Genomic DNA, 60,948 nt, shown 5'->3' on the forward strand with positions numbered 1-60,948 from the left:
AAACATCTTTTTTTACCCGACATATTTATAATTTAGATTTGTCTGTTTTTATCGCACATGTTGTTCAATAATCAGATAGCAGAATGCGTTATATATAGAGATATGGTCTACTATAGAAGCCATTATATTCTATTGAAATCTAGAAAGGACAAATGAATAGCTCCGTGTTACCGCATTGCGAAAAAAATAAGCCTCGATATAAACACTATACCTCGATGCCCTTATTGTTTAGCCTTATTGTTGTTATAGAGTTTATAAAATTAACTCAATTTTTTCATTATTCATTTTTGTTCTAAAGATTTGCATAACGGATACAGCGACTTTATATTGTGAGATCATGAATCAGGGAAACCTTCAGAGCAGTCTATGTTATATGTACGTTGGTCCCAAAATGGTAATCGTACCAAATATTAGCGCATGACTGAATCAAGCAGAATAGTAATATATGGTGAGAATTACAAATAATAACAAATTTTACGATATCTCAAAAAAAAAGTTAGAACACAGTCTAAACAGTTTTTAACTTCATTGCCTTTTACTTATTTTTTTGTTAAAGTTATCATCCCACAAGGTGTGTAGTATGCATCAACAGTGGCTGGTCTATACATTGATAGAATGGTACCAAAGCCAACGGTAATTACGTACGAATTTAAGTTTTGGTTAGTCGCGCAATCAGGTTGAGCTTGAAGCTGGTATTGAACAACTAAACGCGTCTGAGCCTTTCCCATATAGTTGTTGCCAATCAGAAAGTTCCCTGTACTTCTTGCTCGTTCACTCATCCTATCCGTCTCTCATTAGGACTGATCAGATTCGTCGGAAGTTTTCATCTTGATATGACGGCTATCATAACTCAGCTACTGCGTGTATACATGACCATGGAGTGAAACATAGAAGCGCTGGGGGCAATCCAGTCAGATAACCTCTGGCGCGCCCTTACAGGCACCTCGTGGGTAGGAGAATGTGTCAGGGTGAGGCTCGGTTCAAGAGTGGGTTTTCATGACTCGCTTGTATAGAGAAGCACTAGAATAGCTAACTTGGACGGTACATGCTTATATAATTCATCCATGCAAAAATATAGGCTGAAATTATAGTAGGACATGATAAGCACGAATAAACAGCAGTGGGACTACAATTGGCATCGACGGCGGTCGCATTGGGAGATAAACTCCACCGCTTGACCGACTCCTCTCGCTCCATGATCGTCGGCCTCATCGTAAGCTACTTTCAAAACGAAATCAGTAGGTTGACGTGGTGTCCCTAATCACTGACAGATCCAATAACCATGTCTGATCTCTATAGTATCTGTAGCTATGCGTTATGCATCACGTGATCGTTGGGTAGAGCCACTTGACATCATACAAAGCGTTGGATGGGCCCGATGCTTTTGCTTAAATTGAACTGACGTATAGTTTTTTGTTAACATCAGTTGGTTAGCAAGTCAATTCACGTCTGCAAGCGATAGTCCTCCCCTTGGTTCCAACGCTCAAAACCCAGTCCAAGAAATCATGAAACAAATCGTGTGTACTATGCTTATACTTATATAGTTCATCCATGGCAAAAGGGAAAAATCTATCGAAGTGCTGCAAGTACGTATATTTAGTGCAGAATTTAAGGTGTGGCACTTTTAGACAGTATATAATGGTCGTGCTTATTAACAGACACATAACAACATAGAAAATCTTCCAATGAACATTGTGACCAACGCTACGATTGTCAGCGTGCTATTCACAGTTATTTTATTTACAATACTTTAAATCCTTTTTCTAAATCAGTCCTTGTAGCAACTATTTAAAAAATAGTTGCTACAAGGACTCTCTCTGAACTACAATTAATCCTTCACATCTTAGTATACAAAATCTTCACCCTTTATTTTCCAACCTCTTTTTACTATAGTTTATACAACTATAAACTTCCGTACGTTGGGGTGGCTCTGAGTCCCAAATAGTCACGCAGTTAGTCTCCAAAATGGTTTTTTGCTCTCCCAGACAGGAATAGCTTCATGGTTATTGACCAATTAAAAATCGTAATAAGGACTTCATTCACTCTGTGTAGACAACCATCGTCATTATTATCATCTTGTTGTAACTCTTCTTCTGCGTGCTGACAGTTATCTTTTCTGATCCGTACCTCGATTTGCCTTATCGTAGCTGGTGTAAACCGGGCATTTGATACGTTTTCTCAGCTCGCTCATCTCGGCGAGGTGAGATAGTTAAAACGGCACGGGGCCGCCATCCGCAGTGTTCCCCCTTCCTGTTTTCCCCCACCCCTCAACTCTCCTCGCTACTCTTGAATTCCTCTCTCTATTCTCCAGACTACTTGTACCCCCCAATCCAATGATGAGAGCTAGCGTACTGCCATCACCGCCAGTGTTACTAGATGACGTTTCGGTGCTGCCTCGTTGGCAATTCTTTAGATAGCTCTGCTTGACGCTTGGCCAGATGCCAACACGCTCTGGCTGATCTACTGAAGCTCACTGGCCTGCTTTCTGGTTCCCGGCTCCAAACACACATGAGCGACATAGCATGCATTCTACAGAACCAGGCTGCCACCTCACGAGTCAGTGTACGCGTCAACATCATCTATTAATTTGGATCGTCGGCCCACAACTACGTTTTCAGCTGCATGCGCAAAATGAAGAGTTGTAGCGCAAACACTGCCCATTGCACATTTGCCTTCATTCCTGAATAGTCTTGCGGGTATTACAGCGATCTAGCATTAAAATCAGTGATTGCTTTATAAAGGTTCTTTCTCGTTTGACTCAAAGACAAACAGCCTCGCATTGATTGAATTGAAAGTAAACACGCTGGGCGTCTATGTGTTAGATACAACGAACGGGTGTTAAATCGACCCAGCTGAAAGAAGTTAATAACCCACCTGCAAAATTTAATTATAAGCACAAGAAGAATGATGATATCAGTTTAAGACCTCGTTAATAATAGTCTGGTTGCATAAGCAGCGTTGTAAACAGTAGAATATGAGCTATCTTCTGGAGCTTGATGTTGCTGTGCGGAAGCAGACATAATGGCCACGTCAGCAAATTAATCACCAATGTAATTTTAACTAAATGTCAAGGACATAAGTTGGCAAATAAACTGAGACGTACATAAGTTGTCGATATAACAATTATTGAGAAAGAAAAACGAGTTGGTAGAAGCTGGATTGCGGGTTTCTGTATAGGATTCGCGCCAAATATACCGCTTGGACCAAGAGGTCCTAACTCTGCTTTATTTTGGGGGTACTTCATATGTCCTTCTGAAGTACTTCATTGGGTTGCTTAAGGCTCGTACGGCCATCTTTAATATTTCAACAATGCATTAAACGTAGCTTTGATAATTGGCAGCTAGATTTGTTGAAGATCTTCCATTGAAGAACCGTTTCGAGCGTAGGTAAAAAGCTAAGGGGCTAAATAAGTGCTTCGTCAGAAAATAGGCCGTCTGTCCATTTGAGGGTATGATTTTCTATTGAAAAAACTAAATGACCCTGTTAAACAGGTTAATAATAATTGAGAATCAGAAAACAAATTTGTTTAAATCACCTACCGCGCCCGTCATACCATCAATGATCATGGCTACAATGTGGATCATATAAAAATGTCTATAAGTAAAATTATTCGCAGCAGCGCAAAACGCGTGTGCACAAAATAGTTATCTTTTTTGCATTAAAAGATTTCCATTGAACATTTAAAAGGACTATCTCATCTTCTAGTTATGTGATAATTTCGTTGATATCTGAGTTTCACCCTCTTATTACCGATGAGCAAAGTTCTTTAAGAATACCCTTTCAAGTAGATGCGTAAATCAATATAGTCATTTTTTATATATGGGCTGGAATTGTATCTATGTAGCTAGCTGATTTGGGGGAGGTGCTATCTAGCAGCACCTTGGACCTTTTCGCATTGCGGGAATAATAGTAGTACTTATACTATTCGTGATTTAAGTTTAGCCTTCAAATTGAAGGTCCCCGGCGTCTACAACGACTCACACAACAACAATCACACTTAATATGGGGCTAGATCCTCCATAACCGTACACTATTCGGGTAAAACATCGATTTTTTGCCCTATCCTATATACGATAAGCGCAATTACGGTTGCCCATGCCAAGGCATCTAGATTTGTATTAACGGATAACAACGTTTCATATATTTGAGAAAAAGGGGCTGTAACCAATAAGTTCTTATTTTTACGAAGTACGAGGTATTCTAAAATACATTTAAACCTTTTTTCCGTTTCTTCAACGTATAATGACCTTTTCGTCGCGGAGCAGTTGCTTTGGGGCGACTGCGCTTTAATAGGATCTACGAGTGATCTAGTCAAAGGAAAAAACAACGTGTGCCTCAGACGCAGTTTGGGCTATTTCTTTATAGCGTGTCTCGGGTAACAAAAAGGAGTTCCTACACCGAAAAGTGACAAGGTGGCTGGCGGGGAAAACCTAAATTGCAACCCCAACTGCATCGCGTCTGCCGCCGTGGGTGCACAATGGTCTTTGTCGTGCAAAATTGCTGCAGTGTGGCGATAGACTTGAAACTTATGTAGAACTTCGCTGGTGAAATGCAACAGCAACGAGATCCCTAAAACGAATCGTTTTTTTATTTTTATATTCGAATTTCCGCCCCCTGAGCAGCGACGACAGTATTGTCTTCGTGGGACACCCTCTAAATTGGGAAAGCTTTTTGAGGAAAAAGAGAACAGGCAGTTTCGGTGTTCAGAGAATAGAGTCCGTTCGAAGTAGAATCATGAGCTGAACAAAATGCGGCGAAAACGGCTGTCAGCCGTAGAATGCACCGATGAAGAGCATAAATTTGCCTCAATACCCTTGTAATGATTCTGATGATATCGTATGGTTGGATCTGCTTAACTCATAGAAAAGAGGTTCGCTTTCAACATCGCCCTGTTTGACATCACCAGCACGTGTGGGAAGTGGTTTCTTTAGCAAAGAGCTTAATAGGCTTTGTGTAGTATCATCGGGAGCATAAATTCAAATGGTTCTAAATCTACGAACAACTGTGAATCAACTATCTAGTTCATGGGAAATCTGCAGTAGCAGTTTAGGTGCGTGCGTTCGACACAATGTTAATTTCTAGGCCAGCACTTTGGCCCTCGAAATTTACCTATCGACGTGACTGCGTGAGGCAAGTGGGTAAATGTTGGTGTTAGACTGCCTTTGATATCCGCTATAAGAACGCAGTTTTTTTATTTATGAGCTGAAATTTTCGTCCCGCTTTGAAGAACGTTAATAAGAAGCATTCATATTTACAAGATTACGATAGATTAGGGCTTCTAGATGTAGAAATAGAAGGCAAAGGCCTAAGCCAGGACAACACGATGTGATAACCTCAATTCTTGTAGCTTGCCAGCGAAATAAGTGTTAAATGGAAAAGCCGGTCCTATGATAAAGGCTGTCTGTTGATCTGTTTGCCAATCTGTTGATGCAATACCGGCTCCCCTTTTGTTCGGCACATTGAGCGGACTGTCGGCAAAAGGCAAGATGTTCCCAATACAGTGATAATTCTTTAGAGACGGTAATGATAGCAATAGTAATTTGTATTGAAGCTCCATATTCCTAGGATCTGTCTAATTTTCTTACACAGAGATATCTACAATCACAAACAAGGTAGTTCACTTAATGTCGGGTGAAAATTTGCAATCCGCAACAATGCTACTAACTCAAATATCTTAAAGACAAGGTCTCATCATTTTTTTTTACATTTGAACCAGCCATTTAGATCCAATTCCAGTAAACTTCGCTAACCTTAACCAACTATGTGCTAAAAAAAAAGCATCTGGTGACCTAGGGCCATTAAACAAGGTAGGATGTTTGTCGTTTAATAAACGTTTTAATAGTCATAGCCTTAGCGACGTCCTTCATTCAAGGCTGTAGTTGACATGTATGCATAGTTGCAATGAGAACTATGAGACACATCAGTTCGATCTCGACGATAGTTATCACTCACACCTTTTAGTTTAACGAAAATTATTACAGGTGTGCGTAAAATAATAAAAAAGGACGGTTACAAGCAAAAGCTCTTAGATTTTCAACGGTCTCCAGCGATAGCAAGAGGAAATTCAATCGACTCCTATAGTTGAAAAGGAACACGAAGGAATCCTTATGCCGATGATTTTGTAGCGAACTGTAAAGGTGCCTTTCATTCAGCTGGTTTAGTAAATAGGTCCGCTCATTTCTATCCAGCCGAATAGCTCACGGCGATCTATTGTTGCAGTTATATCTATTTTGAAGCTTTGATCGTGCATTGTTTCATAAATCATGGAAACCTCACACCGACGACTTCAAGAAAAAAAATCATTCGCGCAGTCAGGTCTTGGGAAATAATTGCCAAAAAAGAACAAATCCACAGCTTGTTAGGGTGAACAATCCATTGCTATGACGAGTATTCGACTACTACCTCGACCTTTATCGGTGTCGACTAAGGCTATTATGCGCACAGGCGGAAGGAGACACCAAACGCTTTGGTGAGACCCCGTCGGATCCCTTAGAGGGAGTCGTCCGACTTATCTAATAATGCCCGTTCCTTTCACTCCTCTTGACGAAGCCGTCTCACTCAGAAGCCAGACCTCCAAGGCGCCGCAACTCCTATCCAAATTTGCCACCACCAGCCGAACGTACCGCTGGATCTCAGAACTAGCCTGCCTATATACTAACCAGCAGCAAGCAGCTCCACGTTTACGTCTACCCATTGCAATTAAGGCCAAGCATGAAAGGCAACCAGACACGGAAGGACTGAGGTGCTAATTTGGTATGGCTAAACATCGACAAACTGAACAACAGAACAGTATATCGGCTCGCTTTCTCCTTTTTGAAGAGCCGACGATTATCCGAGCAGATAGGTCAAAGGACGACTAATGGAGAGGTTATCCATAGGGTAAATTGCTAAAATGGAACAATGGGATGAAGGAATAGTGCACACAATAGCGTGATTTTTTTTTAAGGGATTTGTACAGACAGAATATAGGATGCTTGCAGCCCATAGAATCGATGGGGGCGACGCCACGGAGAATGTTGCCACCCTTTTGTCAATGACTCCGTGAGTGTACATCATTGTAGCGGTAAATCCATGTGGCCTGTTTTTGTACAATTATCAACACAAGTCAACACACTATTAGGTCAAGTGTACACCACACAAACTATCGCGCACTTCTCGAAGGATGACCATTGAACACAGCATTGAAGGCACGCGCGTGAGGGACCACTTATAAAAGGAGAGAAAATATATTTAAATAGTCGACGAGATAGCGCACACGTGAGGTGTACAAGCGGAACTGCTTGCAGCATATTAGACACATCCTAAGCCCAACAAGGATTGCACGCAGCCAGCATATATCCATCCACCACCATCATCGTTGAGTCAGCTATTGCATTGACTAGTAGATTAGCTGGCCAGCTATATCGCGCACCGTTCCCTCTGCGGCTGTATAGAATCTCCTTAGCTAATGCGCTGCATGTACGTGTTGGTTATCCTCATCCATAGGTGCTGGTGGTAACGAATTGAACGACCGCAGCGCTGACTGCGGCGTTGGCTGCGGTGTAATGCTGTGAAGGCGACGAACGCAACCGTAGTGGCGATGGCAATGGGGGTGATGAATCCGAGGACGGTGGCCTTAGTGGTAGCCGTAGAGATGGCGCGGAATCCTGACGGGTGTAGATATGGCCTCGTATTAAACCACGGGGCAGTGGCTTCCCATAACTGCCCTCTGTGGAGGCAACGGACGGAAGAGGTGGAGGGGTTATTCGGGGCGGATGCAAGTCGTGAGAATTTCATTTCTCTGTTTGCTATTGACGGTGTTCGTTCGGAGCAGACATCGATCACCGCCGCCATCGCGTTCACTGCTTACAACGGAAATGGGCTGACTGAGGATCGTAGATTGGAAGGCGAGCTTGGATAACTTACCTGATGTTTATTCCGCGGACGAGGTGGCCACGGAACGAAGGGTACCATGAGTCTCCGATGGGGGTTGTCGACTCACGGCTCACTCTGAGAGGCGCGGGCCCGCGCGCCCGGTCGACACGCGGCTCGCTCGGAGCCGTCCCGTTTTCCGCAAGTTGCTCAAACGGAGTTAGTTAGTAGGCAGCGCTAGGCGGCGGGGAGGCCGCGCGCGCCCTGCGGGGCACAGGCTCAGTGCAGCAGCGGCAGTAATTGTAGTATTGGTAGTAATAGTCACAGACGGACGAGGTTGTGACGGGCACGACGACGGGGCCTGCCCCATCGCGAGAGGCCGCCCTGCGGCGCAGTCCATTGCACTACACGCCACTCTGGTTTGCAGTCGTGTGTTAGTTCCTCGCGTGAAAAACAACCAATAGGTCCACAGCATCCACGGGCTCCACTCGCGAGGAGCGTCGGGCAAGCACTCGGCTAGCTCACATTAGCCATCGCAGTCGTTTGGACTGTTCTGTTCACAGATCACTCACTCACTGTGCACTGGTCCAGGCCTTGTCAGGCTCGCGTTGGGGCCCCATCGTCGGGCTGCTCCCGTTCGAACGCCACTGCTCCTCTGCGCCTCTGCCTCTGCTCCTGCTGCTGCAACACAGCAAACGAACGAACGAACGAACGGAGGACGGAACGGACGCGGCGGAGCCATGACCAGCAGCGGCAGCAGCACCAGAGCGAGGAGCGGGTCTCTCCAGGCGGCCGCCGCGCTCTCTCCTTTCCTTCTACTCACTACCACCACCGCCTACTACTGCTGCTGTCTGCTCTCCTACAGCCTGTGCTGTGTGACTGTCTAGAAACATGTGTGTGTGTGTGTGTCTGTGTGCAAGTGCGTATGTGCTGGCGTCAGTGGCGTGTATACTGTTAACCAGGAAACACCGAGCAGCACTTCCAGCAGGGCCCTCCTTGGCGCCTGCGACTGCACACCGCTGTTCTCATGAAGCTGTCATGGCCTGCTGTTACCTGCACACAAGGGTCTGTATACACCGAGCTGTGTGCTATGCTATGCTACGCTACGATGTACATGCGTACGTTCATGCGGGTCTGTATGCATGTGTGTATGTGTGTGTTCGTATGTGTGTGTGTGTGTGTGTGTGTGTATATCTATGTGTGTACGTGGGCATGTGTGTGTATCTTCATCACTCCCTGTCGTGAGTGAGTACCATCATTGAATGCTTGGCTCCCGAAATGTGCGTTCCCGCGTCTTCCTGTCCGTGTATCATATGTGTGTCTGCATGGTTGTAAGTGCGTGTGCGTTCAGAGTGTATATATGCGTCTACTGCCTCGGCAGCTAGGGTCCCTATGGACCCTGCCCTTCGACGCTCTGAAGGCACCGGAGCCGCGCTCTGTTTTCGTATGCTCTCTTCTTGCCCCTGATCTCTCCGCTGTACCCTCCCGCTCATCCGAATAACAAGGCTAGCTACTACAGACCTCCACCAGCTGGAGCATCCACCGCGGAGCCACTTCCGCATCCTGTCTCTTCCAATATGGCGGCTGGCCATCTGAAGGGTTCAGTGCGCCCCAAGAGTGCGAGGAGCCTCACCTCGTGTCGCCCTCAGCCTCCTCTCAATCCGCTACACCGCGATCAATCCTCTTCGGTAGTAGATTCTGCCCTCTCCTTTTGTCCAGGAACTGAACTCTGTTAACGTTTGCTGTCTAGCACATCTTGCCCTCAGCATGGCCCTCAGATGACCTCGCGGCGCGCATGCTCCTTAAATTCTTAGCGGCTTACTGCTTAGCCCCTATTACCCTCACCCATGTGTCCCTCTCCAATTTTAAGGCTGGGAGTTCCCAGCCGTGCTCCGTCTTTAAGAGTGGCTGGTGGGTTGCTCCCTCTTCGAATCCGGAGGCCTTCATTTACCGTTTTCATCTGCCGTGTCATCTCAACATCTCGTTCAACAACGCCGCCTGCCGCCTCTCTTACAAACGAATGTTCTTGGTTAGCGTCCTTAGCTTGCGTTGGACCGCCGAACGAAATATAGTCTGGGGGCATACTCAAGCTGACTAAGAGAAACAGAAGCATATCCTACGCATGCTTTCCGCACGCCTTCGATGCTCGTAGTCGAAGTCGCCTCTTGCGCCTTCACCCCTCAAGATGTCAAGACTCGATGATGGATCTGATTTCCGGCGCGCGCAATTTGAACGTAGAAACAATTCAATAAATTCCTATCGGGAGTCATAGATATGTGCATTAGTTAGTAGATCCACCTCCAAATTAGAATTATAAATCGATGAGTATAACAGAAAATGAAGTGATCCGCAACGAGGAAATAGTCAATGTTTTAGACAGAGCTCCGATCTGCTCATAATTCCGCTCAGTGTATGTGTATATATGTCAAGTAAAACTAAGAAATGATATTTTTTTCTTCATGCCCCTATTGTTGATAACGAGTCGCTTTTGAAGTAAATTTTGATGACATTATAGGCATGACGAATCACTTGGACAAAACATTCTTGTTAACATGTGGAATAGTCTCGGATAACCACGAGTCACAGTATATTATGACTCATTATTTACACAAGAATCATGTATAGTCACGATAGCTACTCAGGTGTAGTTAACTCGTCTTCGAAGAAGCGATGTCCACAATATTGCTGCAGGTCTTCGGTTCTCAGCTAGAATGCAATATGTCAGGCATCTAAAATCCAGCTTCGCTATTCGCAGTAAAACTTTATGTAGACGACCCATAATCTTGGGCTTGATTTGGCCGCAAACTATATTTATAAAGCATGGTCTTCTGTAATTATAGTCAAAGCCTTTTCTGGCAAGAAAATTATTTTCTCTATAGCTCTGTTAAATGACTGACCTATATAACATTTTCACGGTTTTCACGGCATAGTTGTATCTAAGTAGTATTTTGCAGATATGGCATTTAGACCACATAATCGAAGAGCTTTTGACGAGCATACAGGTATACTTATTTCTTATCTGTGACATCGGTTGTTTTCAATGACAGCGTTAAGCAAATTTCGGCCTGTGTAGCCTCACCCGCTTCTATATATACGTATGCTTTATATAGTGATTGCCGAAATTGATTGGGAGTACTAAATTATATATAGCGATAGCTGGTTTATGATGTACCCGATAAGTTGGAGAGTCCCTTCTATCGTCTGATTACTGAAAAACTGGATTCTGTCTCATATGATCTTATTGGAGAAGTTTGCTTTGAAGCTTAATGTAAAAGGAATGAATGTCTCAGCGTCCATAGGTCTGTACGTTTTTATTGCTGAACTTTTTGACTGCATTTATGTGACATGTACTGGCCATTATGCTTCATAATTTAATTTTTGACATAATTTAACCCTTGCTTTTTGTCAGATATAACACGAAATTGCAAAGTTCGTTACCTGCTAAATGTACATACCTATATATTAATATATATAGGCATATATATTTATTTATATATTGTGTACACCAAGCCAGCGATCTGCCTGTTCACTCTATGGCCAATAATAGAAATGTAGGTACCCCAGGTATACCCCAGAATCTAATAGTAATGATTTTTATACACTTTTAAACACTACAAGCAAGTTAAACAGCTTAAATCTACTTAGACTGGTGAGCTAATATTAGTAATCATATCCTATACCGTCAAAATAAGTGTCTGATTGTTCTAACTGGTCGGCTGGTAACTAAAGCAAGTTCCTTTATTCGCACAGGTTGTCATTGGTGGAACACAGCTTAAAACAGCAACCCCTGATCTCTTTCAATCAGAGGCTTGGTCGTCCAAGTTACCTTGTCCGCTAATGACTCGCCGGCATGACCAGCAGAATTTTTACATGCTTCTTATAAATAAGGGCTAATATGTGCATTAAGTATATAATAGAAAGGCAGGTGGAAATTAAATTAAAAAAAGTAGGGTACTGCTCGTCCATTTCTTTGTTCTTCTTCTGTTACAACGATGTTCTCAAGATTGAACTGTCCCAGTCCAGTATTCCCTATTCGTGAACCTTTTCTGTCTTCTTCATTCCCATGTCCCATAGCGATAACGAAGTCGGCCAAATGTACATCTAAAAATTGTACCCCATACAATGAAATGAATTAAAACACTCTCGACATTAGGTATTGAAGTATTTTGTACTATGTATTTCAGGCTTAATAGGGCGTATTGAGAATTATTTAGATTTTGCGTTGAAATGAAATTAAGAATCTACGATACCTTTAAATTTATTTTATAATAGTTTTTTTCTGATAAATATGAGCGAACATTTTACGTACATAATATATAAATAAAGGTAGGTAATAATTAAGCGTATTCGACAATAAACGAATAAAAAAAAGCTATCTGAGAAAACATTGAAGTTTAATACACGGATGTTTCATTCTTGGAGAATCTGTTTGAGAGATTACACAATCGGCGTCAGAAGATAGTTCTACGAGTGTTTGCTTCACAACAGCACTCGTAGCGTCATTACTTCAAATAAAGCTAAGGAAACACCTCCATTTTTGAGAATGACTTGTTAACTACGATCTATATATATATATATGAATTGTGATGATCAGCTATAGTTGGGTAATTAAATTATATTAGTTGAATCCCAGGTTAATACCTGAAAGCTGCGTTTTCCTCATTCAATGTGTTTGCCCTGCTGCTCCGCCTGTTCAAAATAGGTTCATTTACAATGTGATCTAGGTTCGAACACGGGCATAGACAGATTATGTTGGAACCCTACCGTTCGCCTGATGGAACGTCTAACGGCGATACGGGACGCACAACTCGGAACTTTAAGGTATGACGCTTCATACAATCTTCTGTACGAATCTCATAGCACAAGTATGAACGTGTACGGTTCTCCTCATCACCGTCGCAACCGTGTTTCGGACATAAGAGATTATCTAAATCTTATTGTGCGGGTCGTTTCGTCGTACATCTTTATACCTCTTAGGCTGTTGATGGTTCCATCGAGAGAATGAATGTCTAAAGCAACACGGCACTAGGGAATTGCTTTCTTTCGCCGGTGTAGGACCTCAACATTTCAGCACGGTAATCGATTAAGCCAAATGTACAATTGGGCCATCGCTCTAAATATCGTATTGTTTCTTGGGTCGCTTACCTAAAACGGACCTTAACCTACTGCTCTTGAAGAAGAAGGTCTAACAACGTGGATAGTGAGCCAAGTGAAATTTACGCTATTCTTTCTTTAAACACTGGCCAGAGAAGAATGTAAGTAGACCTTTATCATAGCGCTACTTGCCTGCGAAACACAACAAATATACCACCACTGTTGACGCCGTCGTCGTCATAGCTTTAGCTCTACTACGAACGGCTGTTTGGAAAGAAACCATTGCCGAATGGGCTAAAAATGCATCCCTATGTCTATGTATGCCCTAATCAATGAACTAGGTGAGTGGGCGAGGATCGTGCCAGCTCTCCAAGGAGTATATCAAAGTGCATATATGTTGTCCACGGTCTGATGTAATAATTTCTGATAACAATATAATTGTTTACACAAAGACCAAAGCATTTAATGTAGGTTTTTTACGATAAAATAATTCCAAATGATGTAAAACCTAATTTTAGTGCATCACTAGTAGTATTTTATTTAAATTTTTCCACATAAAAAATGAAAAAAAAATTATTTCTCAGAGCGTAAATTTTTTCCGGAGGAACACTTCTATTTGATAAAGGACAGTAGTAAGTTGATCGTAGTGCACAGCTTTTTTTAGCATCATCACTTGACTGATGGTCGTCATCAGGAGCAGTTACTACAAAATGATAATGAGTCAATGATCAAAGAAGAACGATGATTATAATGCGCTTGGTTAACTGTGAAATGAACTTTTTCAATTTATTGGAATAATCAACATGTACGTGGTGTAAAACTTACACTCATATCATCCAGAACATCTCTAGGTCTTTTTCTCATTATACAGCTTTGTCCTTTGATAACAACATCTATCCCAAGTTCTTAATCCTGATATTGTTGGTTTTCAGATAAAAACCATTTCGACATGTTGGTTTGTTGAATTTTCGGATTCAAAGGTTTTTTCGCATTTATTTTATAAAGCCTAAATTCGAAATGGCAATTTTGGTAACCATTAAACGTTTATTTCGTTCAATCCAAAAAGACGGTATCATTAGATCAGATGACTCTTCCGAATATAAGTCTCTTCCAGGTCTCTAAAACATGTACATCCCCGAAATGTCCACAAAGAGAAGTTCCCTTTTCTAATACCTTGAATACCTTATGAAGTTTACTGCTACCGTTTGGTGCCTGTTTGTATTAAGAGTGAGGTAGCGTGTAAAACAATATGCATAAAAATGTAAAATTCTCATTTGCGCTTTGCAGTATTCTACAACAGGGAAACCGTGTTCAATTTGTACCCTAGTATACTACTACAATGATAGCAACTCTTTATTATTAATTATGCGCAACGTTTAGACTTCGTCATGAGTATAGACGAAACGATATTTCCCATTTGGAGATTAAACCTGCTACCTATTTACGAATCCACTAGGTGGCGCTTCCAGTCTAGAAAAGTTGCTGAATAAAGCTAGGATGACAGGGTTGGCATATACCTAAAATAGACGAACCGATAATCGAGGTCATTCAGTCACTGGATTGACAGACGCGCTGTAGCAAGCGAGATAGGGCCAAGCAGGTTTCCAGCTTGCTGTGTTTTTATTGCTATTATTGTGATTCATTCATCATAATATAGAAACAAAGCGATATTTAGGTTCCATGGTTCATTCTTTGCTATAGATTTGCGTTATACTGGTAATGGTTCGAAATTAGTCTTTGGCTTCAAAAAACATTTTCTGGAAAACTGAGGTTTTCGTGCTCGAGAGATCTTTGGCGTTCATATAAGACCTTAACGGGAGCTCTTAACATATTCATTATTATTATTATTTCTATTCGATAAATGCGATTGAGTGTTATGTACAAGACGAGTCACAGATATTTTCAAAAGTATACACGATTCGGCATAAATATCTCACATTTCGACCATTTCGTTTATAGGACTTTCAGACACGTTGAAAATCTGATTTCAAGGTAAGACGACACAGTTTTCTATACAAAAGCAGGCCTACCCGCCTATGCAGGTTACAACACGTATTTGAGGGGTACTTTTTGCGGGAGACGTTACTTTTGCGCTTTCGCAAACAAATAAACAGGTGACATGTACACGCAGATTTGCTTAATGGCAACAGGAGATGATAGACGTTCTAATAGCTCTTTGAGCAGCCAACAGACTTCCGACAAAGTGGTGGAATCCCAAAATATTGCTTTTGGTTATTTATAATAACGTAGTGGTTGTATGTGCCGCGTCTTTGCCTATTTGAAACGTGCGGCTTGTTTTTACTGCCGGTTTTGTGGCTTGCACAGTAAACGAAGTTGGCAGACACAGCGCTCATACGATTCAATTAGGGGGAGCCAATCGCGTAGCTGGTTCGGAAAGGAAAACCGAATAAAGCTATCGATCTTACGAGCATTCCGGGAAAAGGTCTCAAAGGAAAGGAAAGACGCTTAAAAATAAAAATCACTGGAAGCGGATTCGACTGCGCTTACGCTTTCATTGACTGTCGGCAACAAGAGCGCGTATAAATGTCCTGACAATTTTTCAAGAGATTGCAGCTAGCAATTGCGCTTCTTCTACTAGTTTATGTAGCCGAGAATTTGTTTTCTATTATAAACCCTTTATTTGTTGTCCTAGTTAAATACATTCGACTGTTTCAAACCGCGAATTCCTGGGCGTCTGCAGCGTTCCTGCGTAGCGTTGAATTGGATCCGAACCTTTTCTATTAATTTGGTAGAGTAAGCTATGTGAGTCAGGACGAATCTGTCTGCTCGGCAGCATAGCTATCACTAGTCCCGGCGAAAACTGAACAGTTGATGCTCTCCTACAAACGCCACAAGAGCTACACCAACGATAGCGCTCCCGCTTGTCCCGCTCAGGACGGTGCCCTAGTGCCTAAGTCCTACACTCCCGCTAGCTACTTTGATTGAGTATTCAGAGAGGGTGGCTACGAATAGGTGCCTTCATCAGAACAAGAGCCCGAGCTTTTCAGCCTATAGTCGTGGGCTACGTTGATTAGGTCTGCATATCTCTATCCACGCCGCTACAAAAAGAATTAGAAAAAGCGACAGATTTTATTCGTCGGATATTGGTTAGAAAGATTTTAAGTCCGCGCTCTCGATCTATTTCCCCAAAAAGCGCTCTTCGGATCTCAACAAACGTTATCTATAAATTTCGCCTTTGAAGCGGCCGAAGAAACGTTTCGACGATTCAGCTTCGTACCTTTTCTAGAAACCCACAGCTCCATGTTAAAAGCCGCACGCTACCGCCCAGTTGGCTTTCCACCTACTTTTTTTTTCCATAAGAATGTACTCAAATTATGTGAGCGATCCTTTCGTCCGTAAAGCATGGGCTCGGGCGGTTCCGGCCTACTGTCCAAGCTTTCGAATAGCTCCATTTAATATTAGGTCCGTGTGGCCGGACCATTCCCTCCGTAGAGCGAAATGGAGCTAGCTGATTCTGTTATCGGCTAGCTAGTACGAGCAATTTACGCTCTTCGTATTGTGATTATTCGGCCGAACGTGTCTCTTCATAATAACAGAATATTTACAATATTCCTTTAATAAATCTAATAAGCAGTGTGCGCCTCCGCTTTCGGCTGCTGCTAAGTATGTAAGTAATCGTCCCTAGGAGATTAAATAGTGCCACTTTGATACTGTCGATACGTCGTAATAACTTAAACTTGACGAAATAAAGCGGTGAGAAAATAATGACAAGAGATGACAGGTACCGATTCTTATTAGATCTTTTTTTTTCTTTTTTTTCTAGAAAACGTTTGTGCGGAGTTCAGTGGTTTATAGCGTGCCCCATAATCGATGGTCTCGTATCTCGTTGTGCTGGTCAATGATCACGCTCTGTTTATGCATTTGGTTCCGGCCTGAACTGTACACAGTGTTATAGGTATAGAGGACTTCGCCCATCTTCATCATATATTATGGGGCATATCAGTCCAAATTTATAATTAAAAACAAATAAGACCTAAATTTGAAATCGTTTTGGTCAGATTTTTGTTAATGTGGATAAACATATTCTTAATATGAAATTAAATAAAGAACATGATACAAATAAATGACATATAACGAGTACATGAAATAAGGGGTCATTGCGCAATGTGAAGTATAGCACGTAGTGAGGCATATATTTTGCGTTCCAGAAGACGTGTCTTATCTGGCCGCTTAAATTGTGTTTGGGGTCGTACTCGCCTAATGAGGCCTACTTAATACTCTGGCTTCCTCGAGCAGGTTGTTGGTGACAAAAAATCAGTTATCGATGAGGCTGTATATATACTGCGCTAACGTTAATCTTTTTATGTATCATGCTATAGTCCCGACTGACGTCGATGCGCGATGATATTTTTCCTCGCTCTTAACCTCGACTGCAGCAGGCTTTACCACTCCTAGTCGAAGTAAACCATGATTTAATCTAGTTCTAACTTCTGGGAAGTCGCGCATTGTTCAGATTAGCTAGTGATGTAACAACTTCTCAGAAATGGATTGATTCAAAAGTAGGCAAACGGCACAGCGCAAAACGCTATATTCAGCGACATACTCTATGAACCTCTCCCCGATTCCTATTGACAAAACAATCATCTTTCTTAATAGTCTTGTGTAAATAGGTTAACCATTCAGCGGGTATTAATTGAGCAAATGGTTGTAAGCCAATCTAAAGATATGTCTACTCGTATACCCGACCCTTGATAGCACTTGCCCGTCTAGAAGTGAGTGACCCATGAATAGTACAGTCACAATTTGTATTACTATGCCAGATGAATAGCATTTTATTTTATGAGCAAAAGGGAACATAATATCTAGTTGATACCGAAGTCTTATAATACTATCCTTCAAACGAACTAATTTCCTGTGTATTTACTTTTTACACATATACATATATGTGCAGGGTAGCCCGCCCAAAATTAAAGTCCTTTCACGAGTTGTTTCTGAGGATGTGTCGTAATAAAAGCAGATATTCAACTTTAAGTATTTAGAAGAAGGACCTCTCGAAACAACTATGGTACAATACATAGGAGACAGGAAAGAATTCGGACGAATACCGTCCGAACTGTGCCATCATTCTCCGATGCCCATATTAGACATCCGAGAAGGACAAACTTGGCTACGTCGAAATGCTGATGGATTACAATCATCGCCGATGCTAGAAAAGCCTATCTGCGGGCTTGCGAGGCTATCAAGCTAAAGGAGACGCACCAGTGATATCTGAAATGGTGAAAACATGTCAAGAACGATAGGCCATTGTGAGACATTCGTAGACGGTAGGAGTGAATGCTGAAGGAAGCTACTCGAAGAACTTAACGAAGACCCCCTGAGACCACGTGCTGAATCGTCGGAGGTAAAGTGACAAACGTTCTCGAAATTAACAATCTCAGGACAGGCAAAGAGATACATTCTGCCTACAACTGCTCCTTTAACATCATTTTCAATTCGAGAACTAAGTTACCCAGAGATTCGTTCCGCTCAGCCCTGATGACATATTCTATACATAACAATCGAATAGATTTTTTTTAAAGCTATTTGGCAGTCATATGTATCAGCATATTCTTGAGGAGCCGGTCGTACATTAGCTGGCAAGCATGAGTTACTGCAGCATCTTACTGAAGCGTTAAGGGCTTCTCTCGTGGCAGCACAAACATTTGTAAAGCATGCAGATAAGCTTCTGTTTGCCATTCGAGAAAAAAGGTGGTAACGTCACCACGTTTCTTTTCCTAGACCAAGAATATAAATATTGGTCGAAAATTTGTTTTTTACTTTTCGCGTCCTTTGGATCTTGAGTTGGCTAGAGGTCCCTTGTGCAGTTGATTTTCTTTTTGATGATAATTATTTTTTTGGTTAGAGAAGAACCGAAGACAATCTGCTGCTTCTCTCTTGAGAGAATTATGGACACCAATTAAATCTCGCAATTTTCTGCCCGCCGACAATATCTGTCTAACATTTATGATACGTAACGTGTTTCTGAAATCTTCCGGAGTAATCTCTTTCAATTTTCGATTTTCTGCTGTATTGTGCTGAAATCTATTTCTAGTTTCCTGCCGCCACGTGCTCGTTCGCGACGCAGTACGCTATCGATTTAGGATGGTTCAAGAATTTTTCCTATCTGGTTAGCGCTTTGTCCGCTACGATAAAACTGGATAATAATAGATTGTCACTGAAATAATAGAAACGACGCATCGTTTCCTGCCATGATCGGTTTGTTGTTTTGTTCCAACGAGAACTGGCTTTGTCTTTGTATCATTGATAGGACACAAACGCATGCTTGCTGCCTGCGTTTGTGCCTGCCGCTAAAGCTTGTCCCGCTTGAAATGGATCGCCTTACGTACATACATGCGTACGTGTGCAAGGTGGGGCATTTAAATTCGGGCAAACTTTGACTGGGGCTACTTGTTGTAGTGGACATGCGTCCAGTCATTACTTTTTGTACTGGAAGAAAGCTGAGTTCTTCTACGATTAAAAAAAAAAAAAGCAGGACATCGTTTTCAAATGTAAGCGTAGATCAACTATTGTCCAACATATTCACGCCAGAAGAATCTTAACGAAAGTATGAACTTCCTTTTTTGCTAAAAATCGACGGCCTACGTTATTGACAGATTTGACGTAGGCTCTGGGAAGACCGAGTGAGATTTTTAGGAGACAAACCGAAAGATCCTCAGCATACTTTAGATTCAAAGGGCTCGGAATTCATCCGAATGGCCCGAGAAGTCGTTTCTGATATATCCTGATCTTTCATAAAAACATCATGGCCATTTTAAAGAGCAAAACATCAACCACCAATGGGGTCGTTCAGATGAGCTTCAATGGTTAGTCTTCTTAAGATTTCTTGCTGCCCTTTTTCATTTTTGAACTCATGGGTCTATTGGTTTTAAATCTTTGCACTTTGGGATCTTGGAGCTACTACCAATTGAAAATCCAATTCCATTAAAATTTGCTGTATGTTACACATCTAAATGGCATTTGAGAAACGTCTTATCAATGTTCAAAAGGTTATTTGCAGGTTAAATAAGGGATATTTTGCAAATGGTTTTTGTTCTGGGTCGAAGATCGCGCTGACTATCAGTTCTGTTGAATAAACATGAGGGACGGCTCTTCTAACGCATGCAGAGCGTTTCATCGAAATATTTGTTTTTGTTAAAATGCAGTCTTAGAAGAGTTCGAGCACCGAGCATTATTGCAGTGCACAGTACTAATAATACACTATTTATATGAAAAAAAAAAGTTTATAGGTCATCGGTCAGCGGGAGCAGGGGACAGCCGTAGAAGCCAACTTACTGAGAAACCAATCAAATCAAGAATGAACGAAAAGGTAGATCAAGATGCAAGCTATTTGGCAAAGAACATGAAGGGAGTTGCGTTGTCGCCAAAACTATCATTTATCAATTACTCGAACGAGTAATTAGTTGGGACTTTGAAAACAGCGGTGGCTGTTTACTGCTGAGTACGTAAGCACCTACTCGGGCTCGCTCATGGCCTTCCACCAATCTAGGTCCGATACTGGTTCGAATCCATTATCGGCGATAGGGATTAGGTTCGAGGCCCTTTTCTCCAAACGGTTTTCACGGAAAACGTTGCGTTGCGTCGCAAAACATTTTGCGGGCCAAGGCGACCATGTGTTCATTCGAGGGAGCCCGTTGCGTTGCCGTTTGGGTTCAAAGCCCACTTAGAGGACGCTAAGAAATCACGCTAATGTTATGACCATCTTACTGCAACATAGTCGCATGACCTAACGATATTTGCGAAGCTTGCACGCTCCGGCAGATGTACGGACGTCTACGTGAAGTCAAACTGTCGACACGGCCAGCTAACGTGTGCAGTAAATCAAGCTTCTACGTCCGCTCTGGTGTGCAGAATCGTTTCTAACTTAGGCATTGTAGCGTTGAGAACACCTACATTAGATGCATTTACGTTGCACCGCAGAAACGACCCGTTGCTAATGCGAAACTTCCTTATGGTTACCTCCCTATATTCTACCAATGTAACGTGTTTGTCGCAGTAATTTTTTTCAATTAAATTCCTTTGCAGCAGGCTTCTGTTATGAATCAAAGGAATACAGCGCTGTCGCAGGTCGCGCCATTCTAGACTAAAGTCGTGACTATGTAGTGTCACTCTTGGAAGACAGGTAGATAGACACGCATTAACAAAAGAACTGTGCAAAATATACTGAAGCTCTTCTATATCTTCCCTAACATGAATTTAATGACCAAGCCGCGTGCATTCAACTGTTCCCATTTTCGGGAATCTGTAGTTTGAGTGGCGATCAATTGCGGAGGATAGAAATGAGTACGTGCGAGCATTTTCGCTATGGAGCGCCCTTAGCGAAGGCGCGAGGAGCGTATTTTAGCGAACCTTTTAGTACTTATGAGATTCTCTGAAGTACGCTCTGTTGGCAGTGATCTTGTCATTTTGTCTTATTGACTTATAAGTTAATATTAGCAAGTAATAGCCCTTGTACAAGATCCACCTCTAAATGTAATCTTCAACCTATAAAAGCTCTGTCGACGAATTGCCATGCTACGCTTCCGAGTAATCCCTAAATATCAATAAGAAGGAATCTAGATGTATGTGATTTCAAGGTTCGGTAGATTTATGTCAACTTAAAGCGGTATTATTTTAACAAGTCAATGTGGCTTACATAAAATTTCTTTTGAGGTTAGGATAACGGTCACTTTGGAGCGTATCGTTTAGTCCCATCGTGCAGTCAGTCTTCTATTTGTCCAAATGCCGCCGACCTTAGCTCTTTCTAAACACTATTGCCGTAGCCTTATTTATTTTTTCACTTTTCTTTACTCTACTTCAAAATCTTTAAAAATTGAGGGAATTAATGTCGAATTTCGGTAGTAAGATAGTGCTTAAAATTTTGAATCTCTTCATTGTGTATTTTGTTCAAAGACTTCCTCGACACCTCTTCAAAAAAGAATATCTTGTTATCAGCTACCTCTATCATCTATTGCATGTAGTATTACTTTAGATTTACTTATTTAATTCGATGCATTTATACCCGGTGTTGACTTATTTTGAGAACCTGACACATTCACCCCTGTTTGTTTGTACCGATCTTTTGTCGTTCCAACGTGTAGCTTACGAATTTTAGGCTATTTTGAACCCACTCAATGGTGTTAACTAACTAGTTTGGATACCATATACATTTAGGTCCTTGATAACCTGGGTGGTCATCCTTTCGCTTACCCAATTGGTTTTACTCATAGCATTTTTCTGCAGATGAAAACGTCTGCAAGCGAAACACTCAAATTGCTTCGAATTTTCGTTTTCAGTATTTGCATCAAACCCAGTAAGCGGCGCTTAATATCCTCGGCTACGTTTACAAGAAATGCAATTCTCTCGATAGTAGAGCGTAGGTTTTTAAGTAACATCGAAGAGGCTAGACAATCGAAGAGGCTGAATTGTTGGCCAAGCATGTTCCTAACTTTTTTATGGTATCCTCAGAACTGAGTTCAGAGGGTTTTGCTGGTGGAATATAAACCCTGTATTCTTGAAATGCGGCAGCATTTCATATCTCATTGTACAACTAACAGAGCCTTGATCCTTCCTTTGAAATGCGTATCTTCATTATTGAGTAATTTTTGTTACTTGTCGATCAACACGCTCGTTTGGATTTTTACTTCTGCTAAGGTAATAGGATATCAAATTTTCTGTTTACTTAGCGATATCTCGCAGCTCGAAACATACATAAATTCATCATGGTTTTCAAAAAGGCTTTCAAGTTTTCGCTTGTATGGACCAATCCGATGAGCGTTCGCGCAAGCGCGAAGAGAATGCTGCCAGCCGGCGATGGAGCAGAAGACGGTACTGTTGTAAATCAGGATTAGCCGTATTCAATGTAGCGCTTGTTCCATGTTCCTTTTAAAAAGAAGAAAAGCTATCATAGTCTACACGCAGCATATGCAGAAATGCACAGGACACGCTGATGTCCTTTGCGAAGAACAAGGGCTAGGAGCTGGTGACCGCAGCGCAAAATGGCAACTGAACTAGTAGCAGTACACTCGTACGAGCAGGAACTGTTACAACTATAAAAACAGTTCTGCTATGCACGTCATTGCAAAGAGCTCTATACATTGAAGCTACTACCATTGGCGACGGCAAGATAAGTTTTACTTGCTTTTTGAAATCGTTTGTATCTATTATTGGGTAGGGAAATAACAGCGAAGCCGCAAAAAGGTTACAACATGAGCCTGGCCGCAGACCCACAGCCTATTTGATCCATAAGAAGACCAACTTCGTAGGCGCAGAAAACAGCAGTTTCACGGTCGCGCTTGAAATCGCAGTAACTGGAGGAAGTCGTAACCCTTCAACAACAATTTGAGATGTGAGAACGTTTTGAATCATACCAAAGCAAGCCACGTATACAGGCAAGGCTTCTTAAAGGAAGTCAGTCAGCGTGGCCTCAGATAAATTGCAGCGAAGAATGAGCAAGGGGATATTGTTTGATGCTTGGTGGAGACACCGTCATCGAAAATCGAAGCCCTGATCGAATGCCGAAAGCAAAAATAGCCACACGGCAACTGGAAGTAACTAACACAAAAAAGCGGATGCGAAATATAATAATATATTACATTACAAGCTACGGACAGAAAAAGACCAATTGAAAAGTTGGAGCTAATTCATATTCTTGTTCTAACAACGGCATGCGTCCTAATTATCGTCATTTTTACATGTACCTATTCAACACCTCTTTTTGCAACGTAGTAAAAATAAACCCCGACATTAAGAACGGTTTAAAATGCATAAAACTAAGCAAATCTTGTTTCAGTCTGAGAAGCACTTGATACGGTCAGTACTCAATTTTGCAATGGCTTCTGCCGCTCTTATTGCTATATATAACTATATAGCGATAAGACTGGTGGCAGTGACACTAGCCAGTTGTCCGCACCGAAAAAAATTATAATATTTTTATGCCTTTAAAGATTCCAGTGTTATAGTTACAAGCGGAACGTGTTAGTTACTATTATGCCATTTAACATAGTCCTGCTTCTGTTGTATTTTATCTTCGGCCAGTCAAAGGGAAGCCAATTTGTTTGTTAACAAATTGAGGTAAAATAATGGTTCGACAGCTATAGAATTTTCACAGCCTACGTTATATAATGTATAGTTGATACATTTGACCAGTTTTTGGCAAGACAGCAAAATTCCTTGAGAGGTAATCTATTTGAGATTTTTTTAGCTCGTATGTCTTCCTATAAGGACACTATGGAAGAAATGAGCATATAATTTTATTAACTTTAAACCTTAGTAAGGTTCGTCTCTATATATAGCGCTGTTTCTCATTCAAGCCTAATTTAATCTTCTTGTAGTCCTCTTATCTTCAAACACGTCACAATGCTCGAAAGATCCTGTATTGGTTAGTTTTGAATTTGCTTGTGAACGTATATTATGTAAGGGTTCAATAAGCGTTTGTATAGCCTAATTGCACGGGAAAAGCTTTTCCAGAGGGAAAGGTTACTGAAATAAGTACCATTGCCTTGTGGATAAAGCTAATCGTAGCAGATTACATCCACCTCCGGTGCCTAACGCAAAACAACAACTGTTGCACTTCTACGTCAGATACTTATAATCAAGAATGGATGCCTACGACAAGGATGTAACATTTAACTTGTATGTACTACTCTAATAGTTTGGAGCGATACTGAAATAAGTTTTCTGCTTCGTGAAATAATTTTACATCCTGTTAGGTGAACGCAATAAAATAACATTGCATCAGGCACACGCCGCGACTAAGAAGGTCTACCTTTAAACCCACAAATAGATTAAGTGATTGCTGCAATCGAATCCTGTAGGCTCCAGCCTATTTACGTTGCTATGACTGTTCTCCCCGACTAAACGGTCGATAATCTTGAAGGACGAAAACCTTGAGAGTAAGTCCTAAACGATACTCACGTCAAAGAATCACTGGTCGTCTACACGATCAGCAATATTTTCATCTTGACGGCGAGATGGCTGCAACCTCTGTTGATCTTAAACAAATTCTATCATATACTATGAATGGTGTTTCGATCCGGAAAAGCCAGTGCTACCGTTGCTGCCCGGCTAAGTATTCAATTTGTACCGGCACAGCATTGCTAACAATGGTAAGCAAGTTAAAGGGTGGGAATTCTACAGAGACCGTTGTGAATCAAGGCTGGGATCCCTACGTGGACTTAAACTGGACAAGATTAAACATGTAGCGAAACCAGTTCGGTTTATATAGTAGTAGTCTCGCACGACGATTATAGAGGTCACACGTGCAAAAAAATTCAAAAGCTACATAGGCAAATTGGTGTTGGGCAAACAAGATGATGGAAGTATAGAATCTTTGTCTTCTGGATATTATACATATGACAGGCTCATTCGCTTCCTTCAGGTACTAGTATATCGCTTTAGTTTTAGAACGTCAGCTGGCATAATCTCTGACATGAATGCCGCTTAAGGATCACATCTATTTTATGAATTTTCGTTGCTGATGGGAAACGATACATTTGTAAGTCGCAGATTAAATCTACTCGCTACGATCTTTTCGTTTTATTATTTCGTCCACAAAATTGCTGGTGCTGTGCGAGATTCTAAACAGGTTAACAACACTTTCTCCAACTACGAACTATTTCATCAGTAAGATATCTCCCCTTTTTGCGGTACGAGATGTGAATGCCCTTACAAAACTTTCTTATACCATATCTTAAGTATCATTATGAGGCATATAGCTATTCTTATCTACAACATGCGTTACGCAATAGCGACACTAGTAGATTCTATCTGGCATGAGGAATCAGTCATACTTAGCCTATCCGACTGCCTAAGTGATAATATTAAAACGAAGCTAACGCCAGAGGCTACGTATTTAGAAATCTCCCTCTTCACCCCTAGGCTATTGCGATAGGGTAGCTTTCAATGCATCTTTCTATTTAGTGCGAATAATTTGAGGATGAACACCGGCCATCATTACTTGTTACATCTGTAACCGAGCTCTCTCTAACAGAATCGCGCAAAAGGACGGTCTGTAAGATTTCTTCAGTTCCAAAAAAAATTTAAATGGTTCAAAGGTAGGACTTATATTGCAGGAGAAGATATGTGTCTCATGTTAAATCCCATATTGTAGAGATAAGCAAAATTGCAACATTTCCACTTATTGGGTTCATACAAACATAATAAGCTAAATATTCCAATATAGTTTGGAAACTCGTCATTTTTTACTGTGTTTTTTTCGCGCAACAATAATTTCCATATAACACTTAGTACTCATTTGCCGGTTATATCTGACTCACTTTTAATACGTTTTTAGGGCCTATTTACATAGACTTGTTTTCCGCGTCCTGGGATCACCTTGCTTATTACCGCAGTACTTTTAGTTCTAAGCTTATGCTGATCTAAATGACCAACTTCAAGCTTATGTCAGAGTATCGTTTAAGCTTTATAAAGGGGCAACCTACATAGAACAAGCTTAGACGCTAAGAAGGTCGCCGCAGCCAGAGAGAGCGTGCCACGAGCTAAGGCACATCATCCACCTTCTCTCATTCTTGCCCTTTACCCCGTCGTTCCTTCCGAACTCCGTTATCGCCACTGCAACGGAGGCTACTACTACTGTTCCCCAGCTTTTCGGGTGCACTGTTATCACCTTCACTTGTTCGCTTTCGTTTCTTCGGCGTCGAAAGGAGCAGCTTCTTTCTGCTTTACGACATATGGTAACCACAGGCGTATTTCCTCGCATCCTATCCGACGCACGCTTGTCGTATCCATTGTTTTTCTTTTTGAAAAAAATGAAGTCTTATTTACGTTGAGCGCTGTGAAAAGCTGGAATCAGGAAAGGTGGTATGCTCTTGCGAACGGCCACTGCGAAGGAAAACGGTTACGTGAAACCCAACAGAACCCACAACGCCCTAACTTTTTCCTACGTTTTTTCCGTTCGGGCACAAATTGACAAAAAGGAAACAGGCGAAGTTTTGCCTTCGAATCTGCTTCAAAATAGTCAGGTTGTTTTTTTTTTTGTCTTACCCTGATCCGTCAGTTTCCAGTTGGAGATGATAAAATTGCCATCCACCCACCTCGTTCCCTGTGACGTTAAACTCAATTTGTTTGTTTCGTCGCCGTTCAGAATACTGTGTAGGCTGTGCCAAACACCGAATCACGAAGCTACGCAAGGCGGGGTTCTCACGTAGGTTCTCGGTAGCAGCTTCAAGCTCATCTCGAGTGACGACATATCAAGCCTTTCAATGAAGCCCTTAATCAAGGAAACCGCGCACTGATAACTTCGAATTGTGTCGCCGTACAACTTTCGAGCAGAATCTGAGTAGGACCCGTTTGAGATTGTCTTGATAAACGAATTGGCCGCACAGGCCTCCAAATCTTATTTCCAACCTTTCCGTTCCGTTATCCTTCTCCAACGCTACCCGTAGTACTCGCCTACTCTGCTGGCGAAACGGTTTGTAGTGCATTCGCCTCTACCAAACCACTCACTGGCAAGAAACTGGTATACTCCGACAAAGTAGGATTGGTCACGACCCCCACGTCGATCGCGATTCATATGGAACAGAATGTAAGCGGAACCTATCGGGTTATGTGAAGGATTGGGAAGACCCTAAAACAGTGTCGCACTGGTCGATTAAGGATCAGGGATGAAACAGGCAAGCAAGCTGCGAATACCCTATGAGAACCGACCACTGGTATCGATTTCTTCTACTGACAGAGGATAAAGTAACTGAGTGAGAATGGCGGTTCTCTAGTTCCTTTAGTTAATCCCAGTTCTCTTCTTATTATGAGCTTTAGCCCAATCTCAGGGGCCACCGTGGCCTCTTTTGGCCCAATCAAGATCTGAAAAGGAATCTAGTTATTTATGGAATTTCACGATGGATCTTCACTGTTTAGCTTGCCTCCCCATTTTAGATCTTTGTTCTTGTAAAGCGGAAGGCCTTCGTCTAGGCGTGAAAGTAGTTTTAACCATACATATAATCATTAGTTATGCGAGACTTATTCTAATTATTTCGTATGTCTAATTTGCCTTTTTTTTTTGACTACAAAAGCCAAGAAGCTGTTTTGTCTATTGCACATAACAACCAGCAACTTAGGACAAAAGTGACTAGGACATAATAGGGTGCTATGACAAACTTGGCACCCAAGTAAAAACGAAGCAATACTATACACCGATCTTGCTTACGAAAAAAAAGAAGCGAACTAAAATGCACGCTTTCGTCTGAAAAAATAACAAGAAGCCATAAGATAGGTGGCTGGCGTACCATTGCGCTCTTCGAACCCCGTGCACAGCTGAGACTCCACCTACGCTGAACAGACTACACTCGCATCGGCCAAAAACGTTTGTAGCGCTGTAAAACACTTTCTTCCCTCATGCTGTTGAAATATTACAACTCAGTTGGTCATGCTTAGCCATTACGGTCGAAATCTACATTCATTAGACAAATAGCGAAATCCAGCTAGAATCCACTCGAGCGTCCATTGTTGGCATATATCGCGATTTGCTCCGCTATATGAGGGGAAACAGGTGACGCCTGGTGAGAAGGTTTGTAAAAGCCATATGACAGATCTTATGTAATTCAATAGTGAGATAAGACTTTTTCTAACAGTAACGCTGGGTGAAGTTATCTTTAGCCCTCAATATCTTCCTTAAGCCAGTCGATTAAAATGAGGTGATAGCAGTAGGTTGAATAGGAACACTTTGCGCAGATGCTAATATGTCCGAAGTCATAAAACATATTTAGTAGTTTTGCTGTAGAGCTATGGAAGCAGGTTAGTTGAATATAAAGTCATCTTCACCGCTTAGCGAAAAGAAAACCGAAACTTTGAGCTACTGACCATTTCTACATGCCACGGTCGTCCAAATTCCAGGCATTCTCTTTGTGGTAATTTCTATTGGATTTAATACACATGTGATATCCATTTTTTTTTTTGTAGTGGAAACAGCTTTCGGGCTTAATGGTAAGGTTGACGTCAGATTTGGTCCCGTACTTTTTTGGCGTCCTTGGGTAGCTTCCGACGATAGTGGGTCTATGTAAAAGACAAAGGCTATTCTTGTCATGTTGTTTTTTCTTGCCAAGGAACGTTAATTCCAATACTATCAGGGTTTCAGAATTTTCTAGGTGTAAGATTCTGTAGATGTAGAAACTTTGTGTAACTTAATTCCTGGATTTGTTTTTGACCAAATTTCAAAAAGTACAATTATATCAAATACTTCCCATTTTATCGAACCTCAGCTGAATAATTAAGCAACAAGATAAACGCTTAATTTTTCTACAACAGTTTCGCCTGTCCAAATATTGTTATTTTCAAAAAACGTTTTATAAAAGTTATTATTTCAAGTTATATTAGTTGAACACCGTGGGAACGAAATCGGATGCCATCGATGCTGATTTTGCAGAGAATTTAAGAGAGCTGGGCGATCTCAAGTACAACTCAGCTTAATTGGAAGACGCGTATGTGTACTTATGTCAGCGTAGATTAGGACGTTGCATTTGGACGCTTATTGTAAATGTCAACGTGTTACATACGCTTGCTTTTGAAACAAATTTTTACCGCTTCCTTGACGTAACGCATCGTTTGGCCAAAACTGTCAGTACGTACATCACATTGCAAACGATCATGATCATAGATCAGAATCTATCATAGATGATTATCTGTACCTATCACGCATAAGCATGGTAGCTATCTATACAGGTCCTAGTGGGGTCAAATTGGCTTTGAAGAACAGTGTGCACATTGTTCGAAAAAGATGGGACTCATGAGTGTAGTAGTACTTGGGCCATGCAAAAGGCGGCTCCACACTGCGCAGCAGAACTTCATATGAACCTGTAACTACTAACTAATCATAACCTTTGACTTAGCTTGGCAGGAAATGGTTATAAAACATAATTTTTTAGTTATAGTTGTCTAGCAACAAACAAATAGTTTTATCTACAGCTTTGCTAAATGACTTCTTCACAGTAAATCGTTATGGGCTTATACACATCCACTTTCTTGGTCTTCTATGGGTCATCGACATGAGTGTCTTCAAGTGGCATTTTTTCTAAAACGAGTAAATTGTGGGCCACATAATCAAAAACACTTTTCCTTTTTTGTTGCACCGGTCATCTTCAACAACAGCATTAAGTAAATCTCAGCCCACAGGCTAGACTCCGTTCTGCCTTATTTCTTGAGCTCTAAGACCGAAGCTGGTAAATACCCCAGACATGGACTTTTTTGTTTGACCAGAAGCAGAAGACGGCGGAAATTTACTTATTCTAAATGAGTGCAGAATACGAGGTACATGTTCATATGCTCCAAAATTTAGCCTTTGAACATTAGACAGCAAGGCAGGTATTATACCGCAGTTCCGATTTCGGATCAGCTCCTAGTTGACCAATTTGAGCGTTTAATAGATATTTATCTGACTTATTACTATTTGACTTCTATTGATGTTTAACCTAACCTTATACGCATATGGTTCCATCTTCTCCATTGGGCCACTAGTGCTATCTCTATTTAGAGTTAGTCATTTTGTTTTTACATATTCCCCTTTCGTCATAGAAACTGAACTTGCCTCCGTAGTTCTGGTCGTTTAGCGGAACGCGACATTCAATGTTGAACAAAAAACAATAACGTTATTTTGATTGCGATTAGATACCAGAACGATCTTACCGAATCGGCTTTGCGGGCGGAACAGAAAATTCATCACAATATGAACGCATACGATCAGTGCAGAGTCAAAGAATAAAGTGTTTCACGAGACTTTAGGACCGTAACTCAATGTTAGGACCGTCGGGACGCTTGACGCAAACAAATTAGTCACAAAATCCACCGTAACAGACCATTTCGCCGTAGCGGTTCAGACTGTACGCTAACCGACGCGAACTAGACTCAGTCGGCCGTAGTTATCAGGGAACAGTTTTAGTTCAGCTGAAAACATTGCCTTTATGTAGGCATCCTTCTTTATTGTGTGTTCCAGTCAACTGACAAATGGCTCGATGGAGGCGAAGCGGTAAGATGAGGCAAAGTTATGGGCCTTTTTTTGATAACGCATAGAAACGTTGACGCCGCAAAAGACGATAAACGAGTGCTAGGAAAGTATCTCAGTTGCTATAGATGCTTTCTTCTCGTTACCAGCTGCTTTCATATCGTGCTGTCTGAGAGATTAATTCCCGCTTTGTCAGAGAGACACTGGGTAGTTGCTTACTCTTGCGTACCATTACCGTTTTTTGTAACAACTGAAGCCTTTCAGCGCGGATTTTTTTGTCACCTATCATAAAGGAAGGGCCTGGTCTCAGGTGTGAACGGCTGCATGGTTCCTCATCCATCTTTGAAATGATGATTCCCCACAAAGCAATCTCAAACACGGCTAACGACAGGGACGAAGTTGCTAGCGGCCGCTATTAAAACTATCATTTCGAAGTTTAGCAGAGATTACCGTCAACACCGAACGATAGAGTGAACAGCAATGGAATGATCATCAAATGGCATTAGTTGCAACCTTTATTCGTTGCCCTGTTTGTGTCGCTTTTCTAGTTGCTGTAGTTTCTACGTTTCGCCTATAAGTGCGACGTTTCATTTTTCTTCTTCGCTTGCCTTATACATAGAACTTAAATTATAGAAGGCTATCCATAGGCCCCCCATTGATAAAGCTATCCACTATAGGACTATTTCGTCGAACCAAGCCGACCGAAAAAGTGTTGTTTTCGAGGACACAATTAGAGATATTAAAATGGCCAAAAAGTACTGGCCGTTCGTTAGCTAGATGGCTTTAAAGTGCCAGTTCTTTGGATAATATGAGTCGTATCGAATCGGCACTGTGTGTCACTTAAGAACTAGGATTTAATCGTTGCTAAATTACTAAAAATGTCTTTATCCAGAGTTAAGACGGCGCGCCTTGAAGATGAGCGAAATGTTTGCAAAAACCAACCATGCTTGACAACTCTATTATAACAAAGACACAATTGCTGACCGGGCCCTCAAAGTTCGTGCTGTTTATGGCTGTCGGTAGAAACGGGCCAAAGGTAGCTCTGTCGCCTTCGTTTGGGATATGTGAAAAGTGACAGAAAAAGTTGATGAAATTATCGCAAAAGCTGGGTAATCGTAAAAGTAAGAGTAGGAATAAGGAACGTATTTTTACAAAAGTAAATATCCATTAGCAAACGATTGTAAATCAATTTGTGAAGAAGGTTTGTTAGAAAAACTAAATTAAATTAAATTAAATTAATTAACGAATCGATGCAAAATAGTTACTCGGCCGCGAAACTCTAAAGAAACGCACAAAAATTGAGCCGTTCTAACAGGTTTGACCACGGGTGACGAAAGATGAATATAATATGTAAATCAAAAACCAACTGTTTGAAGTATATGGCAATTTGTGTGTGGGGGTTAGGACTGACGTTAAAAAAGCTGATGCTGTATCGTTGGACTGCAAACGAATCGTGCGCTGACTGATTAAAGAAAAATCTTTACTTTGTTTCAGGATTTCTCACCGACACACAACTGTACATATACGATGGTACGTTCAATTTAATGAAAATATTGGCGGACAAGCGTTCATCGATTACTCCTTGTACCGAATGAAAAGTAGATTTTTTAAGAGTAAAGGAAATTAGTTATGACAAATACGGTGCGTTGTTTGCCAAATGTGAGCGAAGGTCAGCTATTATTCAAGATTTGCGCGCTGGACGAACTTTCACAAAGCCTTAAAATTTCCTTTTTGCCTGAAAGCTCGACGATTTGCAGTATTACCGGCTTTCATGTCGAGGGAACACATTTATGAGACAAACAGAGAATTTTTAATAGAGCTCAAATTCAAAGGACTCGAAAATTTATCAAAATGGCTCGAACTTTGGTTTCTACTACAGAAATTAACAACCGTTTTGGAGGGAAGAGTATCAATTGTTAGTTGGTTTGTCCAGATGAATTTCGACGAGAAAATTTTCCCAATTTTTTTGTTATTTTAAGGCTGGTACCTTTAAGACTTGTGGTCGCTACACTCCAGCATTTATTTCCTTTAGACGTTTTTGTATGTAGCGTAATTACGCGAGACCTAAACGAGTTTACGTTGATCGACGTCGCTTGACACACGATTTCTACTAAAAAGTTACTTTTGAATTAAACAAAGATTGTAACGAAAATAATTAGTTAATGGCTTTGGTCCAGAATTGAAGATGTAATCTACCTGTCTGGTGATTATATTAAATCAATATAATCGGGAGGGACGGCACTTCTAGCACACGCAAAAAAATTGATTTAATGTTTGGTTCATTCAGCTACGATCTTGTAAACAGAGCATAAGGACAGCCCTCAATTTAGGCGCGGTATCTTCAACAAAAAGCTACATACACCTAATTCACCTCAATATCTATTCGACGCGCAGCAACAGTCGCAGGCTACTATATATAGATCACGTTGTTAAATGTGTGTGGAAGGAACATGATTTTCTGCGTACGATAACGTTTTCTACTAGAGCTCTTTCCTTGTTTTATGATAAAGCTACAGGCACTGACGGACTTTCATGCATATAAATATGTTCTGTGTGGGGTATAACGCACCAAATCATAACCGCATTTCTAATATAAGAAAGAAAGAAAGAACGTAGGTCAGTAGGGTTCCATAGTTACGTTACCCTACCCAAAATTATGACTTCTACAAGCAAGACACACTCTACTCATCGCCGACCGCACGCACCAGCTCTTCACACATTTTCTTGTTTATTTCATTTCTTTTTGTCGGCTACCTTAAAGGTGGCGAGTGGGTGCATCATTAGCGTCCATCGGGCGCTAAAACAGTAAATTACTAGCCAAATACGTATACATATCTCAGATACCCCTTAAAATGTTTGCCCTAGAAAAGGCTACGTCGCCTTATTATCGCAGTTTGATTATGAGAAGCGGTACAATATTATTTCTACATTATAATGCATCTTTCGTTGGAGTTCAGGTAATTCCAAAATTATTATATTCGAATGTCACGATAATTTGGGGCTTATTTTTATGTCCAAATCCTGATCAGGTTAGTTGTCTATTAGGAGAGGCGTTCAAATGCAAAAACGTACTCAAAACGCACTCATCAATGGTTTGTGAACAAGAGATCACGCTTTTTGCGCAGAATGCCTCCGCCGCGTTGGGGCTGCAGCGTCTTTCTCTCTGTCTTGACGGCGGTACTCTCCTAGGCCTCGACCACGTCATTTTCTTACATTTCATGCCATTCAGGCGCAAACTCTGCCTAGGTGGAGTTTGAAGAAGCGAAGTGTTACCAGGCGATTGATTTGTTTGAGGAAAGCTTGATACTAAAGGATAGGCACGGATTAGGTTACTTCGAGGTAACTATTCTCTCTGAAATGATTATCCCTGTTTGATGGAAAAAAGTAAAGGAGCCCGCGCTACTTAACCAAAAGCTATATTATCTTGACAAACAGTAAGCACGCTTCTTTCTTCTGCATACGATGGTAGTAGAAAAATAACGTGCATACCGCTAACGTTCGGTTCTTACCTAAAGCACTGAATCTGGATGATGGTAGTCTCTGGATGATAGTCTAGAGACCGGATTAGGCCTCAAAAAATCGACGAAAGAACTTAAAGCCAAGAAAGTTTGGTTAGGCTGAGCGGGGTCGGTTGCGCCTTACATGCGCCCTTAGCACCTTTTTCCTTTTGTAACTGTACCGATTCAACGTCAGTTGTTTCGAAAAGGCCCATCGGCATGGGGATGCACATCAGCTAGATCGGCCGCCAGAGCAGCAGAGAGAGAAACAGAGAAAGCTAGGACCAAATTGCCCGTTGGACTGCCCACTCAATTCATTTTTTTAATTTATCGGCCCATGAATGTGACCTGGACACCTCTCTGTTGAGGATGGTGTCATCTGATTACGTGGAGGCGTAGCTTAATGCGTTTCTGGTTAGAGCGGTCCAATGGCCGGACAAGCGTGGTCGACTAAACAAGTTTTTCTAATGCTTTCTGGAATAACCCAATATCGAAACGATGCAAAACAATTTTCAAAAGGACAATTTAACAAATGGGACCGGGTGTCACGCGAAAACTCGTTGGTCTGCAACAAAAAAATCCACGGGGATCGATGACCACACCAGTGGGAACTAGGAATAGCATAAAGCGTATTTGTAAGTGATGCCTACAGAAGGAGTAGTCATAAGTCCTAGGCCATGTCACTCACCAACGTTAAACGCCGGAGCGGCGCCTAATTTAGTAGTGTATTTTTGTTGTTCTGTCTCATCAGCTATCTAAAACAGGAACGCCCTTGAGTTGGCAAAGGACTTGTCAGCCAACAACTTTCTCTATACACATGCCAGATATTAGATCTATAACCTGGCGAAACACGATATAAACACAAACTATGAGTAACGGTATTGTAATTGATAACATGGTATAATCTAAGAGCCATCTGGTGCCTTGCATCGGCGTTGGGATGTGGTCCGTAACACATCGAACAGTACTGTTTCCTCATCGAACATTTTTTTTTTACGCTATCTTTAGGTATAGCGTTTTTGTTGGTGTATTACGTTGCTTGTTTCTCGTGACGCAAATCCTACTGTGATGATAGAAAGCCGGACGACTTCGTCAATCAACACGGCTGATCCCTATATTTTATTATGAACAAAGCCAACGATTTTTTTTTTGTAAAAATGCATGGAACCTAATAATAATATTATTGTTAAAACATATTCATTTAATGAATCGAACGTTTTGCGTTTTACTTGTGGCACTACCGTTACGTATTGCTTTACATGGCTGGTCCTTCTCAGCACATCATGCTCACACCCGACGTTCAACTTATATTACCTCATATGCCTAGAAGTTTAGTCGGCAAGCGCAAAAAAGACGAAACCAGTATATATAAATACGCCATCCACGTCCCAAGGTACATCTGACTTTCTTTATTCCAGTAGAAGATTCATGAGTAAGTTGGAAAACATGTGTATGAGTCAATCTATTGCAAAGAATATTCCTACTATTTAGATCTGCGGTTTCTGACTTATAATAGATGCGGAAGATTACTCCAGTTTGAATACAGTGAGATGGAAACGAATATATTGGTAGATTTTAAGCGTCCGTGCCGAAATTCGGTTATATTAAGAATAAGCCACTTTGCCTTTTTTTATTTTTAAATAAGAAGTGCTAGTCTTACCTGCACCGCCATTTCAGCTACTCCTTTTTGACAAAAACTTATTAGATAACTGGTATTGCCTAGCATTTTTTTTGTATCAAAACTGCAGGCAGTTGCTGACAGACCCTTGCGTGTCAACCCCATACTTGTCTGCACTTTGTATTCCAAAGTCCTTTACTCTGCGCAATGCATTGCACACAGGTCTCGCCTTAATAAAAACAACTTGCCCTCAAGCTCCATTTTATTAACTCGGTTACTGTATGGAGGCATTGCAAGCACGTTGTGTGCTTACGCATGTTTGGAAGCTCTCGCTCTAATCCTCCCTGGATCAAAGTTTTGTTTTTGCCACACACCGTTCCATAGTGAAGTTCCCCGACCTTAAGATTCTTTATCACCCATTTTAGTACTGAATATTTATTTAATTACAAGAGACCCGAATTGTTGCGCAGGATAAACGGGTAAAACTCTTATGTGATACAGCTGTCTGTAAAAATGATCTCGTCGCTTCGCACAGAGTGCGAGAGGATCATCAAACCAAAAAAAAGCGAAGTCTTTAAACGCAGGATCCCCAATTGTGTTTTAATGATTTTTTCAAACTATCCGAATTTTAAATTTTGGATTATTGTGCAATTGCATTTGTCCAGCCTGGATACATTTACTCCCTTCCCGCAATAAATTTGAAATCCATCCCTCCCGTACTACAGGTATTATTGCCTCGAACAAAACAAGGTAACTGTTTAAGCTACGCTCAAACCACTACTTACTATCTGAACGTTAACGCTTTTCAATTTGATGTACCGTATCAATAAGTTATGAAGTGACCAGACTTAAATTACTCTACATTTATTCAGTTATCGTAAATTGTCACCCTTGGCCCAAAGAGCTGATTATAGTTCTTAAAGTTCTACCATTGATTTGCTCATGTCACACAATCTTTTGGAAATTACTAAGTGTTAGATTTGAATGAAGAAATAATCCACGCTTTGAGGCAGTTTGTAGCGAGATAGTCCGAAATTTGTACACGTATATACTCCCTTCAAGCATGTATTGGTGATATATTTTTGCATAGATCGGCAAAGTTTAAGCTCACTGTGCAACCTGGTGCATAAAGAAGGAGGGATTAGTACTACACCGAGTTCATCCATTTGAAGCCTATTCTAACAAGACTTAATCAAAAGAAAAAAAAATCAAACAGGACGAGGGCGTCATGGAAAGCATACGTACTTATGCACAACGTACTTAGCGGAAGGGTGCCTGAAGGTATTTGGCGATTTTAATCTAAACCCGTTCAAGCCTTTTGTAATTAGAATAATCTCAGCATGCCAATTATCTCTATAACTAAAGCTCTATAATATCAGTGAAAACGTTCCAAGGGCAAATCCATCACTGCCTTGCATCGTGCTCTCACGAAGTTATGCCTTAAGTACGGTTCCTTCAAGTTCGCTTGAGGACTTCAGATATAGCGATGTTGATATTATATATGATGCTATATATATGCTGATGAAAATATTAAGCACAGGTCTGCAAAAGTTGCGATTCAGTTAGAAATAAGAGGAGGAATCGTTCCTCAAGACTCAGTCAAAAGATAGGCATCGACTTGTTGGTTTTCGCTTGCGCCCCTATACATGCACATATTCTTGAAGCCAAAAGGCTGTGGCTACTCAAACATCGTCGTAACGAAAACCACCAAATGTGTCGACATACGCCCACTTCTGACCTAAACACCTAGGTTACGGGCATATTCATTTCTTTCTCGCTTATAATTCGTTCAACATATGTGCATCGGATGCTACCTAACACTTCCATGTTACTTTTCCAATTCTGGTCTCAGGTTATTTCAGCCCCACTTGGCCCGAACGTGGATTTTTTACTTCAAAAGTGCTACAGTTTTATCTCTCCATTGGCGTGGTACTATTCGTGCAGTTTTTTTTATAGTTAAGGTCTTGCATTACTGTGTCTCGGTGTGACGGTATGAGTCTGGCCACCCGCTGTATTGTACTCTACAGTGTCAACTCGTTGCCTTATTTTAGCTATTTTATCAAATTGCTTAGTAATTCCGTCCATTCATTAAGGTTACGCAGCTATTTTGAATCGGTTGCCTCACGATCATCTCCTGGCGATTCCGCAATCTTACAGAACGCCTTGCAGCATTCCCTTGTTTATAAATTATAGCTTGCTTCCACCGCCCACTTCGGTAACACATGCCTGTTCCACTATCTAAAAATCAATTTGGCCATGAATTTGGAAACTTTTTTGCCACTTTAGAAACCGAATAAGAATGCGGATATTGAAGGAAAAAAATTACACACATACAAGAAAAAAACATTGTGCTCAATTATATGGCAGAAAAGAAAATAATCGATTTTCTTTTTTTTTTTTTTGTAAAACTCGGTTTTACACTTAGCGATTAGATTGCGTGTATTTACGAATAAGAGATTATTTATTAATATAATTTTTATGAAAGTATATATATGTTTATAGGTTGGGACAAACCTAGGCTTATAGGAATAAAATATCTAAGTCTAAAAATAAAGGTACTTTCCGGATAAATTTCCGGATACTGTCCAACTTAAGCTTAACACTTCTTTTGTAAACTTGAGTTTTTCTCTATTATAAACCTCCTTTTTCTCCGCCCTATATATATGTATATATATATATATATATATATATATATATGTTTATTCTGGTAGACACAGTAATGTATAGAGAAAAAAATGGGTCAGAATCGCAATAGCCTACCAGATTCGAAAGCCATGGTGAAGGTGAATGGTCGCACCAAATAATTCTGCTGTGGTTGAGCGACACTCCCATTTAGCCATACACAGTAAAAAGACCAAATCCGTGTTTTCCAAGAGGACAAAATTATTAAATTAAGTGCTAAATATTTCCTGAACTAGATCGGCTTCAAGCATTATAGAAACGTTGGCAAAAAGGAGAAAAGTAGGTGTCTCGGTAAACGCATAGCCGAGTGCTCTCTACGGGCAAGCCATGACCATCGCTCGGCTCATATCTAATATGGAGTAAACGCAGGTAGCCAACAAAGGTAACTTGAGTGGATTATTGACAGCCCTAAAACAATTTCTATAAAAGCTAGATGATCATGATCTAACCAGCTGAGAAAAATGCCCAAATGTCAAACGTATGGTGTAATGCATATACAACAGAGCTGAGGATATCCAAAAATCTGGTTGACATTGCTAAGCATGGACGGTAGTGGGTCCCAGGTTCATTCATAAAAACATGAGATGTTCTGTGAGTAAGCCGATGGAACGTGCGTAAGCTACATTTCATAATTATTATGGGAGAACAGAGCACAATGTGTGCATTGCGATACTGTGAAAAAATGGGACCGAGTAGTGATGTACAACATTTTCCAGCGTATTAACGACCCTAAGCATACAATTAGGACTACAAGGAGACGGTTTGTTAATAACGCATCAAAACTTCTACACAAAAAATCCGATCTCAACTGTGTATAGCAAGCATGGAAAATAATGAGCTAGAATATGAAGAACAGATGTACATGCACCAACTCGGATTTTCGTAAAGCACTACAAGAGACGGGGGTGCATATTTCATTTTCCACCCCCTTCAAATTCGATCGATTCAACGCCCACAGGACTGAGCTCCCATTAGGACTCGAAGATACCTTACAACGTATTGGGAAATAAATTGCTACTTATTGACGCCTTCGAAGGGTGCGTCAACGCGCTGCTGGTCAATATTCTCAGAGCGGAACTCTTTTCTCCAAACGGAATAAATAATTATTCGGCCAAAATAGAAGTGTCAAACGATTGGTACGGTCAGATCCTCTGTGCCTTACCACTTTGAAGAATACACGTATCGGAGAAAGTGGTAGAACATCTAGGAGCCATCTTGATTCAATTTCAGTCAATACTTTGGATTCTGGAACTTGAATGTCACACAAAACTTCGCCGACATATTCTGTGTATCAGCGTAGCTATTATGGCTTGTTTGGCTGTAACAAATCGCTTGCTTTAGGGTTCCTTTATATAAATTGTAGTGTATTTAGTCCAATGCAAAATATTTGTAGATGTTGGAATATTAATATGCTTGATGCAAACCTATTCGGTACATTGCGGTGCGTTCAACAGTGGGTACGATCGGCTTCTCTGACTCACAGACACGACTCAGTCAGGTTTTTAAAATTGACGACCTATAAGCAATTTAGTTAGGATTGCGGTGACAAAAACAGGAACATTTTTTGCAGGCTGGGCAGATTTGCCTTCTGTGTGCCGACTTGTCGCTTGCTATTGTGAGTATCAATAATTGTCACCCGTGACCTGCAACCGAGTAGGGATCGCGAGACTTCAACAATGCCGTTTCGATGGGTACTCTTGACACATTGGAGCTGCACACGGTGATTTGTAGGCTACATAAGAACGCTCTATCTGCTGCTAGTGATCAAAACGAGTCTAAGTATTTAAGCTTGAATAGGATAGTTTTGCATAGAATCTTGCTAGCAGGTTATGATTAAGTTGGAACGTAAAGTTCAAACTGATTTGGACTTTGGAGCCGGCTATATATAGCAAAACTCCATGGCCGGACGAAAACGTACAATTGATTTCTCCGCGATCCAGGCGCTCAGTTATGGCTGTCGCATATTGACTATTATCGTTACTATGGATCGATTTAATGTTAAAGATATAAAACAAGCGGTAAAGATACATTTCTTAATTGCCTCTATTCAAAGCTTCGCCGCTATTAGATAACCAATATTGAACCACATAAAACAAAACACTGAATAATTCAATACCCTATCGGCTGCCTTTAACTGACGTTACGAGTGCCATCTGTGACTATTCAGGCTTAGTTCTGTACACTGGCTCTGAGGGAGATGCACATTAGCGAATGATTCATCTTTTCTGTTAAAAAGCATAGAATTTTCAAATAATAGTAATGAGCTCAATTGAGGCAGGGTCCCACGTTACATGCATAGATCGTATTCGGGCTTGACGTGCCTACCCTTTTCATGCATTTTTCAGCCCGTTGTTAGTATCACATAAAATTCTTTGTGTCTAGGCGTCGTTGTCTACCGGACGTCGTGCTAACCGCCAAACAGTTACAGCTAGGGCTCCTTGATGCAGTTAAACTGTACACGCTGCTCACGAGCTAATCAGTGAGTTGCTAGCGAACGAACAGGGTCCCCCGTCTCCTTCGAAGCGACTTATGATGATACAATAGAGATGTGACGACATGGTTAACCATTTTCTTGCCGTGCAATGGCCGCAGCAAGCAGCACCGCTACAACAGCACCGTTGTATACAGGCTGTGCTAGCAGAGAAGTATATTTCCCTTAGCGCCTTGATCCTCGGATGTCTAGGGCGCCGCGTAGCAAACCTCGGCTCTGAAGTCTTGGGAGATCTCACCACGGAAAGCGAAGTGCTGCCCATAAGGGTAACGGTTGCGACGGCGGCGGTAGTGATGGCACAGCTTGGCGTTGATGCAGTCAAAATACGTACTCAGCAGCAGTAGCAGCGACGCGAAAAGAAAGCAAGTACTGCTCTCTTTCTTTCTTTCCATGGAGCGCACACTGTGGCTACCGATAGAATGAGCAGCGAATGCAGACTGTATGAGCAAACATAACAGAGACCGGAGCAACGCAGTTGCTTGGGCCGCTCGCCTGCCTACTTATCTATTCGGGTGTTCATTCGCCTTTCGTACAAGTTTCGGTTGCAAGCAAGCTCCATAATATTGTGCAGAGATAGACGGCTTGCCATGATGACGAAAAGGACAGTTGTTTAGCTAATACTGGCTCCACTAACGCCTATGCCGTCCATAAGTGCTACGTTTGCTAGACGCGATCTCGGCTCTCCTGCCGTCCCTACGGGGTCTCTAACAAGTTAGCGGTCACTGTCGGCATGTTTCTTGAGCGACGGCGGCAGCAGCGTCGATGGCGGTGCTAGCGGTAAGAGCGACGGCAACAGAGGGCGTCCGGGTCTTTCAGTTCATTTGTGGTTTGTTCGATACGCTCGCTCTGTCAGCTGCTGCTATGTGTAAAATGGGTTGTGCTTCATTGTCTAACTGCCGCGACATGTTCTGGTAATGGGAACGAATCGACGGAACTTGATGATTTCTCGAAATACGTCTACTGTTTTTTTGCCGGTTTGTTCTCCGCGTGTCGTGTGATTGATTGTACACTCCAAGTTTTATCCATTCGTAGAGATTATTGTCAGTTCCTATTACGACTTGATTAAACCCTAAAAAAACAAGAAGGATTACACCGCATCGTCGCCGTTTGTCACAGCCACATTGAATAAGGTAAGTGCATGTATACAAATCAATATATCACACTCATATCGTACGGGAACGGGTTTTTGAGCGCTTGCAAATGGCTACTCCAAAGCTCGTGATTTGGTTTTTTTTTCTTTTACTTGTTCTCGTTCGTGTTAAATAATAACGAATAAAATTGAATGCAGGGTTGATAATCAAAGCGGTCCCAGCGGTCTGATGAGAAGTACGGCTCACCGGCAGTGAAGTGACTATTTTATTATTGCAGGTTTCAATCGTTACCTGTCTGGCCAAAAAATTAGCGAAAATGCATAGGGGTCGAGATTTTCTAAGTGCCGTACGCAGCCAGTGCGAAAACGGAAGTAATCGCTCATTCTTCATAAATGAACTCGGTCCCACATAGTTCAGATAACAAAAGCAACATCATTTGCACTCAATCAAAAACTACAAACGTGTTAACAGCCTGCACCAGTGCATCATCGACTGGTTAATGTTATTTGTCCAGAAGATAAGGTTCTGATTTCGCTTCGAAGATAAATTTCAAAAGACGCTGGTAATACAAGTACCATATTCAGACTTTGGTTCTGGCTAGCGATCGGTTTTTATTTATGTAAAATTATCAACCCCTATGTAGAAATGGTGACCATCTCAACCAGCATATTAGTCTAAGTCCGTGTTCAGTTCCTTGAAAAGTAGGATCCCGCTACACAAGCAAAACAGGCCCCTATAACAAGTTAAATATATTCCTTTTCGTTAGTAAAATTATAACACAAGATACTATTTTTATTGCCCTTGTTGTGCATGTAAATCGTGATCTTCTTTATGAAATGGAGGCTCAATATTTTTCTTCGACAGCTCAAGCGGCCTGGCTTGAAGAGCATGCCAATAACGTTGAACTAGCGCCGTATGGGTTGTTAGTGTTTTTTAGTTCGCAGTTCATACCACGATGGGTGATCAGTGGGGCTTGCATTTTTCGCACACAGTAACTTTACCTGCGGATTTGCGCGTCGAAACTAGCCATTCGAGTACTTAAAAAACGCCGCGAAACACGTACTTACGTATGGACTCTGTTATTGTATCTCTTGCATTGATTTGCAGGCGAATATGTGATAAGAGCTTATAGTAATTGACTCACACAGGGACGGCGCAACATCGATGATTTTTTTTAATGGTTTTTCCACTCCCTAGTTTTTGTGTTGTTTCAATCCTATAATTTTAGAAGTACTTTGTCAGTGATAGGCGTGATCTCTGTCAAGTGGGCTTTCTGCGGCTTCGTACATGGCTAGCAAGTGATCCTGTGGTTCTTCTCCACTACAATCAACGTCAGCCAGACTCTCAAAACGTTTCAATAGGCCATTCTTTCGAAACGAGGAGATAACGTGTTCAACCACCGTCATTTGCTGTAATATAAATGCACCGAAGTGTGCTGTTACAAGGGCGTCCGCCCGTTCGCATAGAGATCTCGTACGTTTTAGAGAGAAAAACACAGATTTTTCACGCATAAATATCAGCCATGGTTTTCACTTCGAAGCCCTATGCAGGTGTGGTATTATCTGAAGTTTAATGTGAGTGTTGTGTGGTTTTACATACAACTTAAGTTTGGCTATTACTGCTATTGAAATAACAATTCATTGTGCCTGTAAGATTCCTCTTGTATAGAAACCATACTTGTCATCAAATCGGCATAATATCACAGTTACCAACATAATCATGCCGAATTGAGCTTGCCATAACCAAGTAAACGGCCAATATCTTTATCTACTTCTTATTAATATTCTTTAATAAATGGATAATGAACGATACGACAACTAATAAGTTAGCACTCTTCATTGCTTTTTTCAAAAATTCTAGGGTTGCTGCTGTCATTTTCAAGCATACATCTTCATTGTGGCATCGTTAAAGGTCCTCATTTGCATGACTGAAACAAAGCAATGCTTATTATTATGCTTATAATAATAACGATTATTATTTATGTACGCGGCGAAAATGCTGTTTTTACCTAAAACTTCGAAGTTATACTAGGTTTAGACTAGGCCATGCTCATTCCAAATAGGATAGTGATAACACCTTTAGTGATAACGAAATCCATAGTACTCCGTCGAAACGCCCACATATTACGTAAGCCACATACGGCCTTCTCTCGTGCTTGTACCATCTTATACCCTTCCTGCGTAAGTTGTTTCGGTCAAGCAGAAATGTCGGTAGGCTAACAACCGATATAATTGATTGAAATAGCAGGCAATCCGATGGTGACCTGCCTCCGTGCTCGTCTCTTTCCCGCAAATCGGGGCTAAATAGCAAATATTCTGACGTTGCTTCTAAGGCTTACGTGAAGCGAGCAGATACGGACTCGCGAGCAGGTCTTGTATTAGGTAGCCTCCGCTAAGCGCGTCCGAACTCAGTGTCTGCATGAGGCACTGGTTAAGCTTGTAATTTGACTTATTTCAAATAGTTACAAATTGTTTCTCTCATCCAAAAGTAGCCACTGGAAAGTCGATTGACTCAACCATGTGTGATCAAAGGTGACAGATAACGACAAAAGCGCGAGACGTACATCTCCTGCAAAAGGGACGAAAAAAACATGAACAGATATATCGTAGATTCTGTATGTAGGACTAGGACAGCGAGGGTCTTGCATTGGAGTTTATGCACACAATTCGTAGCTCTCTCTACTAAGTAAAAGCGAAAACATGAGTTAAAGCTTTGCAGAATTCAACGTGAGTTGATAATACGCTCGCCGTTGCCATTTAAATATACACAAAAACATCAGTTTCTATACGCTATTTCAGTGTCCTATACTTTTATGATTGCCCTGACCCAATATTTGGTTATGGGCAAGAATCACACAATGGATTCGTTAAGGCAAATGCCTTCACGCTGATTTTGTGCCATATATCATGTGCATAGAATGATATGCATTACACTGGAGTGAGGATCGAGCAGCTTGTCAGCCATGGCGCTTGCTTATTTTAGCAAAAAAATCAACGGTTTATGCCTTTTGATCGACGGCCGTCAGCTGCCACATTCTATTTTTCGGTGGCGATAGCAACATCAATGATAATGACAGCCGCAATGAGCTTGTCAATGCCTAGAACCGTTATTTGTACCTATTTGCAGCTAAGCCAGTCCGTTGGGTTCCGGCAGTCGATTGAAAAGCCGCATGTCGGACACACAGTTTCGACTATTTTATCGTCCGGTACGTTATAAGGTTGATTCACGGACGGAACGTACATAAATCGAGACCTTATGACATCATCAGCAAGCGAAACTTCGCTAAAAATTCTTATTCACTTTTTTTTTTTATTGTTTATTTTTGTCTACTTTAAAATCCTCCTGGTAACCGATTTTCGAGTTCTAGGTTTCCTTTGTGGAACTTTTCTACCATGTGGTCATAATGATTGTGGCACTAGATTTTCACCAAACGCAAGCTTCATAGAGCGAACTATCTGTTCCACTGTAGTTTTAAGGTGGAACTCGAATTCATGAAAGATTTTAAGTTTTCAATTTTCTATGACTCACTGCAATTTGTCTGCTAAGTCTCTGAGTGACCATATCCGATCCGAATGCTCATACTCAGATTACGGAGAATGCAAGTGTATTTAAAGACAAAAAAAAGCTCTGAATTATTATTAAATAGAGCTATGTCAAAGGAGAAGATTCACGTTGTGCATACTTGATAGAGATATATATATATATATATATATGTACAAAAATCTGTAAGATAAGATATAGGGCACATTTTTGGATGTACCTCATCGCTTAAAAGCGGCGAAGCACTTCAAAATATGCTACAGTTATATTTAAACCAGTCTGTTCTAGGTCACGATTAATTTAAAACAAACCTTTGAGTTCACTGAATACGAAGGAAAAGTACAAAAAAAAACCGTATTCGTCAATAGGTAAATAGTTAGTGTAACAATTAACTAGAATGACGTTTTCAAGATACCCAATTTGCTAGCTCCATACTCTATCGAATATGCCGTCTAGCGATTGTTATACATCATGCTACAGACATTTCCTGGCGTTACTCCACTGGCACAATTCGGGTCGGGCTGTTACCTACCTTCTAAGCGAAGTCAGCCAGTTTCTCTCAATTCAGTGCTTATATATCGGTTGATATCTTGCCACCTAGAGAGGCTTATTTCGTTAAGTCAACTAGCGATTAGCTGAACTGGGCGTTGCTGTCGTGTATTGCAGTTACTCACCCGTGTGCCAACGTGTGACCTTTCCGAAAAAGCCAGGCTTCCTTCTCATCCTTTGGCCAAATGGGCAGGCTGATACTGCTGGTATCACTAGGTGCCTCCTTGAAACACTTAAGCGGACTTAACTCACATGGAACAACAATTTAGCCCAGTAAAGGAGGCGATGAAATAGACTGGCACAAACTGCCTGAAGAGCTCATAGTCGTTCATCAATTCAGCCGCCGTTACGTTGCCAATGGCCCGCTGCTACCATATCTTTTCCTCTTGCTTGGGGAGCAAAGCGGTAGTTTTCTATAGCAACGCACTCGAAAGAATAGAAATCACAAATCAAACAGAGCCAATCAGACAGTGCCTTTAGCTAGCAGTAAATCTATAAGCGAACGTGTGTGAACAGTGTTAAAATGAATATACTTTGATGGATTGGAAGCGGTTACAAAAAGTATCACTTCAAGTTAGCAGTACTACCGTAATACTTTTGTAGTACAGTGGATTTTGCAAACGCAAAGTATCTTGCCTAAAGTCACAAGGTAAAGGTATATCAATGAGGGAAATGGTTCTCCTTGCGGCTTTACGTAAAGTAGCTTGCGCTTGCGTATGGGATGTCTAAAATCTACTAAGGGCCTTCAAATATTCTCTACTTCAAAGTCCAGATTCTATTCTAAATTTAATACGGGCGGTACCCTACTCAGACGTAATGACTCACGTTAAGATTAAGGTTTTTTAATTTAGCGACGTTGTCGTCTTCACTCAGACGCGTTGCTTTTGCACTCGTGGTTCGCATCAAGCTGACTAATACTATCCGACTGAAACGCAACTGTAGACTGGAATAATAATGGTCTCTCGTTTACCGCCTAGAGCACCTTGTGTCATTTACCTTGCATTAGTAAATTGCGATTAAATTTCCTCTATTGCATCAGATTCCGTTTTTGATGATTATTTCGCACCGGGCAAAGGATTTTCGAAAATGATTCGATCCCCATAATCGATGTTTCGGTGCGTTTACAATGCCTCAATAATGAACATTTAAAACCTGCGACGAACTCTCGTATTTAGAGCGGTCTGAGAGAATTTCAATTCGACCAATGGAAAAAACGACCAAATATTTGCTAGACATGGAGACCATGAGGCATTGTTCCTAGAGACTGAACAGATGAACCACTGCTTATATTGCAGTAATTTAGCACAGATTTCTCTGACCTGGAATAATATAGCAAATATCAGAAATAGATATTTTTAGGCTTGTTTTGCTGGAAGCGATTTATTGCTTCGTGCTTGGAGCGCATTGTACGTATTTTAAGAGTATAGGTCCCCAGGCTCATTAGGTCTGCACAGGTAGAAAAAACAGTCAAAACAGGTAGCAGCTGTCTCATCGAAAACAAGCACGAGCTAGTTGCTATCTGGGCTTGAGCGGTGGTCACAGCTGGACTTGACCACATTTTTGCTCCGCCAATTTGTAAGATGTAGATGTTCAAATATATCCTAAGGGCACACGTGCGTAATCGTATCGAACCTCCTAAGAAGGGCGCTGCATACTATATCTCCCGTTATAAAGAAGAGATAAAATCATCGAGTTAGCTATCTTCGTGAATGTTAGACCACCTTTTCTTTCTGCATGGGTATTTGGATCAGCATTAACAAGAAACGAATAACTTCAGTCTTGCTGACCGAAGTGCTTCAAGACTAATCATCCGAAGTATTGCCGAGTTTTATTTACCCTGACTACATCTTTCTGCGTTGGCTGTCAAAATAGCTAGCGCTTGTCAGTGATCACAGCAGAGACCTTTAGTGCGACTCAGTATCGGCAGCGTGGATCGGTGATTGTTTAGCGCATTTTGTGTAAAATTTAATAGCGAACCTAGCATGGCCAGGCGTCACTCGATACTACTACTATTATTATTATAAATTTTGATTTAGATATTAAACATATTTAGCTACGGCCGACATAAAGGTAAAAATATACGATGACAATTATAGGCGAACATATGATGACTAGAACGGGTAGTTAACAAGGTGATGTTCTGCTCTAAAGGAATGAATTATTATTATTATTATGTGCTGAAAGAGAAGTTAATCCTACAATTACCTGGGTGAGGAGCATCAACCCTTGCAACGACCGTTTTTGACATTTGCAATAAAGACGATAAAATACGTAACTGTCTATTCCGTCATCTGGTGACGAGGCATGCCGAATTTTGCATGTATCGAGTTTGGCTGTTTTTAACTTTCTGACTGCTAGAAAGTTTAACTAGTCCCTAGGTCAACAAGTGGAAGCACCTGAACGCGTTTAAGCGCAACGCAATAAACAAATACCTAATTAGTATCAATACTCGAAACGCGTATGCCCGCTGATGTTAAACTGTATTGGCGCATACGACGCGGTCACGACGCCATTGTTGCTTTTATGCCACATAAACAAATAGAATGAAGCTGTCAGCCATTTACAAATGGAATGATAACAAGGCGCCTTTTACGGTGAGCGTATCTAGCCTACATTCAAAGCAAATAATCATAGCGACGAAATGGATGACTTCACAGACCGTCCGTATTATTATTTAGTTAAGTATTATCCGTAATATACTCAGTATGACAATGGCCAAGAGGTGTGTTCTCCATAGTCGAGGATAGCATGAGACTGAATGAACATGTTCTTAAGAAAACTCTCAAGACTTAGGCCCTGTGCAAAGGATAAGTGTGCACCTAGGGACATCCGCACATAAGCAGTTTATGGGCTTAGCCAAAATAATGGATAACGTACGTTGATAAGAACGAACAAACTGACTCTGGAACGACAAGAGTCCCACCAATTTGGAACTGATTTCAATAGTGGATACGTTCAAAAATGCAGGTTTACAGATGTTGAGTAAACAACTAGTTCCCTTGATGTGTTTTTACAAGGCTAAAGAGATTTTTCAATTAGGCAGCGAGCAGCATAAAGTATCAAGCAAAGTAAAACTCTGATGAGTGCTGAGTCTATCGTGGTTTGCTCTGAAATTAGCCCTAGGCAAGCTGCAACCCAGACAGACCATACTATTACGTCTGAGTACCAAAATTGTCAATGTTAATGCCCTCAAGATTCAAATATATGTAATCATTCATCAATCGCTTGCCCATATTGCGCTCATTTTATAAATACTTGAGAATATAGCAAGAAAACTATGCATCTGGTACCTAAATTGGCACCTTTTCATGCGTTGTTTCCGGTGCTATAACTAAATAGTAACTAATATTTCAATGAAAAAACCTAATAAAAATGATTTCAGATCGCGTAGCAACATCACATCACCCCAAAAAGAAAAAACATACCCACTGATGCGTAACCATATGGCACTTCAGCCATCCATCTCGCGAACTTCCAGACAATAATGAAAGGCCTTACTTTTAAATAAAGGCGAACAAAAATAGGCACAACGCGAAAAGGAAGACGGATTGATAGAGAGAAAAAAAAAAAAAAAAAGACATTTACATAATATTAAGTCGTCTAATAGTGTTAGGTTTCAAGTATCAATGCCATAATTCAAGCTGACGATTTTCTAAGTTACTGCAGCATATCTTCCCCTGTTTTCGAAGTCGTTAGTTAAAAAAATTCTAGAAAACAAATTTCCAACTCAAAAATCAAGTTTTGTGGAATACCTAGTGCTGAACGCCGATCATCGAACTGATAAATTGGCCAAAATCGACGCCACACGATTTGAGCAACGATTAAAACAGGTACATTTGCTCGTGTTTGCTGTCACGTTACAACGGTGACCCATTCTTTGCCCCAATAAGATGAATGGATTTTCCGCAATAAAAGCGAGCGCTCACATTAGTTGGTAAGTGCTTACGGCGTCTGTTTTAGGAAGTGTTATCCACACCAGTCTGGCTTGTCGATTATGGCTCAGGTGTTCTGCCAGCAGTTCAGCTGCCAAGATCAGTGAACAGAAGTAAAGCACTTCTATGGCACGACAGGACTTGACCTTGCACCACAAGAATCGCGGCAGCATGGCAAATTTGCCAAATTGTAATTATCATAAACATCAGGTTTTGGAGGGCGCCGGAACGTTAAAGTATATTTGTGATGCTTTGTCAAATTTGGTTCGTACAAGCGAAACACTTCCAAGCTATTGGTACACAATATAAAGTCGCACCATTTTATTCAAACTACCTTTATGGAAGCCTGTGAACAATGTTGAGCAGTGTTTGTCATTCAGAACTTCATTACTATCTGTGTTGTCCGTAGTTGATAATGGTATAGTTTGAAGTTTGAAAATTTATACGTACTTCAAAAATTGAAAAATTTCAAGATCTTCGCGTGGCAATACGAGATCTATTTATTATCATCGGTTCCACGAATAGATAGCTACGTATGCTTGTACTGAAAACATGCAACACTCAAGTAAGTCCCTGTGAGACGTCCTCAATCCAGTCAAGTTTCGTAAAACTTCAGTAATGAACCACAGCTGCTGAGTGTGGCATTTATAAAATTATATCTGTGTTAGCTACAGGTTGGCGGTAAGTTGTCACCCAACGACCAATGCAGCTCAGTATTTCAATCTCCAGGAATTTCAATCTGCCGAGCATTGACTAGAAAGTGCAAACGCTACCCTATACCTAGTTCTCTAAGAAGAATATTTTACACAGCAAACTGTCTAACTTACGACTAGCAGACCCAGAGGTCACACTACCGATGACCTATTACCCATTACTCAGGAGGAACCGGTGTCAATGAAAGCCTCGCCAGCCGTCCGTGATCGTTTGGCCGAGATATATAAGTGAAATTTCTCATTTGAACTCTGTCACAAAACTGACTCTGTCAAGGTGGGTACAATTTTCGCTGGCACAAACTGGCACGTCTTCTTCAAGCTAGCAACAGCATGATCACTTCTGAGAACTCATCAACCTTGTACAGGTTTTCATTGTCTCCCACAAATTAGAACTTATCTCCGCACTTGGTCGCCCTTCACCGGCTGTGTTACCTGGGTCACCGCTCTACTGAATCACATATCGTCCACATACGCTTGCTACGCAAGGCTTTTTGAGCGGTTACAACCTGCAGCAACTCGATCACGGCGCTTTATCAAGCCAAAACTAGGCATATAAACTTATAATAAAGTTTTTTCCGTATGCAAATTCACTGTGGAACCACCGCAGTGATATTGCAACTTCGATAATAGGCGATTCACTAGTGACATAAAAAAGTGACGCCATTTCAAATTACAATACGTTGTGCCGAACGGAAGTTACCCTACCAACTCCTTGCGAGTCCATACAGTAACATCCTGAACGAATGTCCAGAAAGCTGCACGGCCTGGATCGAAAATTGAGCCTCACCTCTAACAGCCTGCTTCCACTGAAACTTCAGTTCTGTCTGCTCTTGGTATGGCTTCCAGAGTTACAAACTGATGTCGCATCTCAAAGACCGCTCATTCAAATGAAACTGGTACATTCTATGTTAGTTTCTGCATTCTGTTGGAAATCCCGCAGGGCTCTTGTTTATACACCACATTTCGTCACGACCTTAGGCTTCTATTCGAAAGAATTCCTATGAATTATAGGAACATCGATAGCCTAGAAATCTACACAATAAAATCAATGTACGTGCTGTACGTCTACGAGGCGACTGGCAAAGTCGTGTCCTGGGCGAGGAACAACAAATTGTTATTATATAAATCAAAAGTAAGCGCAGAAAATCTTTAAATGGTAATATGGGAGGCTAGCGGACGGCATTCAACTGAGTGGACTTTCAATTTTACGTGGATTATAAGCCCTGCACGCAATAGAACGCGAGACTTGTCCTTAATCATAGGATTGTGCTTGCCCAACATGGCCCAAAAGCGGCAGCTGCAGTAGCATGGTTTTTACTATCATTTAAAAATTCTAATGATCTAACTGAATTTAAAGCACTACTATGTGAGACAGTTTCTCCAACTATTACTGAAATAGGGAAAATGGCGGAAGGACGCCCTTCGTGTGCTTTTGTTTTCTATAAATAAAGCATAGATTCTTTTATCAAATAAATACAATGTCCCGGATGATACTGTGCGTCTTCTAGGTGGCTATTAGGTTACGGGCATATGGGCACATAAGGACCTAAATGTCATGCCTGAGGTTGATCTCAAACTCAGACCTTACGTCGTCAAATGTTCAGAGGCAGAATCAGGACACGAGACACGAGGATGTGACGCCCCGCAAGTCTACTGAGCTGCAAAAAAATGCATCCCTTTACAAAGAAAATAAATTATGTACAATTTGCGTCAAAATAAGTCTCTTAGCAGCTTGTAAGCATCTTGAATAAGAAAGACTTTATGTTTTATCTCTAAAACACTCGCTAATTAATTATATTTTATACGAGTTATAAGCTTCTAAACTCGAAAGTTCAACAAATAGTACATGAACCAACATTTTTTTTGAAAGACAATTCCAAAACCGACCAAGCATAGCATTGCATTGTCCAATGAATAGTGACCATATTAAAGCCAAAGTTAAAAGAAAAGTTTATGTTTTAGAGTAATATCATTTAACCTAATATGTGCCATTTTCATCAGTGAAGTTTCTGGTAACACAATGATCCTGTCACTATAGAACGTTTGCGTTTTCTGGACAGAAAATTATGACAAGTTATTTTGTATTTTCCCATTGAAACTAGACTAAAACTGTTAAAGGAATTATAGAGAGATTAAAGCATATGATGATAGTCTGATGGCGCGAGATCCGAGCCACGCGGAAAATGTGTTAGAATTTTCTATCTAAGTTTCTGCCGGGTTTTGTATTTTGTAGTAATGTATGTGGTTCGGTCTTTTCTGCCTTTCTATTAGTTCCGATAATACATATTGGCCATAAATAGCATACAATTCCTTATGGGCCTGGACACCACTTGTGCATTCAACGTAGTAAAACTGTGGAGTATATAATTTTTTAAGGAAATTTCATTCATTTTCAATGTAATGAATTAAATTTTACCACATCTATTTCTGTCAAATTATCTTTAAATTGACAATGACGCCGATCCGCTTACATTAGCTAGGATATGTTACTCTAAAGCCGTATAGCGATTACTGCTTTTTCGATAAGCCAATACCTGAACGTCACACATCACAAACTGCTATTATTATGGCGGCATCAATAGCGGATTGAATCCCTGATAACAAGCTAAGGCAGATGAAGGGCAATGTTCGGTAATGACGGCGGACGAGGTTAAAGCGTCGAGCGGTGGTAGAAACCTGGACGCAGGTAACAAGGAAGCGTCGGAAACAAGCCCTAGACCTACCCCCCCCCCCCCCGGTCACCCGACTGAACACGGACATTTCGCTGTCTATGGCCAAGATTGGCTTCTCCACCAGTTTCTGTCAGTAGCCTTTAGCTTGCTTCCGAGTCAATAAAGTCGCGCTTCAAAACAGTCATAAGACAGGGGACGTTTAAGACGCGATTATTTGAGAATCTGGTCCCCTCGGCTTATCAAAGTGTTCTGCCTACAAGAGACACGTTTTTAAACCTTTATGCAGAAAAAAGTCTTCCAGATAGATCGATTAGGGCTGCCGCACGATTTTGAGGCCTTTCTAAAGGATGTTTAAACGCACGAATGATAATTTCCGCGAAGCGCTGCTTCGGACAATTTAAATAAAAGGGATTGCTAGTTACCCATTCATAAGGACGAATTCCAGCTGCATAAAAATTACCGTTGACGGTACTGGGGTAAATTAGCGCTGTGGTCGATGACGGTCAAGAGAGCCATTCTTCGTCGTCTGATTCCGAACAAGCCGTTTAGGACGAGGTGCTTTCAGTTTGTAAAGAAAGACGTTGCTTGCTTTCTGATCACCATGGTACGGCCACTCGGACAGCTTCAAGCTATGCTGCGCAACAGCATCATCGAGACGTTCTCAAGCTGTGGTCTTCTCCAGGAGTCTTCAGTACGTTTCTGCATCAACGACGTTATCAAAGCTCTCGTCGATGTCCGCTACCTTAGCACCTGGGACCTGCTAAGCAGATATTAGCTGATCAGTATGCACTCAGACAGCACAAAGAAAACGCCATTCGGAGAGACGGTCATGCTAATGTCCGCGACGTTCCGGAGCATGATGGACAAAGTCGTTAAGGCTATTGAAGCGAGTGCCCGTTAGTTTTTGTTTACCTCGAATATCATAGTCTGCTCGCCTGACTTCTATTCGCCCATATAACATACTTGCAAGAAGTACTAATGACTATTATCTTCGCCGACCTGCAGCTGGAAGCAAGGAAACTTTCGCAACTTAGAAAGCGATGTAATTAGACCACAAGATAACGGCCACCGGAATTTACCCAGATCTCGGAAATGTATGGGTAGTGAAAACTCTGCCCATCCCCGCGTCGAAAAGGGAAACCCACTGAGCCTAGCCTCCTATTATCGGCAGTTCATACGGAATCCTGCGAGGATCACAAACTCATTCAACACTGTGGTTCTCGCCAAATACTTCATTCGAGGCACCGACCACGGCAGGGCCTACAGGGTGTTGCAATTCAAGACCACAGAAGAGCCCGATGTTCGGCAGGATCTGAAAACGAGATTATAAGCAAGACCAGGTTAAGGGTAGTACGAACTTATGTAAAAAGGCACAAACAAATCGATACTTCGAGGCAGTTACCTACAGTATTGTACAAGTACCTGAAAAAAAATTATCGTTTGCCCAAGTTAATAGGCTCTGACAGTCTCAATGTCGAACCCTTGCAGAGTTCTACATCAAGGTTGTTCACGAGAAAGTTTCCGCCAACATCGATGTAGACGATTTGTCACGCTTGACCGTGCCGCTGGTACACAAAACAGCGCCTTCGAGATGGACATAGTTCGAAGTATGCAGAGGAAAGATCCTCGCTCGCACAAGATAATCGAAAGGTAGAAGTAGAGTTTGCACCCCAGCTCACGCGCTGTAATTGACATAAAGCTACATAGTATACTAAAAAAAATATCCAAAATGACAATAGGCTATACGAGCGAACGTATCAAGGTCAGTATATTTTTACGAAATCATCGAATAAATAAAATCTCCGTGAACATTTGCAAAAGCTAATTGAAATATCCAAATGCCCCGTCTCTATTTATACAACTGTTACGGTCACCGCGTCCAAGAAATAAATAAAAATTCTGAGCGGTTTAAGCGCACGAAATTGTTAGCTACAATGTCGGGCTTAACCACTTTCCGTTTACTGATCTGCGCCTTTTCCAGAGTATAAAATATAGAGGCTTCATTCAGGATGAGGCCCGCCAAGTTCTACGTTGTGCTAAGTTCCCCTCTGGCAGGCTTCATCGATCTGGCGAAGCCTCACTTCCAGTCGCTTATTCCACAAAGAAGTGTTTCCCTTGGGACTTGAGAAAAACGAAATTCTTATTCTGAGCGCATGGTAACAAAGGACGCTCTGAGAAATTTAGCTACTCGATTTTTTTTATCAGTGGTGTACTACACTAGGCGTCACTCGATCGCAGCAGGCCATAAATTTCACACCAATTCCTATGTACAAATATATCCGGCCGATTCCATATGGAATGTTGGCGTTATTACGATTTGGAAGCTACGCTGGGCTTTACGATCGCCTTCCGTTATATTCATTTATCCGTTGTCACGGAAGCAAAAATGTATGTAACAGTAGCGTATTAGCTGGACTATTCATTGAGGCCATTCGTTGCAATCACGGTCTGATATTCTTTAAGACAAGTCGCATTCACTGTCTTTCGAAACAATTAAAACAGAGTAGTTGGTTACTTACGCATGGTTCTATTATTTGTGACCGCTCTGGGAGATGTTTACTAGAGCAGCATGCGCCTGTTTGCACCAAAAACGTTCAAACTGAATGTTTGTCATGGTCGTGCAGCTTTTAGACAACTACCAGATAAGTGACCTATTGCCGTCGCGTATGTACACGAATAAACAGCAAAACATTATATCGATAGTATTGCTTGTGCTTATGCTGGTGTGACTCGCTTCGGCAAAAAATCTCCTTTATGTAAAAGTAACTAGGTAATAGTCGAATATCGTCTATTAGCGCTGTGTTTACTTCTGCCGCTGCATAAAATCGGTGTTTTCATTCCTGTATCAAGTTCTGGTTCATTTTGACTTCGGTAATTGCCTTCGTAATGTGAGTTCCTTCCTACGTCCAATAGTTTGCCGAATACTACATAGGACATATTATTAAAGACCAAGAAGCACATCGGTTCGCGCTTGTGGCTTGAACAAGCTACAGACAGATCTATTCCACGTTATAAAGCACGAAAGAGAAGGGTACCCTCATCTTATTGCTTCGATGAGAAACTGGAAAAAATTTACGACGCTCGACCTCCATTCCGGCATATTCGTCCGTACGACCGACCTATTCAGAGACCGCGCTCACTTCAATAGGGCGTACCGACAAAGGGGCCACTAGTGATGTACAAAAACTGGATTTTCCACACTGAGAAAAAAAATTAGTAAAATTCAGCACTGGCACAAGCAATAACTTCAAGTAGAGATTTTTCCTTAAACCAGGAGCACTCCGGCTCCTTACATTTTAGGCCAGAAGCAGTTATAGCAGTCTATCGAGTGTTAGTAGCAGTAATGTCAGTGATGCTTTGTGTGGGCGATACCAGACGGAACACTCGAAATATATATTTGTGTAGCTTTACTATATCTAACGTAGCTAGTATCACTTCTCGTGTCAACGCTAAGCTTTTAACATCAGATTCTAACAGTCACAAAGAGTTACCGTACGTGTCATCAAAATATATGATGACCAATGCTCTCATCTTATGCAAGAAATTAAATCGAAGGGGAACGCAGGGAATAAAAAATGGAACGTAATCTACTACGCATAGTTTAATTGAAGAGAATCCATTAAGCTATTCATTCCTACAGGCTAAAGTTGCCATTCCGGTAAGCCAGGATACAGACAAGTGAGTTGTCCGTCATGCAATCTCTAAACGCAAAGAAGCGATAGTAGCAGTGAACGAAGTGATCGGTCTGAAAGCTCTCTTTTAAATTAACTATCGAAGGTAGCACTATCGATAAAGTCATAAATACAATTTTTCCCTCAACGGCAGCGTCTGTTATATTCCTAACCTAATTCATTTAGGTTACATATCTCTGTATATAGAATTATACTAACTAGCGTCAATTCATGGTCAGCTCAGTACCCATCACGGAATTGTTTATGGGCACGGCTGCCCGAGACAAGCTGGATCGCCAGAAAAGGTGGCGAGATCATGTTTTGAAAGAGGCATATGTTCGCGCTTTCAAGCAGGCTTTCGTCGGCGGTAAATGGGTGACTAGCTCGTGAATAGAAACAGGGCAACAGTAAAACGGCCCTCCTGATTGACTACCAATGGTGGTCATATACTGTTTTAGTTATACATTTTCAATTCATAACCATCAGTAAGTTGAAATGCACTTACAAGTAGCTGCTGTTAATATTATTTGCATGTTTCACAGGGATAGATGTGGCTCTAATAAGAGTAAAATAGTAAAAATAATAAACGAAAATACATAACAGTTATTGGCCCTAAACACCATTTGGCTTAGGTTAATTATAGATTACGTATAATTAGTTAGCCACAATTTGGTATTCGTTTCGGATAGATGAAAAAGAAGATTAACAGAGTGCTTCTTGTCACAATCAAACAGGTACTCTAGGACGTACCTATAGCGAGGCTAATTCACTAAGTGTTATGTCCCCTAAATCCTCTAGTTGTATATTCTATCTTTTATCGCAAAATGTTTGATTTAGAGATAAATACATTTTATCTTATTTCGAGAGAAGTCCGTTTATGGTTTGCGCTCTCTTTCCGTACGAAAGAGCAGCTTTCCATACGAAAATATAGTTATATTATATACATTTATGTATTACCAGTCAGCTGGTGTGTAACAGACTAAATTGTTCTGGCGTGGGTCCTCTTACATTAAGGCAGAAGATAACGCGAAGGACATTAACGCTGCGATAATATTGCTTTATATATATGTATCTGAACATTTAGCCAATTGTACGTATCCAATGATATTCAGGAGGCTGTGTTCCTGTGCACATACAAAATTTATCGCACAGTTTATTAGGCTTTGTAGGTGGGTAGTCCTAAGGAAAATTACCTCTTGAATTACACGTACAGGAACAAATGAAGCCAATGCACTGACCTTAATTTACAAAGGGTCAAAATTATCATAATCCAGTGGATGATAAGTTTAACCCTCCCGATGATGATGATGATTGTTGTTGTTATTATTATTATTACTTTTAGGCCCTCTGCATTTAAATGGATACACGTGACCAAAATATGTCAAATATGAAACAAACGGTTGTCCTTTTCTATATCAAGTATACTCGTAACGATGACTCGATGATTGGTTAAATGGATGTGCAGGCCGTCGATGGAGCGTGAACATGAAGGACCCGCTGATATTAATTTCTCTCGCTATTTCCTTTGACGACAGCTTTCTAAGCAACAAATATCCAGATGTAATTCTAAATGACGTTCAGTGAATTTTCAACTAGAGTCTGAGCGCCGAAGCGGACTACAGGTTAAGTTCAGAACCCCAGCGCCTCATGTAAAAATGGGCTAACATTCACCTAAGATGTTGTCATGTTGATTTTGCTGCCAGGTACAAGGTTGCTTTCGCTATAGAGCTATACGAGTCTGAGAGCTGTATTTTACTGTGCTCTTTACTCATAATTCGCGCAACGCGCAAATGGACGAAAACGGGCTTTCAATGGGCCCAGGCGGCAACGCAGTTTCGCGCAAATACTCAGTTTGTCCGGTTTGTATCCCTGATATCAGCGCAGAGCTGTTTTAACGCTATATAAAGAATAGCTTACTTTCGAGGTTATGTTCAGTTCCGCCAACTGGCCCGGTGTGCCGGATCATCACTCTATCCAACACAAAAAAATGGAACAAAATAGTCTGTTGGACTATAATTCCGACTTCTTCGCATCTCAGTGCCTGCGACCGTGATTAGACGCTCTTCCTTGTAATCTCATTCACGCCTCTGCTGAACAATGATTCACAGTTGACTAACCTATCCTAACCCACGTAGTAGTCGCCTTTTGGGTTGAGTTACAGTTGCACTCAAAAAAAAGACCTGTGCACTAGAACATCACCATCTACATGCAGCTGTGCCGGAGTTGCCGGCTTAGTGCAACCCCTATATAACTGAAGTAATGAGATTTTAGCTCCAATGCTTCAGAACATGCCGACTTCGGAGTTACTCTAGAACCCAACGTCCTACAAAGAGACCACGAACGACCTATACAATGATTTTCTAGTAGTGACTGGCAGCAAAACAAAGTTTGGAGCATGACAATGCCCGATCGTCCTCAGATATTTTAAATTAACATTTGAATGCGTTGAAAACGTTACATACCAACGTGAGCTACACAAAAGGTAAACACACGGGCATTTGGCGAGCAACCACAGCCGCGTTCCCGCCGAGGTGGAACTATTTGCCTTTCGAGGCAAGTATATCCTCAAAGTAACAAAAAAAAAATTCGAGAAAGAAACTATTCAAGTATTTTACTTTTTTTTAACGAACATATTTATACCGGCATGAATCCACTGCAACGAAGAGATGCTAAATTATTGATACCGGTAGGGTTCAACAACAATACAATTAAGTGATATATTCGCCACTGTGATATTGAAATGGTTATAGCCGAATAAGGAAAACGATCGAGACGGGTTAGGTATTGGTATTAAAATTGTGTTTTGCGACTATATATATGTGTGTACGTGTGTGTGACGGTATGGCATAGCTGTACAACAAAAGTGTCGTACCGATAACATGTTGCATGCATATTTAGTGAAAAGCACGAGCGTCTCTGCATCCTTTCATTGTTCCTTTATTCGTTAGCTGTCGCTGGAAAGAACAGTGATTTGCTGAAATACGTGAAGCACACGGGGGCAAGTCTCCTCTTGTGCTACCCTCCTGCACATGCGTGCATCGTGCTTTCAAAAACAGATCATTGTCTATGATACATCATTTTTATTTATATTTGTACATTTGTTTTTCAATTTAGCCATTACAAAAAGAACTTGATTCGCTTTGAGAAGACAAGTAACTGCACCCATTTACAACAAATGGAAGATACCTTTTCACCTTAAATTTGCTATAATGAGTGTCCACATATCGAAAAGATTCAGCATAGAAAGCAACCCCATTCGACCCAGTGGGTTAGACTGAGCTCTTCAATGAATAGTATATCTGCCACTTCATAAATGTACTTGGGATTTCTACTCCGCACGGTTAAATATCTTCATGCACGATCATCGTTTATCGAGGTCTCTATTCTTTAAGATAACCATATTTTTTGCAAGCTAACTATTATGTGTGGCCGCCGATATGTGTAAACATAGACGGTGACAAAAAGTGTATTTGCTTTAATTATTCGCTGCTGCGCCTTGTGCCATTAGCCGATAGCGTAACGATACCTCTTGAAGGGTCCGTTCCGCCCGTACTACTGCTGCTGTGGAACTTTCGGTTCGACCCAAATAAAGGAGAGTCA

The 60,948-nt window shown here is 41.2% G+C and overlaps 1 protein-coding gene and 1 long non-coding RNA gene across 2 annotated transcripts in view; both read right to left on the reverse strand.

The window, feature by feature from the left end:
* The window catches only part of LOC111268881 (innexin unc-9-like), a 34,238-nt gene extending 25,571 nt beyond the window's left edge, over nt 1-8,667 (reverse strand). The window contains exon 1 of the mRNA XM_022848096.2: nt 7,906-8,667. The gene's annotated coding sequence lies outside the window, so the exon portion shown is untranslated. The remainder of the gene's footprint in view (nt 1-7,905) is intronic.
* A 34,801-nt stretch (nt 8,668-43,468) lies between these two features.
* LOC147752305 (uncharacterized) lies at nt 43,469-47,009 on the reverse strand. The gene is made up of 2 exons (XR_015314394.1): nt 46,486-47,009; nt 43,469-44,839 (listed from the first exon to the last, which is right to left on the reverse strand). It is a non-coding gene; the product is annotated as an uncharacterized LOC147752305 (long non-coding RNA).
* Nucleotides 47,010-60,948: the final 13,939 nt, after the last annotated feature.

Source organism: Varroa jacobsoni, unplaced genomic scaffold (assembly GCF_002532875.2).
Source record: "Varroa jacobsoni isolate VJ856 unplaced genomic scaffold, vjacob_1.0 scaffold_1327, whole genome shotgun sequence".
NCBI lineage: Eukaryota > Metazoa > Arthropoda > Arachnida > Mesostigmata > Varroidae > Varroa > Varroa jacobsoni.